The sequence below is a fragment of the Pelobates fuscus genome, chromosome 2 (genome assembly GCF_036172605.1).
Source record: "Pelobates fuscus isolate aPelFus1 chromosome 2, aPelFus1.pri, whole genome shotgun sequence".
NCBI classification, from domain to species: Eukaryota; Metazoa; Chordata; class Amphibia; order Anura; family Pelobatidae; genus Pelobates; species Pelobates fuscus.
Window position 1 is genome coordinate 264718986 of NC_086318.1, and position 72089 is coordinate 264791074.

A 72089-nucleotide genomic window follows, 5' to 3' on the forward strand; every position below is an offset into this window, starting at 1 on the left:
GTGTAAATATCAATGTCCCTATAAATATGTATTGTCCTGAATGAAATCTGAAATACAGTGCCTTGCAAAAGTATTCACCCCCCTTGGCATTTTTTGTGTTTTGTTGCCTCACAGCCTGGAATTAACATGGATTGTTTGATGATTTGCATCATTTAATTTACAGAAAATGCCCACAACATTGAAGATTTTTTAATTTTTTTTATTGTGAAGCAATTGGACAAAACAACAGAAAAAGTCAATGTGCATAACTATTCACCCCCCCCTAAAGTCAATACTTTGTAGAGCCACCTTTTGCGACAATCACAGCTCCAAGTCACTTTGGATAAGTCTCTATGAGCTTGCCACAATTTACCACTGGGATTTTTGCCCATTTCTCATTGCAAAACTGCTCCAGCTCCCTCAAGTTGGATGGTTTGCACTTGTGAAGAGCAATCTTTAAGTCTGACCACAGATTTTCTATTTGATTAAGGTCTGGGGTTTGACTAGGCCATTCCAACACATTTACATGTTTCCCCTTAGACCACTCAAGATGTGCCATGTTCTTTCCATTTGGTTATGATAGATGTGATGGTGCTCCTGGGGATCATCAAAGATTTGGATATTTTTTTATAACCTGACTTGTTCTCAACAACATTGTCCCTTACTTATTTGGAGAGTTCCTTGGTCTTCATGGCAGTGTTTGGTTAGTGGTGCCTCTTGCTTAGGTGTTGCAGCCTCTAAAAAAAAAAAAAAGGTGTGTATATGTAATGACAGATCATGTGACACTTAGATTGCACACAGGTGGACATCATTTCACTAATTATGTGACTTCTGAAGGTAATTGGTTGCACCAGAGCTTTTTATGGGCTTTATAACAAAGAGGGTGAATACATACGCAAATGCCAATTTTCTGTTTTCTATTTCTAAAAAAATAGTTTTATGTATATGTTTTTCTTATTTCACTTCACCAACTTGATCCATTACATACAATTCAGATTAATAAGACATTGAACTTAATGCTGTAATGTAACAAAATAGGTAAAACGTCAATGGGGTGAATACTTTTGCAAGGCACTGTACATTCTTTAACTTAAATATGAGTCATTTAGTTTTATTTTTTTCGCCAAACATATGAAATATGACTATATAGAACATAAAACATTTCTTGAACCATTTAAATATTTGTTAACAATTTTAACTAATTATAAAAAACAAATTGATCAATGTTTTTGTGACGAACCGACTGGGTACCTCTGCGAATCGATGCTTCCTAGCCGACACTGAGGACCATAAGCACCGCACCTTGTTGGGGACAGGGACACAAACTTACAAACCAATGATAACACGTTTACAATGTATGACACTCCCACATACAATACAATAATCCTTCCCCTTTAATTGGGAGATATTAGAGTCAAGCACTATACTAAACTCAATTATCTCCAAACACAAAAAACACACATTTATAATAAGTCCCAAAAGTACCCCAAAACACATAGTATCCCCACAAATGTTGCATCCCCTGGTAGCCCTGATCTGGGTGACCAACATATCTAAAAATCACCCAGATCGGTTCAGGGGTTTAGAAATTTTATGGAAGTCATAGTTTGACTTCCTGCTGGAGGACCGACCGGGAACCGCAAGGTTTTCAGGCTGAAACGAGTTCCATAAAATCGCGGCTAAGTGCCGCTGGGGAACCGACCGGGAACTGCAAAGTTTTCATGATGAAAATAGTTTTAGAGCATTCACGGCTAAGTCCCCCTGAAGTCTATTCCCGGTTTTGGTCTATGCGAACAAGATGGCCACCACCACGTGTTCGAATGCCATTTCGAATGGCTTCTAAAGTTCAAATGGTTCCTGTTACCAGTCCAAGAGGCACACATAGTGTTTTTTAATTAGGGTTTAACACAGGGGCCAAAGTCACAGGGTAAGAGGCTGCCAAGTATGCCCCTCCAAGAACCTGTAAACAAAAACAATAACATTTTGATACAGCTAAGCACAATGCCACACACAATCAAAAAGTCTGAAGGCAGGTGGGTAACCACCATACCTAAGCAGAGTATAATATAACGTGTCTGAAGAACATGATAAACATTGAATTTTTAAGTTTGCTGAGTTGACCATCTTCTTATTTTAAGCATAGCAAAATCTGTAATCAGGTCTTTGAAGTTAAGTACCGGCAAGTTCATGCTCTGTAGAAAGAATAGCAAGCCCCTGTCCCCCCTCTCAGCCCCTATCCCCCCTTTCAGCTCCTGTCCCCTCCTTTTAGCTCCTGCCCCCCTTTAGCCATTTCCCCCCTCTTAGCTCCTGTCCCCCTTTTAGCTATTCCTCCCTTTTTAGCCCCTCCCCTTTTAGCCTTTTCACCCTTTTAGCCCCTTTTCCCCCTTTCAGCTCCTGTCCCACCCTTTTTTAGCTCTTGCCCCCTCCTTTTAACTCCTTTCCCCCTCTTAGCCCCTGTCACCCCCTTCTTCCTCTGCCCCCCCTACAGCCACTGTACCCCTCTATAGCCCCTGCGCCCTCATCTACAGCCCCTGTGTCCCCCTCTATAGCAGCTGTCCCCCTCTTTTAGCCCCTGTCCCCGTCACAGCCCATGTTCCCCCCTCATAGCCCCTGTAACCCCTCACAGCCCCTGTCCCCCCTCACAGCCCCTGCCCCCCCCCTGTTGTGGTTTGTTGTTTTGGATGAATAAGTTTTCAATTCAAAGGTTTCACAATAACTACTGTGTTAAACTTTTAGGAGAACCAAGATGGCTGCCGGCTATGTGCTTCAAAGAGCATCAAGATGGCCATCAGTCATGTGTCCTGGTGTAACCTAGTTACACTAACAATAGACATCACCTAGTTACACTGACAATAGAGGTAATGGAAGCCCACATATATTTGCAAGCATTCAAAACCTACCATTTTATTTTGTACAGTTATAATTTTATATTATTAGCTGCATAAGGTATTTTGGCAAAATTATATCCTAACGTAAAGACCAAATGACAATCACTCACAGTGCAGCAAAAGATAATGTTGAATAAAAAGATGTTAACCAGGGCCGGCACTACCTGTTAGGCAGACTAGGCAGACTCCCTCACTGTAGCGTGGATATGTATTTTTATGTGAATGTGATGTATGGTTTTAGAGTTATGAAAGTTGGGTAGAAAGTATGTTTTAACTGTATGCATAATTGTGTTAAGTGTTAATCTAAGGGGAGGAGATGTGTGGGAGGTAACATCTATGCTATTGGATATTTTACACCTCCCCTGTGGGCAGGCTTAAATGTGTAAGATGGAAATAAAAGCCAGGCTGGATGTGCCAGTCCAGAGTTCCTGCTTAACCCTCAAAGTGAAGTGTCGTCTCATTATTGGGGGAGGATTTATTGTATGCTGTTCCAGTTTGACTGCTAGGAGTGCAAACCTATTCGTATGGTTCCTATTCAACTGTCTACAGCATTCAGAGGCTTGAGAGGATTTATATGCTTCTCAGATTCGGTGATTGTGGTGTCTGCCAGAGTGCTTGGAGTCCTCAGGAAATGCTAGGAACATCCTTTAACGGAGGTACCCAGTCGGGGTGCCAGGCGATCCTTTACAGAGAGTGACAAGGGGGGGAGAAGAGAGTGACAAGGGTGGGGGAGAAGAGAGGGACAAGGGGGAGAAGAGAGTGACAAGGGGGGAGAAGAGAGTGACAAGGGAGGGGGGAGAAGAGAGTGACAAGGGAGGGGGGAGAAGAGAGTGACAAGGGAGGGAGAGGGGGGAGAAGAGAGTGACAAGGGAGGGGGGAGAGATTGACATCCATCACCATTTTAGATTATTAGCTGCATAAGGTATTTTGGCAAAATTATATCCTAACGTAAACACCAAATGACAATCACTCACAGTGCAGCAAAAGATAATGTTGAATAAAAAGATGTTAACCAGGGCCGGCACTACCTGTTAGGCAGACTAGGCAGACTCCCTCACTGTAGCGTGGCCGAACCCTGTATGGTCCGCAGGTACAGGGAGCATCTGTCTCCTGTACTCTGCCCAAAAACAGGAAGTGCACACTGAGTGGGCACTTCCTTTCAGTCCGGCCAGGTACAGGAAACAAAAGCTCCCTGTACCCGCGGACCATGCAGAGCTCAGCCACGCTACAACAGGAGGGGGGAGAAATAAATTGACAGGGGCAGTAGAAATAAATTGGAGGGAGAAAGAAATTGACGGGGGGAGAAAGAAATTGACAGGGAGGCGGGTAGAAATAAATTGACAGGGAGTGGGGGAGAAATAAATTGACAGGGGGGAGATAAAGGAATTGACAGGGAGGGGGAGAGAAAGAAATTGACAGGGAGGGGAATTGACGGGGGAGAGAAAGAAATTGACAGGGGGTGAGAGTGACAGGTGAGGGAGTGGGAATGAGAGTGGGGAGGGGGTGGGGAGAAGAGAGTGACAATGGGGGGGAGAAGAGAGTGACAAGGGAGGGGGAGAAGAGAGGGACAAGGGGGAAGAGAGTGACAAGGGAGGGGGGAGAAGAGAGTGACAAGGGAGGGAGAGGGGGAGAAGAGAGTGACAAGGGAGGGGGGAGAGATTGACATCCATCACACACACACACACACACACACACAAACACACACAATGCACCCCTTACACACAAAGACAATGCACCCCTTGCACACAGAAAAACACACAATACATTACACACACAGACACACACACACAAGCAATGCAACCCTTACACACAATGCATCCCTTACACACACAGAAACACACAATGCATTCCTTACACACACTCAATGCACCCCTTACACACACTCAATGCACCCTTACAGACGCACACACTGCATCCCGTGCATACACAGAAACACATCTTGCAGCCCTTACACATACAAACACAACGGGGGGGAGGGGAGAAGAGAGTGACAAGGGAGGGGGGAGAAGAGAGGGACAAGGGAGGGGGGAGAAGAGAGGGACAAGGGAGGGGGGGAGAAGAGAGGGACAAGGGGGGGAGAAGAGAGTGACAAGGGAGGGGGGAGAAGAGAGGGACAAGGGGGGAGAAGGGAGTGACAAGGGAGGGGGAGAAGAGAGTGACAAGGGAGGAAGGAGAAGAGAGTGACAAGGGAGGGGGGAGAAGAGAGTGACAAGGAAGGGGGAGGGGGGAGAAGAGAGTGACAAGGGAGGGGGAGAGATTGACATCCATCACACACACACAGACACAAACACACACAATGCACCACTTACACACAAAGACAATGCACCCTTTGCACACAGAAAAACACACAATACATTACACACACAGACACACACGCACAAGCAATGCAACCCTTACACACAATGCATCGCTTACACACACAGAAACACACAATGCATTCCTTACACACACTCAATGCACCCCTTACACACACTCAATGCACACTTACAGACGCACACACTGCATCCCGTACATACACAAAAAAACACCTTGCAGTCCTTACACATACAAACACAGATTCACACAATGCATTCCTTACACACATATCAGGACATCCCCTACACACTCTACCCCCTGTGAACAAACTCATTGGTGGAACATGAAGGTGGACCCTGGTACCCAGACCTTGAGCTGTGTAAAGGGCCCCCAAAAAATTGAGCTGCTTCCCGTTCTCCCAGAACATTGATTTTTGTGACCACAGTAACAAACAGCCTCCGGAGAGCCTGTTCTACACCAGACCAGTGGAGCCAGACTGCAGCTAGAGCCCATCATCATCCTCATCTGGTTGTAAGTAGGCAATCTAGTCAGTGGTGTCTCTAGGATTCATTTTTAGGGGGGGCACATGGTGGGCCAGGGACAAAAATAGGGGGGCACATTCAACCCCGCCCTCGCTGCAGTTTGACCCCGCCCCTGCCGCATGTTAAGCCCCGCCCCCGACACAATGTGTTGGTTTTTTTTTTTATAATCCCTGGTGGAGGATTCATTATTTTCCACGAGGGATTATTAAAAAACCAAACACATTTCCTTTGATACAGTGCCATAGTAGCCAACATTTGAAAAAAAATTCCAAGGACATTTTGCAGCACAGCTATCAATTACTGTCTGTGTATAATATCCCTGGACAGTCAGTGCTCTCTGTATAATACAGGGTTGTGTGTATAATAAATTGGGACAGTCAGTGCTCCCTGCTCTCTGTATAATACATGGTTGTGTGTATAGTATCCCAGGACAGTCAGTGCTCCCTGTATAGTGCTGCTCTCTGTATAATACAGGTCTGTTTGTGTATAATATCCCAAGACAGAGAGCAGCACTATACAGGAACACTGACTATCCCGGGATATTATACACACAGAGATCTGTATTATACAGAAAACAGCACTATAGTATTATACAGATAGCTGAGCATATACCCCATGTCCCAATCTCTATACTACTAGTACCTGTCAACAGCAGGTCCCAGACGCGTGTAACAGGGCTAAAGTGTGCGGCAGCTCACACAGGTGATTCAGCGGTAAAGCGCACTCGCTGGCAGAGCCAAACTGAGAATCCAAAGCAGCCCTGGAAAAAAAATTTATGCCATTTCTACAAGTCAATATGTATATATTGTACAGTAAGCACACAAGCTCACTGACATGCGCAAATAGGCTTACTGACAGACAAAACTCTATGACTCGCACACAAGCTTACTACAGACAAACTCACTTGTAAAAACACAAGGCACACTACAAAGAAGTTCAGGGACACACACAAGCTCACTAAAGACAAGCTCACTGACACACACATGCTCACTAAATAGAAGTTTACTGACACACACAAGCAGTACCATCTTAACAGCGTTAAGGGCCCCCGGGCAAAGCAGTGCACTGGGGCCCTTCCTACACAACAACTCACAGGAATAAAATTTGTAATTATCGATAGACTGCTGAGTACATACACACAGTACACTGAATACATACACACACACACACACACACACAGATTTCAGAATGCACACAGACTCCTGAATGCACACAGGCGTTGCTGAATGCACACAGGCTGATTTATACATGTACACACAGACTGCTGAGTCCAAACACACACACACACACAGACATACAGACTGCTGCTGAGTCCATACACACACACAGACACACACACAGACTGCTGAGTCCATACACACACACACACACAGACTGCTCAGTCCATACACACACACAGACACAGACTGCTGAATCCATATACACACACAGACTGCTGAGTCCATACACACACACAGACTGCTGAGTCCATACACACACACACACACAGACTGCTCAGTCCATACACACACACAGACACAGACTGCTGAGTCCATATACACACACAGACTGCTGAGTCCATACACACACACAGACTGCTGAGTCCATATACACACACACACAGACTGCTGAGTCCATACACACACACACAGACACACACACAGACTGCTGAGTCCTTACACACACACAGACTGCTGAGCAGGGCTGCCATCAGAAATTTTAGGGCCCCTGACACAGATCAAGATCTGGGCCCCAGGGAGCATCCCCAAAGTCCGCCCACAAGGATTAAGTGTGTGTGTGTGTGTGTGCAGGGCCGGCCTTAGGGGTGTGCGACCTGTGCGGCCGCACAGGGCGCCATGGCAACAGGGGCGCCGGGCGGCCGACACAGCTCGCACTCAGTCACTCACAGGCCGGTCCGAGTTATGTGCAGAGCAAGTCAAGTGCATTGTGCTGTGCACTTGACTTGCACATTATGAAGAGAGCAGCGGCCGGGTGAGAGAGGAGGTCCTGGAGCACAGAGGAAGAGCATGCTCCGCCTCAACAGTCATTCGCGGAAGGATCCGCACAGTGAGTGTGAGGGAGGAGGTCAGTGCTGGTATCAAGGTCGGCAGACTGGGACACTGTCAGGAGGGTCCAGGGAGCAGCAAGATTTAATGTGAGTCTGTTTAATCTTGTTATAACTAGTGTTTTTCTTTTATTAAATAGATTGTTGGGGAAGGGGTTTTGTAGAAGGGGAGAGGTTTTGGTTTAGGGAGGAGCAAAGGTTTTATACAAGAGGTTAGGGTTTTGGTGTAGGAAAAAGGTTTTGTAGAAGAGGGGGATGGCATTTCTGGTGAAGTGGCAGGGGCTTAGTATAAGGGGGGCAGGGGCTTAGTATAAGGGGGGCAGGGGCTTAGTATAAGGGGGAAGGGGTTTAGTATAAGGGTGGCAGGGGCTTAGTATAAGGGGGCAGGGGCTTAGTATAAGGGGGCAGGAGTTTAGTATAAGGGGGAAGGGGTTTAGTATAAGGGGGAAGGGGTTTAGTATAAGGGTGGCAGGGGCTTAGTATAAGGGGACATGAGTTTAGTATAAGGGGGCAGGGGTTTAGTATAAGGGTGGCAGGGGCTTAGTATAAGGGGGCAGGAGTTTAGTATAAGGGGGCAGGAGTTTAGTATAAGGGGGAAGGGGTTTAGTATAAGGGTGGCAGGGGCTTAGTATAAGGGGACATGAGTTTAGTATAAGGTGGCAGGGGTTTAGTATAAGGGTGGCAGGGGCTTAGTATAAGGGGGCAGGGGCTTAGTATAAGGGGGCAGGGGTTTAGTATAAGGGGGCAGGGGTTTAGTATAAGGGGAGCAGGGGTTTAGTATAAGGGGAGCAGGGGTTTAGTATAAGGGGAGCAGGGGTTTAGTATAAGGGGAGCAGGGGTTTAGTATAAGGGGAGCAGGGGTTTAGTATAAGGGGAGCAGGGGTTTAGTATAAGGGGAGCAGGGGTTTATGTAGAATGGGAGCAGAGGTTTATGTAGAATGGGAGCAGAGGTTTATGTAGAATGGGAGCAGAGGTTTATGTAGAATGGGAGCAGAGGTTTATGTAGAATGGGAGCAGAGGTTTATGTAGAATGGGAGCAGAGGTTTATGTAGAATGGGAGCAGAGGTTTATGTAGAATGGGAGCAGAGGTTTATGTAGAATGGGAGCAGAGGTTTATGTAGAATGGGAGCAGAGGTTTATGTAGAATGAGTACAGGGCTTTTGTAGAGGGTGGCAGTGGTTTTGGTGGAGGGGGAAGGTTTTAGTGATATTATGTGTACATTGCTATATAGTTGATATATATAATGATAGCATGTGTTTTGTTAAAGGGGGAGAAAAAACTTTGTAGAAGGGTGGGCAGGGGTTGTATTAAAGGGAGAGCAGGGGTTTTGTAGACGGGGCAGGTGTTTTGTAAAAAGGAGGGCAGAGTTTTTGTAGAAAGGGAGGCGGGGGTTTTGTGGAAGGGTTTTGTAGTAGGCGGAACAGGGCTATTGTAGAAGGGGCAGGGGTTTTGCTGAAGGGGGGGGGGCGCCATATGTTGGGCTCGCACAGGGCGTCTGATCACCTAAGGCCGGCCCTGTGTGTGTGTATAGTGGATGTAGAATGTGTGTCATGGATGCAGTGTGTACAGGGAGTGCAGAATTATTAGGCAAGTTGTATTTTTGAGGATTAATTTTATTATTGAACAACAACCATGTTCTCAATGAACCCAAAAAACTCATTAATATCAAAGCTGAATATTTTTGGAAGTAGTTTTTAGTTTGTTTTTAGTTTTAGCTATTTTAGGGGGATATCTGTGTATGCAGGTGACTATTACTGTGCATAATTATTAGGCAACTTAACAAAAAACAAATATATACCCATTTCAATTATTTATTTTTACCAGTGACACCAATATAACATCTCAACATTCACAAATATACATTTCTGACATTCAAAAACATAACAAAAACAAATCAGTGACCAATATTGGCACCTTTCTTTGCAAGGACACTCAAAAGCCTGCCATCCATGGATTCTGTCAGTGTTTTGATCTGTTCACCATCAACATTGCGTGCAGCAGCAACCACAGCCTCCCAGACACTGTTCAGAGAGGTGTACTGTTTTCCCTCCTTGTAAATCTCACATTTGATGATGGACCACGGGTTCTCAATGGGGTTCAGATCAGGTGAACAAGGAGGCCATGTCATTAGATTTTCTTCTTTTATACCCTTTCTTGCCAGCCACGCTGTGGAGTACTTGGACGCGTGTGATGGAGCATTGCCCTGCATGAAAATCATGTTATTCTTGAAGGATGCAGACTTCTTCCTGTACCACTGCTTGAAGAAGGTGTCTTCCAGAAACTGGGAGTTGAGCTTGACTCCATCCTCAACCCGAAAAGGCCCCACAAGCTCATCTTTGATGATACCAGCCCAAACCAGTACTCCACCTCCACCTTGCTGGCGTCTGAGTCGGACTGGAGCTCTCTGCCCTTTACCAATCCATCCATCTGGCCCATCAAGACTCACTCTCATTTCATCAGTCCATAAAACCTTAGAAAAATCAGTCTTGAGATATTTCTTGGCCCAGTCTTGACGTTACAGCTTGTGTATCTTGTTCAGTGGTGGTCGTCTTTCAGCCTTTCTTACCTTGGCCATGTCTCTGAGTATTGCACACCTTGTGCTTTCGGGCACTCCAGTGATGTTGCAGCTCTGAAATATGGCCAAACTGGTGGCAAGTGGCATCTTGGCAGCTGCACGCTTGACTTTTCTCAGTTCATGGGCAGTTATTTTGCGCCTTGGTTTCTCCACACGCTTCTTGCGACCCTGTTGACTATTTTGAATGAAACGCTTGATTGTTCGATGATCACGCTTCAGAAGCTTTGCAATTTTAAGAGTGCTGCATCCCTCTGCAAGATATCTCACTATTTTTGACTTTTCTGAGCCTGTCAAGTCCTTCTTTTGACCCATTTTGCCAAAGGAAAGGAAGTTGCCTAATAATTATGCACACCTGATATAGGGTGTTGATGTCATTAGACCACATCCCTTCTCATTACAGAGATGCACATCACCTAATATGCTTAATTGGTAGTAGGCTTTTGAGCCTATACAGCTTGGAGTAAGACAACATGCATAAAGAGGATGATGTGGTCAAAATACTCATTTGCCTAATAATTCTGCACACAGTGTATAGTGGATGTAGAATGTGTGTAGTGGATGCGGCATGTGTGTCATGGATGCAGTGTGTATAGTGGATGCAGTATGTGTGTCATGGATTCGGTGTGTATAGTGGATGCAGATTGTAAGTTTTGTGTAATGTATGTAATATTTGTATGCATGCAGAGTGTGTGTGTAGTGAATGTAGGTGTGTATAGTGAATGCAGAGTGTGTGTTTTTGTAGTGGATGTAGTGTGTATAGTGATTGTAGTGTGTATAGACAATGTAGTGTGTTTGTAGTGAATGTAGTGTGTTTGTAGTAAGTGCAAAGTGTGTTTAGTAAATGTAGTGTGTTTGTAGTGAGTGCAACGTGTGTATAGTGAATGCAGTGTGTGTGTTTGTGTGTAGTGCAAAGTGTGTTTAGTGAATGTAGTGTGTGTGTGTGTGTGTGTGTGTAGTACCGAGCGTGTTTAGTAAATGTAGTGTGTAGTCAGTGAAACGTGTGTATAGTGAATGTAGTGTGTGTGTAGTGCAAAGTGTGTTTAGTGAATGTAGTGTGTGTGTAGTGCAGAGTGTGTTTAGTGAATGTAGTGTTTGTAGTGAGTGCAGATAGTGTATAGTGAATATAGTGTTTGTGTGTAGTGCAAAGTGTGTTTAGTGAATGTAGTGTGTGTGTGTGTGTGTGTGTGTAGTACCGAGCGTGTTTAGTAAATGTAGTGTGTAGTCAGTGAAACGTGTGTATAGTGAATGTAGTGTGTGTGTAGTGCAAAGTGTGTTTAGTGAATGTAGTGTGTGTGTAGTGCAGAGTGTGTTTAGTGAATGTAGTGTTTGTAGTGAGTGCAGATAGTGTATAGTGAATGTAGTGTGAGTATGTGTAGTGCATAATGTGTTTAGTGAATGTAGTGTGTGTAGTGCAAAATGTGTATAGTGAATGTAGTGTGTGTGTAGAGCAAAATGTGTATAGTGAATGTAGTGTGTGTTTAGAGCAAAGTGTGTTTAGTGAATGTAGTGTGTGTGTGTGTGTAGTGCAGAGTGTGTTTAGTAAATGTAGTGTTTGTAGTGAGTGCAGAGTGTGTTTAGTGAATATAGTGTGTGTGTGTAGTGCAGAGTGTGTTTAGTGAATGTAGTGTGTGTGTAGTGCAGAGTGTGTTTAGTGAATGTAGTGTATGTGTGTAGTGCAGAGTGTGCTTGTAAGGATTCAGTGTGTGTGTAAAATAGGGAGGAGGGGAGTATATTTTGTGTGTGTATATTTCAATTTTATTCCCCCCTCCCTGGTTCTTACCGTGCCAGAGAAGGGGGAGATCGCATTCCCTGTTGGTCTAGTGGTATGGTGGAGGGAGCCAGCCGTGGTACATTGTAGAGGGGGCCCAGCAGCACACACTGTCTTCCTTTCCAGCTCCTCTCTGACTAACTCTCGCGAGACAGGGCTGCGTGCTGTGCGGAGTGTTACCATAGTAACCAGTGGCAACGCTCTGGCGGCCGCAGGGCGCAGGAAAGTTAGTGTAACGGAGTGCAATATTGAAATCCACGATCTCCGCTGGTATTACAGGTAAATCCACAGTCAGCGCTGAAAAGTAAGGCAATATCCCAATCCTCCCAATAACCGGACGAAACACAGTCTGGGAGTCAACTGAGGTCTTTATTCACAAGTTCCAGTATTTATGCAAGTCCCCATGCAAGGGGTTTCCTTACTGACAAAGCAGGGGTAATACAGTAAGGGACTACATGGGGGACTTAACATTTGAAGAATTTCTCCCATCAGGCACCGCTGCACGAGAGGGATACTCCCACTAAAATATACTGTTAAGTGGATTATCCCTCCGTGCAGCAGAACCGACATTTCACCTTAAAATCTATCATTCAAACAAAGTTCAGAATATTTGCACGAACAGGCGTTCGGTGGATAGCTGGGGTCGGAGTGCACATGTGGCGAAACCGACCTCGCCACTGGGCATTGGAGAAGCCTGTTTGCCCGCCTCCTACCTGCTGACTACGGCCCCTGGGTTATTTGGCCCTTCAAGTACAATATTTGGGCATATTGGATTTGTATGGTGCTGCTGCTGGCCCTTTAAAAACCATCTGGGGACATACTGTGGAGTTACTGGGTGGCCACCATTTCATGTATCAGAGGCACATGGTGAGAACAATGGATGAAGCACATGGTGAGAACAATGGATGGCGGCCATTTTAACTCACAGACATTGTTGTGACTTTTCTACACGGTGCCATCTCGCCGGTATTTGGTACACAACGACATTGTGCAGTAGTTTTAAACTATACAACAGGGGACACACTATACAGTAATTATTTTTTATATAATCTGTATATGTTCTGCGGAATCTGCATTAAACTGTATCTTTCAAACTACTGAATGGATCTGTTTTGGATATGTGGTTCACTCAGGTCCCCTGGTTCTGAGGATATACTTTATATGGGGTTATTGCATGTTTTGGGGTCCCTGTGATATGTTTCATGAAACTGTATTCTTCTGCCTGTGATAATGAGATTACCCATTGTGTTCAGTAATCCTATTACAGGCAGAGGGGAGGATTTTGTGTGGGAGTGTCTGTGTTTATTGTACAGATTGATTGGTTGTTTTGTCCCTCCCTGTGGGCGGTCCTGTATTCTCAACAACTGTAATAAAAACCAGGCTGGGAGTGCCAGCCTCAGTTCCTGTTTAACCCTCAAAGTGAAGTGTCGTCTCATTATTGGGGGAGGATTTATTGCATGCTGTTCCAGTTTGACTGCTAGGAGTGCAAACCTATTCGTATGGTTCCTATTCAACTGTCTACAGCATTCAGAGGCTTGAGAGGATTCGGTGATTGTGGTGTCTGCCAGAGTGCTTGGAGTCCTCAGGAAGCGCTAGGAGCATCCATTAACGGAGGTACCCAGTCGGGGTGCCAGGCGTTCCGTTACAGCACATTTCGTGTGAATACCGCTCAGATCCAAGCTAAACTAACCGAACGCCGCACGAAATACATTCACTTAGTTAATTCGTTTCAAAGTACCGAACACCGATGGGGAACCACAATAGGAGAGGACCGGAGCTCCCGAATGGCCTGGAAGTACAGCGGTGTTCGTGTCGTCGAGTAGCCGTTTTTAGTTCCACGCGCTCGACGACCAAACACCGCTGGGGGAGACAAAGGATCAAAGATGGCCGACCGCCCCGTGGTCAGTAGTCGAACGACGGCCACTTAAGAACACACTGAATTACCGATTGCAACAATGTTGCAATCGGGTAATTGGTGCCACACGACTCTCAGTGTGTGGGCTTGGGTTCGGTACCTAATTCGTTTCACGAACAGCCAGTAAAGTTGCTGTTCGTGAAACGACCATGTAAATGCCAGCGGCTTTCGGCTGCTAGCATACGAATCCTATAGGAATACAGGCAACCATACATTTCAAGGCAGAATACAAATTACATTCAAACACAATATGTCAGCAGTGTGTAGGACAACCTTTAGAGACCCAGTTCTATAGTCTGAAGTGGCTAGGTTTGCCACAATGCTCCCCCAGAACCAAGCCGGCATACACAGTCTGATCCCAACGGACCGGCTTGGGGATGTCTGGGGGAGTACCCACAGATCACTTTTCAAGTTCAATTTGTCTGGATAACCCGTCGGCGTTACCGTTCTGCTTCCCTGGTCGGTAATGAATGGTGAAGTCGAAAGGCTGCGGCGCCAAACTCCAAACTCACAAATCTGTGAGTAAGGAGAAAGGTTGTCCATACAAATACGGCTGTAACTTTTTGAGGGCCCACACCACGGCCAGGCATTCTTTCTCAATGGCGGCGTAGCTTACTTCGCGTGGCAATAACTTTCGGCTCAGGTAAGCTACGGGATGTTCTCCGCCATCTGCTCCCACTTGGCTCAGCACTGCTCCCAATCCAAACATTGAAGCGTCTGTGTGGACAAGAAGTCTTTTAGTTGGATCAGGAGCAGTGTAACGGATCACCTGGCACCCCGACTGGGTACCTCCGTTAATGGATGCTCCTAGCACTTCCAGAGGACTCCAAGCACTCCACCAGACACCATAAGCACCGCAGGCTGCAGCTATCTCCCTTCAGAACGAAGCAGGAACAAGCTCTTATAAGAGCTCAGTGATTATAGCAAGGGAATATGCCTAGCATAGCAATCCCTTGTAGCAGATTCCCCCAATAAGAGACAGGACTCAAGTTGAGGGTAAAAATAGAACTCCCTGGCTGCTAGCTTGCAGCCCTTTTTATTAGGTGCTCCCATGAAGGGGAGGGACACACACAGTAACGTACATTAACCAATCACACAATAGTTACATCCCACACATAGCCCTCCCCTCTACCTGTAAACTAATTATCTGTACACACAGGAAAATACAATTATCATAGGTAGGGAAAATACCGTTTTTACACAACATTCATAACTCCCAAAATATACATCACATTCGCATAAAAATACATATTCACAATCAATCCATTCAGGGGAATAACATATAAAAAAATGGCATGAATCAGACCAGGGGTTCAAAAGTTAGTAAAAGTATCTTTTGTTCCCCCTGGCTGATTGTATTTTAATCTGGCTCAAACAGTAAAAGTCAAACATCCCCACAATGCATCCTGGCTTCCTCCCTTCTGACCTGGAGATAATTGGAGAAGGAATCTAATTATCTCCAAAGACAGAGCCAAACTCCATTACCCACATGGCAGACAAAAAGACAGTAAAAGACATAAAATTACATACTGATACATTTAGTACATAAAACACACATTTCTACATATCCCCAGATAGCTTTGATCTGACTGCACATTATTAGATGAATGGCACTCAGATCACACGAATAAGCCTTTCTGCAGGGAAAATAAACAGTTTAACCTGCAGGGCCATAGTCCAAAGGCAAGAGGCGGGCAAGCAGCCCCCTCCAAGGACACGTGGCGAGGTCGGTTTCGCCACACTTCTCCCCTTTGCCCCCGAGACTAACAGGGTATCTGACCTCCTGCCGGTCAGTGCCCTGGTTAGTCCAGCAACCCACCCACGAAGCCCAAACAGCAGTACAGCCCACCCACAATAAATGTTTACTCCACCTGGATAAAGTAGCAACTTGTCCATGTCCAGGTGCCTCACCACGGCTGTGTGGGGAGCTGGTAGACTGCCTTGGTGGGTTGCTGAGTGGGCAGAGACCAGCGGTACTCTGCCCTGGTGCCAGCGCTACCACCGAAGTAGCCTGATTGGAGCCTGGTTGTGGGAGGGGGAGACCGACCGTCTCCCCTCTGGGTACACAGCTCTGGGGCTGGGGGACAGGACCGACCGTCCCTACCCCTTGGGCTGTAAGCGCAGAGGCTACGGTCCCGTCTGCACAGTTGCGGGGCTCAACATCTCCCCTTGGTGGGTTAGGCTGCCGCTGGAGAGAGGGTGTAACAAGCTCCTCTCTCTGGACTGTCCACTGCCGCTGGGGAGGAAGGACGACACCTTCAGCTCCCTGGGGTACACACTGTCGCTGGGGAGGAAGGATTGCACCCTCAGCTCCCTGGGATACACACTGCCGCTGGGGAGAAAGGACGACACCTTCGGCTCCCTGGGTTACACACTGCTGCTGGGGAGGAAGGACGGCACCTTCCGCTGGGGCAGCCTGTAGAAAGTCAGGCTCAGGGGAAGGAAACAAGGGAGGACAGAGGCCAGCGGCGCTCTGCCCAGTTGCCAGCTCTTCTGCTGGGGGGTCAGGGAACAAAGGAGTTGGCTGGGGAGGAGAAATATCACTTACCTCCCCCTGGTACTCCGGCTGCTGCTGGGGGGGAGGTCGATGCTCTCCACTTTCATTAACTCCAGCTCTAGTTGGGGATCTGGGCCGGTTGCCCAGCATCCCTGTAGGGCCGGTGGAGAGATCTCGGTCCCATCTCCACCTGCCTGCAGGGGGTCCTCCCAGGACCAGTCTATGAGGTCCTCTACCTCGGGTACCTCTGGTTGCTGTTGGGGAGGGAGACCGGTTGTCTCTTCCTCCAATAACACATTCTGCCACTGGGGAGTGAGACCGACTGTCTCCCCTCCCTGTAAAACATACTGCCGCTGGGGATCTGGCCCGGGTGCCCAGCATCCCTGTAGGGCCGGTAGAGAGACCTCGGTCCCATCTCCACCGGCCACCTCAGTTTCTTCCTCGTCCCACTCTACCTGTGGCTGGAGTTTCTCCCAACGTGCCCACTGGCCTTCCCTCAACGCCCTGTGTTGTAGGTTCCGGGTCACCATGTCCCACACGAACCGCACGTATTTCTCCTCTGGATTGGGTCCGTAAAACTTCAGGTGTAACCCTACCATCGTGCCAAACTCTAGTACGGAGTAGCTATACGCCATACTTGCTGTAGCCACTGCTGGTTCCATTATGTTGCTGAAGATAAGGACGCTGCACAACTCCACACGTTACCGGTATCTCCGAGCTGCTTCTCCTCGCACTAGGACGCCATCCCACCGCTTGCCACCAATGTAACGGATCACCTGGCACCCCGACTGGGTACCTCCGTTAATGGATGCTCCTAGCGCTTCCAGAGGACTCCAAGCACTCCACCAGACACCATAAGCACCGCAGGCTGCAGCTATCTCCCTTCAGAACGAAGCAGGAACAAGCTCTTATAAGAGCTCAGTGATTATAGCAAGGGAATATGCCTAGCATAGCAATCCCTTGTAGCAGATTCCCCCAATAAGAGACAGGACTCAAGTTGAGGGTAAAAATAGAACTCCCTGGCTGCTAGCTTGCAGCCCTTTTTATTAGGTGCTCCCATGAAGGGGAGGGACACACACAGTAACGTACATTAACCAATCACACAATAGTTACATCCCACACATAGCCCTCCCCTCTACCTGTAAACTAATTATCTGTACACACAGGAAAATACAATTATCATAGGTGGGGAAAATACAGTTTTTACACAACATTCATAACTCCCAAAATATACATCACATTCGCATAAAAATACATATTCACAATCAATCCATTCAGGGGAATAACATATAAAAAAATGAATCAGACCAGGGGTTCAAAAGTTAGTAAAAGTATCTTTTGTTCCCCCTGGCTGATTGTATTTTAATCTGGCTCAAACAGTAAAAGTCAAACATCCCCACAATGCATCCTGGCTTCCTCCCTTCTGACCTGGAGATAATTGGAGAAGGAATCTAATTATCTCCAAAGACAGAGCCAAACTCCATTACCCACATGGCAGACAAAAAGACAGTAAAAGACATAAAATTACATACTGATACATTTAGTACATAAAACACACATTTCTACATATCCCCAGATAGCTTTGATCTGACTGCACATTATTAGATGAATGGCACTCAGATCACACGAATAAGCCTTTCTGCAGGGAAAATAAACAGTTTAACCTGCAGGGCCATAGTCCAAAGGCAAGAGGCGGGCAAGCAGCCCCCTCCAAGGACACGTGGCGAGGTCGGTTTCGCCACACTTCTCCCCTTTGCCCCCGAGACTAACAGGGTATCTGACCTCCTGCCGGTCAGTGCCCTGGTTAGTCCAGCAACCCACCCACGAAGCCCAAACAGCAGTACAGCCCACCCACAATAAATGTTTACTCCACCTGGATAAAGTAGCAACTTGTCCATGTCCAGGTGCCTCACCACGGCTGTGTGGGGAGCTGGTAGACTGCCTTGGTGGGTTGCTGAGTGGGCAGAGACCAGCGGTACTCTGCCCTGGTGCCAGCGCTACCACCGAAGTAGCCTGATTGGAGCCTGGTTGTGGGAGGGGGAGACCGACCGTCTCCCCTCTGGGTACACAGCTCTGGGGCTGGGGGACAGGACCGACCGTCCCTACCCCTTGGGCTGTAAGCGCAGAGGCTACGGTCCCGTCTGCACAGTTGCGGGGCTCAACATCTCCCCTTGGTGGGTTAGGCTGCCGCTGGAGAGAGGGTGTAACAAGCTCCTCTCTCTGGACTGTCCACTGCCGCTGGGGAGGAAGGACGACACCTTCAGCTCCCTGGGGTACACACTGTCGCTGGGGAGGAAGGATTGCACCCTCAGCTCCCTGGGATACACACTGCCGCTGGGGAGAAAGGACGACACCTTCGGCTCCCTGGGTTACACACTGCTGCTGGGGAGGAAGGACGGCACCTTCCGCTGGGGCAGCCTGTAGAAAGTCAGGCTCAGGGGAAGGAAACAAGGGAGGACAGAGGCCAGCGGCGCTCTGCCCAGTTGCCAGCTCTTCTGCTGGGGGGTCAGGGAACAAAGGAGTTGGCTGGGGAGGAGAAATATCACTTACCTCCCCCTGGTACTCCGGCTGCTGCTGGGGGGGAGGTCGATGCTCTCCACTTTCATTAACTCCAGCTCTAGTTGGGGATCTGGGCCGGTTGCCCAGCATCCCTGTAGGGCCGGTGGAGAGATCTCGGTCCCATCTCCACCTGCCTGCAGGGGGTCCTCCCAGGACCAGTCTATGAGGTCCTCTACCTCGGGTACCTCTGGTTGCTGTTGGGGAGGGAGACCGGTTGTCTCTTCCTCCAATAACACATTCTGCCACTGGGGAGTGAGACCGACTGTCTCCCCTCCCTGTAAAACATACTGCCGCTGGGGATCTGGCCCGGGTGCCCAGCATCCCTGTAGGGCCGGTAGAGAGACCTCGGTCCCATCTCCACCGGCCACCTCAGTTTCTTCCTCGTCCCACTCTACCTGTGGCTGGAGTTTCTCCCAACGTGCCCACTGGCCTTCCCTCAACGCCCTGTGTTGTAGGTTCCGGGTCACCATGTCCCACACGAACCGCACGTATTTCTCCTCTGGATTGGGTCCGTAAAACTTCAGGTGTAACCCTACCATCGTGCCAAACTCTAGTACGGAGTAGCTATACGCCATACTTGCTGTAGCCACTGCTGGTTCCATTATGTTGCTGAAGATAAGGACGCTGCACAACTCCACACGTTACCGGTATCTCCGAGCTGCTTCTCCTCGCACTAGGACGCCATCCCACCGCTTGCCACCAATGTAACGGATCACCTGGCACCCCGACTGGGTACCTCCGTTAATGGATGCTCCTAGCGCTTCCAGAGGACTCCAAGCACTCCACCAGACACCATAAGCACCGCAGGCTGCAGCTATCTCCCTTCAGAACGAAGCAGGAACAAGCTCTTATAAGAGCTCAGTGATTATAGCAAGGGAATATGCCTAGCATAGCAATCCCTTGTAGCAGATTCCCCCAATAAGAGACAGGACTCAAGTTGAGGGTAAAAATAGAACTCCCTGGCTGCTAGCTTGCAGCCCTTTTTATTAGGTGCTCCCATGAAGGGGAGGGACACACACAGTAACGTACATTAACCAATCACACAATAGTTACATCCCACACATAGCCCTCCCCTCTACCTGTAAACTAATTATCTGTACACACAGGAAAATACAATTATCATAGGTGGGGAAAATACAGTTTTTACACAACATTCATAACTCCCAAAATATACATCACATTCGCATAAAAATACATATTCACAATCAATCCATTCAGGGGAATAACATATAAAAAAATGAATCAGACCAGGGGTTCAAAAGTTAGTAAAAGTATCTTTTGTTCCCCCTGGCTGATTGTATTTTAATCTGGCTCAAACAGTAAAAGTCAAACATCCCCACAATGCATCCTGGCTTCCTCCCTTCTGACCTGGAGATAATTGGAGAAGGAATCTAATTATCTCCAAAGACAGAGCCAAACTCCATTACCCACATGGCAGACAAAAAGACAGTAAAAGACATAAAATTACATACTGATACATTTAGTACATAAAACACACATTTCTACATATCCCCAGATAGCTTTGATCTGACTGCACATTATTAGATGAATGGCACTCAGATCACACGAATAAGCCTTTCTGCAGGGAAAATAAACAGTTTAACCTGCAGGGCCATAGTCCAAAGGCAAGAGGCGGGCAAGCAGCCCCCTCCAAGGACACGTGGCGAGGTCGGTTTCGCCACAAGCAGCAAGTACAGGGGCATTGGTTAGAGCAGTCTTTAGTTGTTGGAATGCCTGATCACACTCTGGGGCCCAGACAACCTGGCGAGGAAGGTTCTTGCAGGTCAAGTCAGTCAAGGGTTTGGCCAGGGCACTATAATTGGGCACAAATTTTCTATAGTACCCTGCGGTACCTAGAAACGCTAGCACTTGGGTCTTTGTCCTAGGGGTGGGCCATTTGGCTACGGCTTCAACTTTGGCTGGTTCGGGTTTCTGTTGCCCGCTCCCCACCCGGTGGCCCAAGTACTGTACCTCTGCCATCCCTATATGACACTTGCTAGGTTTCAGTGTTAACCCTGCCTCTCCGATACGATCCAGAATGGCTCCTATGTGTTGTAGGTGCTCTGCCCAGGTCTGGCTAAATATGGCGATGTCGTCCAAGTATGCACATGCATATTCCTTGAACCCGTCCAATAGCCGATCTACCATCCGCTGAAAGGTTGCCAGGGCGTTCTTCAGCCCGAATGGCAGGCCTCGAAATTGGTACAGGCCGAACGGGGTGACAAACGCCGACTTGGGGATGGCATCTTCGGCTAGTGGAATTTGCCAGTATCCCTTACACAAATCTATGGTAGTGAGATACAGGCCACGTGCCATCTTATCCAGCAGCTTGTCTATCCGGGGCATCGGATGGGCATCAGACACCATTTTGTCATTTAGCCTCCGGTAGTCGACACAGAAACGTGTCGTGCCGTCCTTCTTAGGTACCAGCACTACCGGCGATGCCCAGGGGCTATCGGAAGGTTCGATAACCCCTAGCTGCAACATCTCTTCAATCTCATTCTTCATATGTGCCCTGACTGTGCTCCAACAGCATTAACTGTCGCAACTCTTCCATAGTAGTGGCTTGGCTGGCTTGTATCCACCCCTGTGAGGCTTGATCCAGCTTGTGTGCCCATTCCGCATGCAAATCTTTCTCTGGTTTGCGCAAGCCTCTAAACTTGTGCCGGTATGCCTCTGGAGTAATGGCATATCTCTCCAATATTGCTCGTTTCACTTTATCATAATCCTTGCTGTCCTCACTGGGAACAGCACGATATGCTTCTGCTGCCCGACCTGCCAGTTTGCCTGCCAGTAATGGGACCCATACTGTCCGTTCAAAATCATGCAAGTCACACAGTCTCTCAAAATCCTGTAAATACCCATCAATCTCATCCTTCTCCTCGCAAAACATTTTAAAGGCATGATATGGAATTTTGGGTTTTACCTGGTTGTAGAGTGAACAGTAATGGATTCTGCTTGAGAAGGTGCATGCTGCGGACTGTGTGCCATCACGTTCTCCTGCACATTCGCCATCACCATGTGCAGCATGGCATCTGATATAGGCTGTGGTAAAAATTCCAGCCTGGTCCTCATTTCTCTCTGGTAGAGGGTCTTTTCCATGGCTGCTGGGGGTGTAGCGCTGCGAGCTCTGTCTCCTTCCATCAGCTCGGCAATTAGTACAGCTTTGGGTTTGTTGCTGGCTATCTTACCCCTGGCTTCTAGCAGTTCCTTTAAGGTCTGCCGCTTTAGTGTAGAATAATCCGTCTCAATTCACTTCGGTAGTCGTTTCTTTTGCTGTATTCTACTTGCCTTTCCTTTTTCCTATTCGGCAGTTTTAAATTGCACGAATTAAGCTTTTCGGCTGTAAGGTTGGATCCCGTCGCTTGCCACCAATTGTAACGGAGTGCAATATTGAAATCCACGATCTCCGCTGGTATTACAGGTAAATCCACAGTCAGCGCTGAAAAGTAAGGCAATATCCTAATCCTCCCAATAACCGGACGAAACACAGTCTGGGAGTCAACTGAGGTCTTTATTCACAACTTCCAGTATTTATGCAAGTCCCCATGCAAGGGTTTCCTTACTGACAAAGCAGGGGTAATACAGTAAGGGACTACATGGGTGACTTAACATTTGAAGCATTTCTCCCATCAGGCACCGCTGCATGAGAGGGATACTCCCACTAAAATATACTGTTAAGTGGATTATCCCTCCGTGCAGCAGAACCGACATTTCACCTTAAAATCTATAATTCAAACAATATTCAGAATATTTGCACGAACAGGCGTTCGGTGGATAGCTGGGGTCGGAGTGCACATTTTGTGTGAATACCGCTCAGATCCAAGCTAAACTAACCGCACGAAATACATTCACTTAGTTAATTTGTTTCAAAGTACCGAACACCGATGGGGAACCACAATAGGAGAGGACCGGAGATCCTGAACGGCCTGGAAGTACAGCGACCAAACACCGCTAGGGGAGACAAAGGATCCAAGATGGACAACCGCCGCGTGGTCGGTAGTCGAACGACGGCCACCTAAGAACACACTGAATTACCGATTGCAACAATGTTGCAATCAGGTAATTGGTGCCACACGACTCTCAGTGTGTGGCTTGGGTTCGGTACCTAATTCGTTTCACGAGCAGGCGGTAAAGTTGCTGTTTGTGAAACGACCATGTAAATGCCAGCGGCTTTCGGCTGCTAGCATACGAATCCTATAGGAATACAGGCAACCATACATTTCAAGGCAGAATACAAATTACATTCAAACACAATATGTCAACAGTGTGTAGGACAACCTTTAGAGACCCAGTTCTATAGTCTGAAGTGGCTAAGTTTGCCACAGTTAGACAGAGAGCAGCTGGAAAGGAGGACAGAGTGTGCTGCTGGGCCCCCCTCTGCAATGTACATGTAACAGGGTGCCCTCTGTGCACATATATAGTGAAAATCGCTATATATATATATATATATGTGCACATAATGAAGGTGAGGCTCGGGCCCCCCAGGACCGCCGGGCCTATGACAACTGTTATGGTTGTCATGCCCTGATGGCGGCCCTGCTGCTGAGTCCATACACACACACATAGACTGCTGAGTCCATACACACACAAACACACAGACTGCTGAGTCCATACACACACACAAACACAGACTGCTGAGTCCACACACACACACACACACACACAGACTGCTGAGTCCATACACAAACACAGACTGCTGAGTCCACACACACACACACACACACACAGACTGCTGAGTCCATACACACACACACACTGCTGAGTCCATACACACACACACAGACTGCTGAGTCCATACACACACACACAGACTGCTGAGTGCATACACACACACACACACACACACAGACTGCTGAGTCCATACACACACACACACACACAGACTACTGAGTCCATACACACACACACACACAGACTGCTGAGTCCATACACACACATACACACACACACAGACTGCTGAGACCATACACAGACTGCTGAGTCCATACACACACACACACACACACAGACTGCTGAGTCCATACGCACACACACACACAGAGACTGCTGAGTCCATACACACACACACACACACACAGACTGCTGAGTCCACACACACAAGCTGCCTCACTAGCAGACACACACACACGCCTACTCACTAGCAGACACACACACACACCTGAGCACATCAAGCCTACCTGTTGCTGGGGGTCAGCCATCTTCTGGCCTTTGCAGCAGCAGCAAGGGCTGCTGCTCAACGGTGGGGGCGAGGCTTATGTGTGGGAGGCGCAGCTTCGTTTGGGGGCAGGGCCTGTGCCGTGGAGCCTGTCAGTGCTCCCTCCGGCCACAGACAGCCCCCAGCACCACTCCAGCTGCTCTGCCCTGCATTCCCTCGGGCTGTCACAGACTGTTACAGTCCAAGGGAAAAGAATTTAAACACATGGCCAGCAGGTTGCTGGCATTTGGGGGGGCCCAAGGGCGGGCACAGCATGATGTAGGGGGGAGGCATGGCCCCCTCTGGCCCCCCTAGTGACGCCACTGAATCTAGTATATTATTCTACACTAATCTCTAATTTACCTCACATTAGTGGCACTAATCTCTAATTTACCTCACATTAAAGGGACAACTCCCACTACTCCTAACCCTGCAACTGTAATTATTTCAGTTTTTTATAAACTGCAATAATTACCTTGCAGTGTTAACTCCACCTCTAGTGGCTGTCTACTAGATAGTCACTAGAGGTCACTTCCTGGATTATAGTACTTCCTTGCTAGACATCCTCACGCTGTGTGAGGACCTCCAGTGTCACTCATTTCCCCATAGGAAAGCATTGAAATTTGTTTTCAATGCTTTCCTATGGGGAGCGCTAATGCGCATGCGCGGCATTGCCACTAATGCGCATGCGCGGCATTGCCACTAATGCGCATGCGCGGCATTGCCGCGCATGCGCATTAGGTCTCCTCGGCCGGTGGGCGGGATCAGTCTCGCCCGCTGGCCGATGGAATCAGAGGGAGAAGCGGCGCGGAGGAGGAGACAGCGACGAGGGACATCGTCGCTGCCTCAGGTAAGTGACTGAAGGGGTTCTCACCCCTTCAGTAACTGGAGATTGGTGGGTGGGTGGGAGGGAGAGGGACCCTTCAGTGCCAGGGAAACGGATTGTTTTCCTGGCACTAGAGTTTCCCTTTAAAGAAACACTATAGTCCCCAGAACCACTGCAGCTTAATGTACTGGTTCTGGTGTCTATAGCCTGTCCCTGCAGGCCTTTTAATGTAAACACGGCAGTACTGCAGCACTGGCATTAGTTAACATGGCAGATCATATAGGTGGGGCATTGTGATGTCACATGGGGGTGCGGCAAACTTTACTTTTGCCTAGGGCGGCAAAAATCCTTGCACCGGCCCTGATGTTAACGAAAATATAACAAATATTAATAAACATGTTCTAGCTAAACACTTGTAATACTAACTACACAATTATCCTTTGCATTACTAATTGTATATGTCCCACGATTGCAGTTAAAACCTATCAAAGGCTATTCAAGAAATTTAATCTTAACCCAAGTATAAAAGCTATAACAAAATTATACAGTTTTATACTTAATCTCCCAGGATTTTAAATGAAATGGAAATCAAGGTTTCTGCTGCTTTGGATAGATCAAACTTCATGTCCCAGGATAAAAATATGGGCCCAGAGGGCATACTTGCAGCCTTAGAAAAAATGAGTAAGGCTGCCTGTGCCCTTGGACTGCTACATCACTGCTATCCCCAACGAACTCCAAAAATCAACTCTCAAACATCCTTTAAAAAGCTTCACAATAATCATAGTAACACGTGCCTCCTTCCAGTCTATTACCTACCCATCAACCTGGCTCCTGACTTTGAACTGGTTAAACTGGTTTGTTAATTAACCTTTTCAGTGCTTAAGACTGGTATTTATGCAGGGAATATCTGTTAAATGGTGAGCTAATAACTTTAAGACTTTCTAAAAATGTAGTCATATTTCATGTCCATAACACCTCCTCACAGCCCCATGTCCCCACTCACAGCCCCATGTCCCCCCTCTCAGCTCCTGCCTCCCCTCTCAGCCCCTGCCCCCCCTTCTTCCCCTGTCCCATCCTCTACAGCCACTGTCCCCCTCTATAGCCCCTGTGCCCTTGTCTACAGCCCATGTGGCCCCCTCTATAGCAGCTCTGCCCCTTTTTTTTAGCTCCTGTCCCCCCTCACAGCCCCTGTTCACCCCTTTCAGCCCCTGTCCACCCCTCTCAGCCCCGGTCCCCCTCTCTACAGCCAATGTGCCCCTCTATATAGCAGCTGTCTCCTTTCTGCTCCTTCCTCTTCTTTCTGCTCCTTCTCTTAATTTACCTTCCTGGTCCTTGCTGTCTCCCCCATCCATTACTTACCTGATCTATGGGCTATCTCTGCCCCCATATGCCTCACTTCCCTGATCTGTAGGCTATCTCTGCCCCCCATATGCCTCACTTCCCTGATCTGTAGGCTATCTCTGCCCCCCATATGCCTCACTTCCCTGATCCGTAGGCTATCTCTGCCCCCCATATGCCTCACTTCCCTGATCTGTAGGCTATCTCTGCCCCCCATATGCCTCACTTACCTGATCTATAGGTTCTCTCTGCCCCCCCATGCCTCACTTCCCTGATCTGTAGGCTCTCTCCCCCCCCCATCCCTCACTTCCCTGATCTGTAGGCTATCTCTGCCCCCCCTTGTCTCACTTACCTGATCTGTAGGCTATCTCTGCTGGCTGTATGTGTTGCTCCCCTGCGGATTCAGTCAGAGAGAAGCAGGGATAAGGTGCAGCTTCCTACCCCTGTCGCTCTCCATACACCTACTGGCCAGCTGAAAAACCCTGGGGAGGAGCAAGTGCCCCCTCTTGCTCCACCCTCCTGTGGATGCCCATGGGTGGCAGTTAGTGGGGGAGGTGAGAGTTGCAGTAAGTGGGGAGGTTTTGGTTGCAGTGAGTGGGGGGTAAGGGTGGCAGTGAGTGTGGGAAGGTTAGGCTGGCAGTGAGTGGGAGGGTGGTGAGGATAGCAATGAATAGGGGGAGGTGTGGGTGGCAGTGAGTGGAGGAGGTAAGGATGGCAGTGAGTGGGGGTGGTGTGGGTGAGAGGGGGTGAAAGTGAGGGTGGCGGTGAGTGGGGTAGGTGATGGTGGCATTGAGTGGGGGGGTAGGTGAGGGTGGCAGTCAGTGAGGGAGGTGTGAGTGTCAGTCAGTAGGAGGAGATAAAGTGGCCAGAAATTAAATTACCTGTTGTGTGCAGTCCCTGGTAGTCCAGTGGTCTCCTCTTATTCCCTGCACCCTGGTGGTCCAGTGGACCTTGTGCTACTGTCTGCAGCTCTGCACGGGTGTGGAATGTGGAAATTGTCTTGCGAGCTCTGGCACTTGAAATCTCAGAGCTCTGATTGGCCGAGCTCACTAACAATCAATCATGGTCTGCAGCTCTGCACCCGTGGAGGTGGAACTGCATAAAGGAGTCACAGGACTTTGTGCACATCTTTCTCCCGGCGGCCTGACCTGAGCACACTTACAGGTAGGCCCAGCACCCTGCGGCACAGAGGTTAAGCCGCTGGGTTCTCCTTGCTGTTGGGCCCTTGGTCACCGATAGAGGGCCTGACAGACTACCTAGCGTTATCTCCCAAGTCACTGCCCACTCTAGAAGTCCAGCCGCAAGCAGAGCCACCCAGCACCTCTGGGCCCGTGACAATTGTCACGGTTGTCATGCCCTAATGGCGATCCTGACTATCAACTGCCAGTTCTAGGTCCACAAGTACTACCTGTGTTAAGAGAACAGGTACTCTTGCTTCTGCTTCAACTGTTCTGAAGCAGAGACAAATTAAATAACAAGCGCTCCTGTCCCATTAAATTCCTATCCTACTGGTTAAGTCATCGCCCTGAGTGAGCAGCAGCACATCTAGCTGTAGTAGCTCTAAGCTCCACTAGACTACTAAAGGTACTAGTAGCCAGCTTAGACTTTTGTCTAGACTGTGAGGAACTAGCTTACGAAAGGATCCTGACTGTTAACTACCACTAGTGCTGCCATTCAAACTAGTTCAGGCACTAGGCTTCCTCCTGTTAAGTCAGAGATCAAATGAAAGAAGACAGGCTTGAAAAGTAGTAAGGAAGCAGTTGAAGCAAGGATTGTAGAAGAAACCGTAGGATCTTCACCAACCGTTTTGTTCCCACATCTTCACACACACTACAAGAAAGTGACAAGAAAGTGGTGTGACTCTTCCACCTAGCACTACTATGGCAAGTAGTAGTGCCACCACTAGTAGGCAACATGGGAATCATGGCACTTCTGCCGCAGCTGTTAGCTGAGATAGTGCCATCAGTCATTTCAGACAGGCCATACATCCCACCTCATTTGGTTGGTTTCATTCTAGGGAGATATTATGGCAGCAGTCTCGGTACATCAGTTAGCTGATAAGCCGTTAGAGGTGCTCTTTTTAGTATGGTAGGAAAGGTAACCATTCAAGCACTTAACTGATGCTGTTGCACCCCAATATATGCTTCCCTTATGCACTTATTAGGCATAAACAGGAACACTCTACCATTCCTTTGTTAGAGTGTTAAGAGAGGAGCTGATGAAAGTGAGTGGCCAGTCTGTGAACTTAACAGCCAATTTATGTAGTGCTCCTGGTGGTCAGCATGCCTTCCTATCTTTGATGAGACATTGGTAGCAGCACAAGTTGTTGGCAGATGGGAGCTCAGGCATGGTTGTCAGTGCTTTGGTGGGCAATCTATGGTGATATTCCTTCATCCTCTATGCTGAGGTCTTTATTTTGATTATACCCTGGGACCCCCACCCACCCACTCCCTGGCATGCAATCACCCACTCCATCCCAACACAGTAGCGGAACTAATGTAGAAAGGGCCATGGTGCAATAATTGTTTGGGCCCCCTTATTACAAGGGTGGCCATAAAGTATATCCCTATCTGTTGTGCAACTCCAACAATGCTTTGACAGCTGGAGCTCTACCATTTTCACATGCTTGCAGAGTTGTATGTTGCACTGAACAGTTATTGTGTGTTTGAATGTAAGCATGTTTTTGTATGGAATATGTTTGTGTGAATGTAGAGGTGTTTTGTATGGGGTGTTGGCATTTGAATGTGGTATTAGCATTTGAATGCAAGCATGCATGTATGTGTAGTGTTGGTTTTTGAATGCAGAGGTGTGTTTATATATAATTTTGGTGCTTAACAAAGAGGTGTGTTTGCATGTAATGGTGACGTTTTAATGCAAGAGTGTGTTGGTACGAAGTTTAAATGCAAAGGTGTATTTGTGTGTAGTGTTGGTGTTTTAATGCTGAGATGTATGCACATATACACAGACACTGCCAGACACACTGTGATACACACACGCACACTGTGAAACACACACACATGCACACTGAAACACATGCAGATATACATACTGACACATATACACTTTAATGTAGATAATCGCATTAGTATCACTTTAAATAACACAAGAAGTACTTTAATGTACATAATTAGCACAGGTTCACTTTAGTGTACATAATTTACACAAAGCACTTTAAGTTTTTAAAAATTTAATAATGATACTATAAGAAATTAATAAATACTTTATTGCACTGTAAAAATAAAAATATAAATAAGTGCACAAGTATCACTTTAAAATAGACTTGAATTCACTTTTATGTATATATAAATCACATGACACTTTAAAGGTTAACATACAATTCACATTGTAACACTTTAGTGTATAATACCGGTAGCAGCACTTTGATATATATTAAATAGAGAAGTTATCTAAAAAACTTTAAAAACTCTGAGATATGTTTGAAATACTTTAAATGTGCTTGATCATTTTAGTATTAGATCTATGCGACAATGTTTTGGAGCATGGAGTAGGTTTTCTAGTATATGTTAAACAGATGTGTTACTCCTATATGCTTTGCACATCTCAATTAGGATGTATATATATATTTGCTTATTTGGTAAGTTCTTGGTCTGAAAACTTTGCTTTGAAAGAGATAGAAATATACCAAATTACAGTAAAGAGTATTGGTATAAATATGATATGTTATGCTCTAATGAATGAATAAGTGTGGAATTAGTTTTTAAACCTTATATGATTGATTTTAATTTGTTTCTGATTGTAAGTATGCTCGGGCACAACACTCTGCTTTGTTTTGGTTCATCTAGTTGCCAGGGAGCCTAAAATTATATCGGGTAGCCCTGGTAAAGGCGGGTGACGTCAGCATGCCACTTCCGGGTTGCGGCGTGTTCGCACATGCGCAGGAGTGATGGAGAGACGCTGTGGAAGTAGCGATACAGGTGGTGAGTGATTTTATGATTGAATAATTAGTTTGTTATATAAGTGCATTAGTTAGAATGTGTATTTTTGCTGAACTGATCCTGATGAAAGCCACAAACGATGGCTGAAACGTTGATTATGACTATGATTTAACAAGAAATGGAAATGGGAAATTTTTACAAAGGAAAAAGACCGTGAGTGCAAGCCTTTTTTCACTATTTTTTACTATACATACACATATACACACTGACACACATGCAGATACAGACACACTGACACACATACAGACAAGCAGATATATAAGCTGACACACATGCAGATACACAGACACACGGATATAAACACTGACACACATGCAGATTCACAGATACCCTGACTACACAGATTCACACACTGACAACACACAGATACACACAATGACAACATACCTATACATAAACACATATACTGTCAGACATACTGACACGTACACACAGATACATACACTGACAGACACAAACTGACAGATATACCGACACACACACAGACATATACAATGACAGACATCTGACAGACATACTGACAGGCACAAATGCTGAAAGACATACTAACATACACACAGACAGACCGACACACAGACACATACACTGACAAACATACTGACACACACAGACACACAGACACATACACTGACAGACACACTGACAGACACACATACACACTGACAGACATACTGACACACACACATACACTGACATACAGAGACATACAATGACAGACATACTAACACACACACAGACACTGACAGAGACACACACAGACAAACTGACATGGACACTGACAGACATACCGACACATACACAGACATATACACTGACAGACAAACTGACACACATAGACTTATACACTGACAGACATACTGACACACACCATGACAGACATACTGACAAACACACAGACAGCCACACATGCAACATTTACAGTTTTTATGCCCACCCTCTAGTTTCTTACCTTTTACTGGATCGTGGCTTCCCTCGTCCAGTGTGGTGCCTGAGTTTGTTAGGAGTAAGGGTCTGAACTCCAGCCCCCTCCTCCCTGCTATTCCCTCCATCCTGTGAGGCTCTTTTTTTCTGGGAGAAAATGACTTGCGGCCGTCATCTCCCCAGCGCTGCTGAAAAGCAAGGGGGCCTGGTCGTGCTGTTAAAGGGCCACAGTGCACGACCATGCCTCTGCTGATATTATTATTATTATTATTATTGTCATTTATATAGCGCCAACAGATTCCGTAGCGCTTTACAATATTTTGAGAGGGGGGGATATAACAATAAATAGAACAATTACAAGAAAACTTACAGGAACAATAAGTTGAAGAGGACCCTGCTCAAACGAGCTTACAGACTATAGGAGGTGGGGTATTAGAAACATTAGGACAGGAAATATCAAGTATGAGTGAAGCAGAGCTGGAGGAGAGAGCAAAGCACTGTCCCAAAGGAGAGAGCAAGAGACAGGTATGTAAGGTAGATATTACTCTGGGAGGCCATAAGCTTTCCTGAAGAGATGGGTTTTAAGGCCCTTCTTAAATGATTGAAGACTAGGGGAGAGTCTGATGGCAGTAGGCAAGATATTCCATAGGAGAGGAGCTGCCCGCGAGAGGTCCTGCAAGCACGAGTTGGCCGTACGGGTGCGAGCAGCGGTCAGGAGGTGGTCACGGGCAGAGCGGAGGATACGAGGAGGGGCATACCTATGGATCAGTGAAGAGATATAAGAGGGGCTGGAATTGTTCAGTGCTTTAAATGTATGGGTTAGACCTTTGAATTGACTCCTGTAGAATACAGGAAGCCAATGTAAGGACTGGCAGAGGGGCGAGGTGTGAGAGGACCGACTAGAGAGGAAAATCAGTCTAGCTGCAGCATTCATTACAGACTGTAGCGGGGCAATACGGCTTTTAGGGAGACCAATCAGGAGAGGGTTACAGTAATCCATGCGGGAAATTACTAGAGCATGGACAAGCTCCTTGGTAGCATCTTGCGTAAGAAAGGGGCGGATGAGGGCTATGTTTTTGAGTTGGAACCTACAGGACTTGGCAACAAACTGGATGTGAGACTCAAAGGTGAGACCAGAGTCAAGTATGACGCCAAGACTGACTTGAAGGGAGAGCGAGAGAGGAGGATCAGTATTAGGAGGAGGAAAGACAAGGAGTTCAGTTTTAGAGAGGTTAAGTTTGAGAAAGTGTGACAACATCCAGTCAGAGATGGAAGAAAGGCAAGCAGTGACACGTTGCAGGACGGCAGGGGAGAGGTCCGGGGAGGAGAGGTATATCTGAGTGTCATCAGCGTACAGGTGGTAGTGGAATCCAAAAGAGGCAATAAGTTTTCCAAGAGAGGCAGTATAAAGAGAAAATAGAAGGGGACCAAGGACAGAGCCTTGGGGAACTCCAACCGAGACAGGACGAGGGGTGGAGGTATCCTTGGAAAAGGAGACACTGAATGAGCGTTGGGAGAGATAGGAGGAAAACCAAGAGAGGACAGAGTCACAGAGACCGAGCGATTGAAGAGTTTGAAGGAGGAGAGCATGATCAAAGGTGTCAAAGGCAACAGAGAGGTCAAGGAGAATTAATATGGAGTAGTGACCTTTGGATTTAGCGGAGATTAGGTCATCAAGCCCATCGGGTGGCCCTAAGTGTATGGAGAATTGTTTAGGAAAGCACTGGAAGGTTATTAAGATTGCTGGCCATTTACACCATAGTGTTAAAGGGACAAGTCACTGTCTAAAAAAAATAAAAATGAACACTGTTTCATATATATATATATGCCTGCCTCTTACATTTAACTAAACTAAACAACCAGGGAGTAACAGAATTGGTTGTCTGCTTAACAGCCAGGGGTGTGTAATAAGGCTAATATATAAAAGTGTCAATTTCTATTGAAATCTTCACTTATTGTAAAGTAAAAAAAGGAGAATTTGCCCCTTCATACATAAAGTACTTTAGCAAGCTGAAATGCTTCAGGGGTCAGGAGTGTCCCTTTAAGGATAAGAAAAAGTACCAGAACAAGACATACATACAGCAGCACCATCTCAAGCAAAATGTAAGGACTAGGTGGAATCTCCCTTCTGGAGCAGTAGTAGGCAATCCATGCCATGGCTTATTATAATTTCACTGGTATTGTTAGCACAGTTAGGCAGGGATGATTGAGCAGGTAGTGGCAGTCCTTAGGCCTTTCAGGGATACAACTGATATTTAGAGCCAAGATACTTGCTACCCTTGTTCACCCACATCTTCAACACAATAGATCATTTTATTTAAAAAACTGTACCTGGTGAAAATCTACTTGATGATGTTGCCTCAAGTTTTCACTAAACTTCCCTCAAGAAAAGTCTTTGACTTTGGCATGTTTCTGTTTTTCCCAATTCACCCATTAGAGTTGTTGTAACGGATCACCTGGCATCCCGACTGGGTACCTCCGTTGAAGGATGCTCCTAGCGCTTCCTGAGGACTCCAAGCACTGCAGCAGACACCACAACCACCGAACCGGAGACGCATACGAATGCTCTCAAGCATATGAATGCTGTAAACAGCTGAACAGGAAAAGCATGCAATCAGCTTACACTCCTGGCAATCAGCATACAATCCAATTCCCCCAATAACGAGACGACACTTCGTTTTGAGGTCAAGCAGAACTGACTGTACTGGCACATATAGCCTCTTTTATTCACAATCCACAAACATAGTACTGCCCACAGGGTTTTTGAAAACAACCAATAATCACGTACAATACACTCAGACACTGCCACACAAAATCCTCCCCTCTGCCTGTGATAAAATTACCTTACACAATGGGTAATGTAATTAGCACAGGGAGAGAAATACAGTTTTTCCACATTATTCATAACATTAAAAGTATGGATCACATTCACATAAAACTTACATTTTCTGAATCAGCATACTCCAAATACAAACATATGTCATCCAAATTGGTCCATTGGTTCAAAAGATAGATCGAAGTCCTTTGTGACCAAATGAAGCATGGCTTTTCTGCCCAAAACCAGTTCCACAGAGTCTTCTATTCTGGAGATAATTGAGAAGTAATCCAATTATCTCCAAGGACAGAGGCAAAACTCCATTAAGCACACGGCAGTAAAAAGACAGTAAAATACAATAAAATACACAAGGTTACATTTATTACATAAAATACAGACATACAACATATCCCCAGATAGCTTAGGTCTGAGCGCACATTATTACTGAATGGCGATCAGACCACACACATACAGTTCAATTGCCATGGAGCTAAAGTCTTTTATTACACGAATAGGCTCCATGGCATAGCTATCTGGGTTAAATTAGTTCATTCAGTAAATCCGAGACTCTACCGAACGCCAGGGCAGAAATACAGGACTAGACCTTTCTGCATAGGAAAATAAAGTATTTAAATGCCGGTCCATAGTCAAAAGGCAGCAGGCAGGCAACCAGGCTCCTCCAGTGCACAGTGGCGAGGCTGGTTCCGCCACAGGTGTCTTTCTTTTCTTTTAACTATAACTACAATAGTGTTAGAGTAGGAGGTACTAGGGCAGAGTATATAAGTGGCTGAGAATCCTGTGATGGTAGAAGTAGGCAGAAAAGGAGGCAGTATATGCCATGTATAAAAGAGAAAAAGGAACTAGCTTTGATGGGTTTGTAGGGCGACTCATTAGTAAGAAAGAGGGGAAAGTTGGAGAAGACAGACAGGAGGTCATTGCCACTAGTAGGCAACCTTCAGCAATCTAGACATTGTTTATTACACCTTCCCTGGTGCGTTGCCAACATTATGGTTATAAGAGCATTATGGGAAATATCATTCATTACATCTTGAGTGCTGAAGGTTGCCTACCCGTGTTTTATTTGTTAGAAACTGTAGTATTTTTATACATAGCTGGCAGTATTATCTTGGCAATTTCTCTAGTCTTAATGCCATGATTGATACTGGAGTGAAAGAGTTTGCTCACTTGTAAGTTGCCCCACAAATGTGCTAGTAAATAGAAAAAAAAATCTAATTTTGTAGCATTCACTGTTAAATGAAAATCAAAATAAATAAATAGGAGAGTGCACTATAAATCCAATATAAATAAGCACTCCCCAACCTTCCTCCATAACACGGCCGGATAGCGGGCAGGGCGGCTCTCGGATGTTACACGGCCCTCCGCTTGGTCCAATCAAACAGGCCCCAGGTTCTCCCTGCTCCGTGCCCGCGGATGCCGCTCCTTGCTGTCAGTATGGGCAGGGTGTGAGCGGGGGCCCGAGCTCAGCACCGAGCACAGCACGGGAACATAGCGGCCGTGGAGCTGGAGTGGATCCAGGAGACTCTGTACAACACGGCCATCACTGCGGTGGTGGACAACTACAGCCGAGCCCGGCGGGACATCCACAGCCTGCCCGAGAACATCCAGTTTAACGTGTATTACAAGCTTTATCAGCAAGGTTGTTTATGCTAATTAGGAAGTGAATTCTGGGAATTGGAGGTTTTTGCTAAGGTACTACGTGCATTAGACAAAAGGCATCTGCTTTATCATTGCTTCCAAGCTTTAATGGACCATGGAGTAAAGGTTGCTTCGGTGCTGGCCTTTTCGTTCAGCAGGCTGTGTTCTTACATTGCAGAATCTGATGCCCAGGTTAAAGAAAAGGCAATACAGATCGGTTATGTTCTTGGTTACATTCTCTCAGATGCAGACTGGTACAGTGACGCTGAGAAGGTGTTTCTCTCTTGTTTACATATTTGCACCCTTCACAATGAAATGCTGCATTGGTTCAGAAAAGTAGAATGTTGTGTCAGGCTACTGCATGTGCGAAATGGCAACTGCAAATACCATTTGGGAGAAGAAACCTTTAAACTTGCTCAGAACTACATGGATAAGCTGGCCAAACACAGTCAGCTGCAAACAAGGCAGCTCTATATGCAGAACTCTGTGGCTTGCTCTCTGCTAAAAGCCACTATGACGAGGCATATAAATGGAGCATAGAAGCCATGAAGGAAATCACAAGTGGATTACCTGTAAAAGTTGTGGTGGATGTTCTAAGGCAGGCATCTAAGGCTTGTGTGGTAAAAAGAGAGTTCAAGAAGGCAGAACAGCTGATAAAACATGCTGTTTATCTGGCAAGGGAGAATGTTGGTCCTAAGCATCCCAAGTATTCAGACAAACTACTAGACTATGGATTTTATCTTCTCAATGTAGACAACATATGCCAGTCTGTTGCAATATATCAGACTGCTCTTGATATCAAACAGCCAGTATTTGGGGGTAAAAATATCCACGTGGCAACCACTCATGAAGACTTGGCCTACTCTTCTTATGTTCATCAATACAGTTCAGGAAAGTTTGACAATGCATTATTTCATGCTGAGCGAGCCATTGAGATCATCACTCATATACTCCCAGAAGACCATATTTTTTTTTATTTTTTATTTTTTTTTATAATTCTTTATTTTTGAATGCAGACAAATTAGTACATAGTGCCGTTAGTGCCACAATAGCAAATACCAGCCGGTTAAACATGACATAACAGGTATACTAAAAGTCTGCACAAGTTTTGTATGAACAAGCTTAACTTTGCGTATAAGATTGGTTTGAGATTTATATAAGCAGATATGTACGTTATCGGGATATGAAAGTTCGTTGAAGTGACGGTCTCTGAGGTTAAAGGCAGTCGTTGGCCTGTGACTCGTGTGTGTGCCGTGGGACCCATTGGTATTGCTTGTCATATGGCAATCTTTACTACGTAAAGGGGATACAATGGTATTGCCGTTAGACGCTTATGTCATAGATGTGGTGGGTGCCGGTCCGTTGGCCTGGTTAAGGCTCCCCCCGGTTCTGTCCCCCTTTCAGACACCTAGTCGTATTATGTGCGTAACTGCCCTCTGTCCCATGTAAGGTCAGTAGTGTGTGTTGTCCTCCGTCAATGGCCAAATCTTGGTCTATCAGTTGGCCTGCTGTCATGTGGTTGTATGATCGTGTGTGGGCCCAACAGGGGGGTATAGTAACGTTTATGGACTGTTAAGCAAACAAAACTAAACAAAACAAACAAAACATTTTTAATAATTGTGGGTGCCATTATTATGCAGTATGAAGGCTGGTAGGAGTCTATGTATCGTTTCGCCTTTACCCGTCCCCTGAGGGGGGTAGGTAGCAGATACTGTCTCTCTCCTTCATTGCGGTGAGGGATGCTGCTGGCGTGGTTTTCCTCACTTCTTTTCTGCTCTGGCGCTGCCTTCCTGATCTTCTTCCCCGCTGGTTGCGTCCTTGGACCTTTTGCTTCCCTGTACCAGAGGTGTTGCCTGCAGTTGCTGTAAGTCCTTAAGGAATTTTGTGGGATCTTCCTCCACTGATAGTGACAGAACAGTGTCCTTATAAGGTACCACCAGTGTGCCCGCTGTCCCCCAATGGTAACGGATGCCGCGATCTCTTAGCTGGCTGGTGATTGGCATAAGTTTCCGTCTTTCCATCAGGGTTGTGAAGGGGAGATCATCGAAAACTCTGATACTGAAATTATCCACACCAGTGGTGGGTGATTTTCGGGAGTGGGCCATGTGTGCCGCCTTTACTGAGATGTCCCTGGTAATGGCAATAATGTCTCTAGGGGCGTCTGCTGGGGCTGTTGGGGCCTTTCGGATCCTGAAAGCTGCTGTTATCGGCCTTGCCTCCCCCTCTCGTTTAGCTCCCATGGTCTCCTCAACTTTGTTTGCGTACTCCAGCAAGGCTTCAGGGCCTACCTCCTCTGGGGCACCTCTGATGCGCACGTGTATCTTCCGATGGCGCGTTTCAATCGAAGTGACAGTGCGGGTGAGGGTTTGGAGTTGTTGTGACAAGGCCTCCACTCTTGTTGTAGTCTCCGTAAGTAGTGAGTCTCTGTTATTTTCCCGTGTTTCTACTGCACCTAGGCGCGTGGTGATGTTTGTCAGCTCAGCTTGTACTCCGGCTAGGTCAGATTTCCATACCTCCCGCAGGTCTAATAACAGCCGTTTGATGTCTCTTTTCGTGGAGGGCGAGTCATCTGAGTCGGAGTCCCCTCGTCTGTACACTGTGGTGTCTAAGTGCCTGGGCTGGGGGTCTCCGTCCTCACTAGACGCATCCGACTCGCTGGCGCTGTTGGCCCTGTCCAGCGCCATTTTTGGCTGCGGAGAGTGCTGCGGCCTGTCAAAGGATCGCCTGATGTCGGGTTGGAAGCCCTCCATACGGGTGAGTTTCTTGTTTTTTCGCCCCATCTCTCTGTGGGGGGTTCAGCACTAGTTGTTCCTCGAATCAGAGGTCTTTGTGCCGCGATTTTGTGGCGTTTTAGTAAGATTTCGTGTGTTATGAGCAGGAGCTCCACACAGACACGTTCGTTGCGCTGCTTGGCCACGCCCCCTAATGTCCAGAAGACCATATTTTATTGGAAACCTCCAAAAGGGTTAAAGCACTTATATTAGAGGGGATTGCTATAGATAGTCACAACAAGGAAACAGAGCAAAAGCTTCTTCTTGAAGCTCATGATCTTTATTTATCATCACTGCAAGCCTTTGGCGAGTTCAATGTACAAACCGCAAAACACTACGGAAACCTGGGCAGGTTTTACCAATCCATGCAGAAGTTTAAGTAAGCTGAAGAAATGCACATCAAGGCTATCCAGATCAAGGAACAACTCCCTGGACAAGAAGACTATGAAGTGGCATTGTCTGTGGGTCATTTAGCATCACTTTATAACTATGATATGAATCAATATGAAAATGCAGAGAAGCTTTATCTCCGATCAATAGCTATAGGGAAAAAAACTATTTGGTGAAGGATACAGTGGGCTAGAGTATGAGGAGGCCTCATTAAGCTGTATAATTCTGTTGGCAACTATGAAAAAGTATTTGAATATCATATTATACTGGCCAATTGGAATAGACTACGGGATCGCCAGTTTTCTGAAACGGATGCCCTGGAGGATGTAAACACCAGCCCAGCAGAGAAGGACAAACCTGTTCAAAAGAAAACTGGTCATCTTTGTGCATTGCGTTGCCCAGTGTTCATTGGGAAATTTATACTGTGAAATTGTAAAATCAAAGAAGGATAATGGATTAAGGACACGGACCTCTCCTTTTGGGAATTACGCTAGAGAAGACACAGTTTTCTGCATGTTGGAAGATCTTTTACAGATTGATCAGATTATATTCCACCTTTTCTACTTCAAGCAAATGGATAGAGAACCATTGTGTCAATTGTTTGCAGCTCCTACAGGAAGATGTAAATAAAACAATTAAAGAGTTTATAAGAGTTTCGCTACCTGATTTTCTTTTATTTATCCCAGTTTCCTTTTCACAAGATGTTTTCACATTAGTATACTGATTGTGCACTCCTTTTATTCGATGTTATTGGCAATGAGTATCACAAAAGACTTAGCAATCTCAGTGTATTCTGTAGTTGTTCCCTGCTCACGTATGCTTTTGAAGAATACCTGTAAAGTTCAGAGATTGCCTATGCACAGGTAGAACTTCACTTTGTCTCCCGGCTATGTGAATCACTTTTATTGCATCTGCAGCATGCTATGTAAATTAGCAGCTTGTACCTATGTTATTTTGTAACCTTTTAGGTTTGTTGAATGGGGAGGACTTAATTGCGCAATTTAGTGTATTGCCGACCAGTGTCCAAAATGACACACTCTGCCAATGCCTCCTCCCCTTAACAAGCTAATGACCCTACCATTCTGTATCCAGCAATAAATCCAATTTCACCTTACTGTCAATATTCAGCCAACTGAAGAACTAACTACAAATATATTCTAAAATGTTCCCCAAGTAACAAACAAGTTCATTTTATGGAGATTCTGCAATTTACCTTTTAGGTGTTCTAGTGAAAGTACAAATCCTTTTTTAATGACTAAATCATTTTTTCAACCCCATCTAACTTAAGGATGTGTATCATTTAAACTTTCAAAATGGTAAAACAATATATTATTGAAAACCTGCTAACAGTTTATGAAATGATATGCTATCCTGAAGATGTGTGTTTTAAAAGATTTTTTTTAAGGAGTGTAGTCTAGGTGAAAGTCTAACGGAGAAGGGAAGGGAGTTCCACAGAAAAGGTGCAGCCCTGGAGAAGTCTTGGAGGCCAGCATCAGATGTGGGAGTACGGACAGAGGATAGGCGTAGGTATTCGGTAGAGCGCAAGGGCCTCGACGGGACATATATTGTGTATTAGGGAGGATAGGTAGGGACTTGCAAGCAAGCACCAGAATCTTAAATTGAGCCATATATCTAACTGGAAGCCAATGTAGGGACTGACAGAGGGGGAGGCGTGGGAGGTGCGGGCAGACAGGAAAATGAGCCTTGCCACCACATTCATTATAGATTGCAGCAGTGCAATCTGGGAAAAGGTAAGACCACTGAGAAGGTGATAACAGTAGTCAAGGCGAGAAAGAACAATGGCATGGACCAGCACCTTAGCTGCGTCTGGTGTTAAATAAGCGCAGATGTGAGCTATGTTTTTGAGATGGAAGCGGCAGGATTTGGCGATCGACTAGACATGAGGGGTGAAGGAGAGCTTGGAGTCACAGAGAACACCTAGGCAGCGAGGTAGAAGTGATGGTGGCACCATTGACTTGGGGGGAGACAGACACAGGAGTAGCAACACTTGAGGGAGGAAAGACCAGAAGTTCTGTTTTGGACAGGTTGAGTTTAAGGAAGTGACCAGCAATTCAGTTGGAATAGCGGAGAGGCAGTCAGAGACACGTGTCAAGATGGGTGAGAGAGAGTTAAGGAGAGGGCAGGCATATTTGTGTGTGATCTGCATATAAATGAAAATGGAAGCCAAAGAAGCTGATGAGTTTACCAAGGGAGGCAGTATAGATTGAGAACAGTAGGGGGCCTATATGGTTGTTTAAACCATATTGAAATAAATGTTTCAGTTAATTTTTTTTCTCAAGATATAAGTGTTGCCCGAGGTGGGTCAAACAGTAATTTTTTTTTTTTTTTGCAAAATGTCAAATTCCATTCTGTGCTCATGCTTAACATCTTGAATCATTTACTGAATTTTTTATCTTCCACAGAGATTAGATTTAATCATTGTGAGTTAACAAACATAACTGTTTTTTTTTTTTGTCCTTTGGAAAACTAAGATTTTACTTTTTTTTTTCTATAAAAAGAAACATGTATGATTTCCTGAGTCTTTATCAGATGTCTGAAAATAATATTGAATTTTGACTGATCACTTTCATTTTTTACGTACCCATTAATAAACTTAAGCTCTCTGTTCATCTAAAAGCTTTCAATATTACTGTTTATCAGGATTATTTCCCCCCTCCATAAATCTACTATTTAGGTCCTTGGCCTCATTTTGCAAATCTTCTTCTGTAGTACAGTCCCTCTAATCCTTTGATATTGATGAAAAAGAACATTATTTAACCACATAGGGTGGGAAACATATTCATAAAATGGAAAGAAACTATAATCTGAGCATATGAAGGTCTAGCAATTTTCCTAGAGCTAAACTCCTTTATTTTAAGCCTATTTAGTCAACTTTTAACATGTGGATACAGTAAGCTGCTGGGTTGACAACATACCAGGACATATTATTATTGATTTTCACTGTGGTAGTATAAGTATTCATGTATTGTATTCTCGTAATAGGTTGCAAAAAGTTGCGTAATGCTTTACTGTAAATAGTGACTGCTTTATTTGAATAATGATGTAGGTTATGCTTTATGACAGTTTTCATAAAGATTATTAACGTAACACTTCAAACACCATAACCACTACATCACAACTTAGTTGTTATGGTGCCAGGAGCCCCCTCCCCCCCCCCAATGTTACCATTTGTCAATGATTTGATATCTTACATAGCATCTGCCAGGTGCTTGTCACTTCCTTCACCTTAAGATCTTGCAGCTTAACTCTTTGGTTTACCTCAGTGGATGACTGTGATTAGCTGGCACTCTCAGCCAATGAGCACGCCATGCATGCTCTCAGTTGCCTGACTGTGATGTTTTTGCCTTAATGTTTTGTTCCACTTTTTTCACTGTGTGAATGGTATAGAGTCCACTCTAGAAGCCATTGATCTTTGGACAGGGGGAAACATGTTTTACCAAAGACTTTTAGTCACCGAAGGATAGTGGACAGCATTCAACCAAATAATTGCTCTTGAGTAGTATGCTGCACTACCGGTACTTGATATGCCGCTAATCTCTTACCTAAATGTGAGAGAACATTTTTTAATTTCTAAAGTATATTAAATAAATATATGTTAATAAATGTCTTAAACTTTTTAACAATACTGTGCTCCCCCACTTTTGTGTGTTTTTATATGTTAGCACATCTCTATAGTAATAATTGAGACACCATCATTTCTTAAATTCTGGATAAGAACCATTTGTTTATACTGTGTTTTTTGACTGTGTTTATAATTAGTACCAGTCTTTTAAATTGGGTGATCCCACTAATTTTGTACATGTTTCTATGCATTTAATAGGTTTGAGGTTGATGCCTACAGAGGACTGCTGCCCCTATATGCAGTGTAGACAAACTACATTTCATCTACATTCTACAATTTTACTCAAAGGTTCGCTGCCCTTAGAGGTAGTCTGGTCTTACTACCAATTAATTAGAAGAGAGCTCCGTACTGTCCCTATAGGGTGACATATACATTACATTGTATATATTCACACACATATATATATATATATATATATATATATATATATATACACAGTATCTCACAAAAGTGAGTACTGCCCTCATATTATTTGCAATAAATGTAAATAAATAAATGTAATGCTACAATGTAAAGTTGTAAGTGTACAGCCTGTATAATAGTGTAAATTTGCTGTTCCCTCAAAATAACTCAACACACAGCCATTAATGACTAAACTGTTGACAGCAAAAGTGAACACACCCCTAAGTGGAAATGTCCACATTGGGCCCAATTAGCCATTTCCCCTCCCAGGTGTCATGTGACTCATTAGTGTTACATGGTCTCAGGTGTGAATGGGGAGCAGGTGTGTTAAAATTGTGTTATCACTCTCACACTCTCTCATGCTGGTCACTGGAAGCTCAACATGGCACCTCATGGCAAAGAAGTGGAAAAATAATTGTTGCTCTACATAAAGATGGCCTAGGCTATAAGAAGATTGCCAAGACCCTGAAACTGAGCTGCTGTACGGTAGGAAAGACCATACAGCGGTTTCACAGGACAGGTTCCACTCAGAACAGGCCTCGCCATGGTCGACCAAAGAAGTTGAGTGCACATACTCAGCGTCATATCCAGAGGTTGTCTTTGGAAAATAGATGTAAGAGTGCTGCCAGCATTGCTGCAGAGGTTGAAGGGGTGGGGGGGGGGGGGGGGGGTAAGCCTGTCAGTGCTCAGACCATACGCTGCACACTACATCAATTTGGTCTGCATGGCTGTCATCCCAGAAGAAAGCCTCTTCTATAGATGATGCACAAGAAAGCCCGCAAACAGTTTGCTGAAGACAAGCAGGACATGGATTACTGGAACCATGTCCTGTGGTCTGATGAGACCAGATTGAGGGTGAAGTAAGTCTGTTTTAATGGTAGCCACACTGGCCTTTTTTTCAAGTCCCCAAGCAAGGGATACGCCCACATGGACCTTGTTGGAGACAGGGACACAAAGCTTACAAACCAATAAGAACAGTAATTAATTGTACAACACTCCCATAACAAACATACGATTTCTCCCCTTGGCCTGTGTAATAATTGAGTAAAGTACTGTATGTAACTCAATTATCTCCAGGCAGAAAAAACTATTTTTTTTATAAAGTCCCATAAGTACCCCAAAACACAACATGTTACATCCCCTTGTAGCCCTGAGCTGGGTGAACAACATTTCCAAAAATCACCCAGATCAGATCAGGGGTTCTGTTATGGAAGTCATAGTTTAATGGTATAATGAGAAAAATGACTGGGACATAGCAATACCAGGGTACTCTTTATATAGAAAAGACAGGGAAGGCAAGAAAGGGGGAGGGGTGGCCCTGTATGTAAAGGATAGCATAAAATCTAGCCTAATAAAGGTTAGTGAGGCGAACATAGAGTCCGTTTGGGTTACGTTAGAATTTGGTAATCACACAGTAACTCGTGTAGGTGTGATTTATAGGCCCCCAGGACAAATTGAAGAGTTAGATAATCTACTAGTTGAAGAAATAGCTAAAATGACAATGAAGGGGGAAGTTATCATCATGGGTGACTTTAATCTTCCTGATGTGAATTGGAAAACAAAAATAGCTACTTGTGCCAGGAGCACACATATTCTAAACTCCCTACTGGGATTGTCTCTAAAACAAGTCGTTGAGGAGCCAACTCGTAAAGAGGCCATACTAGATTTAGTGTTAACAAATGGAGATTTGGTATCAGATATTACTGTAGGTGAAAGTTTAGGATCCAGTGATCATCAGTCAGTGTGGTTTAATATAAGAACAGTGACTGAGTCACACCACACAAAAACAAAAGTTTTAGACTTTAGAAAAACAGACTTTTCTAAAATTAGAATATGTGTAAAGGAGTCATTATCAGACTGGAGCAATTTATATGGAGTCCAAAATAAATGGGATTATTTAAAAGTTGCACTACTGAAGGCAACAGAAAATTGCATTAGGCTTGTCAGTAAAAGCAAAAAATTCAAGAAACCACTGTGGTACTCCGCAGATGTGGCCAAAATAGTAAAAAACAAAAAGTTAGCATTTAGTAATTATAAAAAAAACCAGAGTGAGGAAGACAGAATGACCTATAAGATTAGGCAGAAAGAGGCTAAGCAAGTTATAAGAGCTTCCAAATCCCACACAGAAGAGAAAATAGCACAGTCAGTAAAAAAGGGGGACAAAATTTTTTTTAGATACATAAATGAGAAAAGAAAAGTAAAACAAGGATTAGTTAGACTAAAAACAAAAGAAGGAAGGTATGTAGATGAGGATAAAGGTCTAGCTGACTGCCTCAATGAATATTTTTGTTCGGTATTTACAGATGAAAATGAAGGAAAGGGACCTCTGTTAACAAAAAGGATAAAAGAGTCATTTATTACACGTGAGTTTACAGAGGAAGAGGTTCTATTTCAACTGTCAAAAGTAAAGACAAATAAGTCAATGGGACCTGATGGAATACACCCAAAGCTATTAAAAGAGCTTAGTGGTGTACTAGCAAAACCATTAACAGATTTATTTAACCAATCATTGAAAACAGGAGTAGTCCCAGAAGATTGGAAGTTAGCGAATGTTGTGCCCATTCACAAGAAAGGTAATAGGGAGGAGTCGGGCAACTATAGGCCAGTAAGCCTTACTTCAGTAGTGGGGAAAGTGATGGAAACCATGTTAAAGGATAGGATTGTTGAACATCTAAAAACACATGGATTTCAAGACCAGAGACAACATGGGTTTACTTCAGGGAGATCATGCCAAACTAATCTTATTGATTTTTTTGATTGGGTAACTAAAATTATAGATCAGGGTGGTGCAGTAGACATTGCTTACTTAGATTTCAGTAAGGCTTTTGACACTGTTGCACATAGAAGGCTTATCAATAAACTACAATCTTTGAGTTTGGATTCGAATATTGTTGAATGGGTAAGGCAGTGGCTGAGTGACAGGCAACAGAGGGTTGTAGTCAATGGAGTATATTCGAAGCTTGGGCTTGTCACCAGTGGGGTACCTCAGGGATCTGTACTTGGACCCATTCTCTTTAATATTTTTATTAGTGATATTGCAGAAGGTCTTGATGGTAAGGTGTGTCTTTTTGCGGATGATACTAAGATATGTAACAGGGTTGATGTTCCAGGAGGGATAAGCCAAATGGAAAATGATTTAGGTAAACTAGAAAAATGGTCAGAGTTGTGGCAACTGACATTTAATGTGGATAAGTGCAAGATAATGCATCTTGGACGTAAAAACCCAAGGGTAGAGTACAAAATATTTGATAGAGTCCTAACCTCAACATCTGAGGAAAGGGATTTAGGGGTGATTATTTCTGATGACTTAAAGGTAGGCAGACAATGTAATAGAGCAGCAGGAAATGCTAGCAGAATGCTTGGTTGTATAGGGAGAGGTATTAGCAGTAGAAAGAGGGAAGTGCTCATGCCATTGTACAGAACACTGGTGAGACCTCACTTGGAGTACTGTACACAGTACTGGAGACCCTATCTTCAGAAGGATATTGATACCTTAGAGAGAGTTCAAAGAAGGGCTACTAAACTGGTTCATGGATTGCAGGATAAAACTTACCAGGAAAGGTTGAAGGATCTTAACATGTATAGCTTGGAGGAAAGACGAGACAGGGGGGATATGATAGAAACATTTAAATACATAAAGGGAATCAACACAGTAAAGGAGGAGACTATATTTAAAAGAAGAAAAACTACCACAACAAGAGGACATAGTCTTAAATTAGAGGGACAAAGGTTTAAAAATAATACCAGGAAGTATTACTTTACTGAGAGGGTAGTGGATGCATGGAATAGCCTTCCAGCTGAAGTGGTAGAGGTTAACACAGTAAAGGAGTTTAAGCATGCGTGGGATAGGCATAAGGCTATCCTAACTATAAGATAAGGCCAGGGACTAATGAAAGTATTTAGAAAACTGGGCAGACTAGATGGGCCGAATGGTTCTTATCTGCCGTCACATTCTATGTTTCTATGTTTCTATAGTTTTGCCCAGGAGCAGGCATGGTCCCATGCCCAAAACAGTTCCAAAGAATTGCGGCTCAGTGCCGCTGGAGGATCGACCGGGAACCGCAAGGTTTTAGGCCAAAAATAGTTCCAGGGCATTCGTGGCTAAGTCCCCCTGAAGTCTATCCGCGGTTTTGGTCCATGCGAACAAGAAGGCCACAACCACGTGTTCGAACACTATGACTGTTCGGGAGTTTGATGGGCCATTTCGAAAGTTCGAACTGTGGCCATAAAAATCCAAAAAGGCACAAACAGTGATTTAATACGGAAAATGTTATCATACTTACCGTAATTTTCTTTTCCTGGCTATTATTCATGGCAGCATCACTTATGGGTAGCTCCGCCCCAATCAGGAACAGGACAGGACAAAATCAATTAATCAGACCAGGCTGGGTATAAAAGGTCCCTCCTCCTTCTATCCCACAGTCTAGTCCCAAAGCTAATAACAAAAACAAGGGGGGGGTTCGCTGATGCTGCCATGAATAATAGCCAGGAAAAGAAAATTACGGTAAGTATGATAAAATTTTCCGTATTCCTGGCTAATCATGGCAGCATCACTTATGGGTAATACCCAAGCTTCACCATAGGGTGGGAAAAAAACAAAACAAACACATCCAACCAGATGATGCTGAAATAAGTTTAATTTAGATAGATTCAACAGAGGACAGAACACCTCTACCAAAGGACGTAGAGGAAGAAGCCAAATCCAGTTTATAGTGTTTGATGAAAGTGAGAGGAGAAGACCACGTAGCTGCCTTACAGATGTCGTCAGATGGAACCTCTGCCCAGTTAGCCCATGACGTTGCTAATGCCCTCGTAGAGTGTGATTTGATCCTACTAGGAGGAACCAGGTCTTTCAACTGATAAGCCTTCACTATGGTATTGGAAATCCAACGTCTCAAGGTGGAAGTAGAGGCTGCTTCCCCTCTCCTGGGGCCAATTGGAAGAACAAACAACTGTTGAGACTTCCGAAAGTTAGCAGAAACCTCTATGTACTTAAGAAGGCACTGCCTGACATCCAATTCATGAAGTTTCACTTCTTCTGGAGTAGAAGGGGATGGATAAAAGGACGGAATAACAATTTCCTGTAGGATGTGGAAATTCGAGACAACTTTAGGCAGAAACTCTAGTTTGGGTCTCAAGATCACCCTGTCGTGGAACACTTGAAAGTGATTTTCACCGCAGGATAAAGCATGAATTTCAGACATGCGCTTTGCAGTAGTAACAGCCACCAAAAATAATGTCTTATAGGTAAGCAAGACAATGCCCAGCTCATCCAAAGGAGCGAAGGGGTTTTCAGACAACGCCTCCAGTACCATAGGTAAATTCCACGGAGGGGAGTAGTTCCTATTAGGTGGCCTTATACGGATTGTAGCTTTGAAGAATCTAGAAATCAGAGGATCCGATGCCCAAGATTTGTTGCAGAGAGCAGATAAAGCCGAAGCTTGGACTTTTAGAGTACTCAGACTCAGCCCCTTCTCCAGACCTGTATGAAGGAAATGTAGCACGTTGATGTTAGATGGCTGAAGAAAATTCACATTATTAACATGAGACCAGGAACGAAAAACTTCCCATATCTTATGGTAGCAGGAAGAAGTAGACACCTTTCTGGATTTAAGGAGAGTAGACACCACAGCTTCAGAGATCCCTTGAGCTAGAAGTCTCTCCTTTTCAAGAGCCATGCCCCCAATTTCAGCTGGCTTGGGTTGGGATGAACAGCTGGTCCCTGAGTCAAGATGTCCGGTCTGAGAGGAAGAGGCCAAGGAGGTTCCAGTCTCATCTTGTTTAGCAAGGGAAACCAAGGCCTGCGTGGCCAGATTGGAATGATGGCAATGACTTTGAGGCCTTCCTTCCATATTTTCCTCAGCAGTCGGTAGATCATTGGTAGGGGAGGGAACGCATACCCCAGATCGAAATCCCACGGAAGAGACAGGGCATCCTGTCCTTCTGCTCGATGATCCGCATGAAGGGAGTAAAACCTCTTCACTTGAGAATTGTGGTATGAAGCCATCAGGTCGATCTGGGGTACACCCCACCTTAGGGAGATCAAGTGAAACAATTCTGTTAGATTTTTCTCTATATTTCTTGGGAGAATTGTCTTGCGATTTTTCTGGGCTGTAATAGAGGCCAATATACAATATATTATAGGCCTGAAATGGCACTCTTTTCCCCCTCCAATTAAAAGGAACAAATGCAGGTCACCTATGTCTTCTAGAGCGAGATCTTGAGGCAGAGGGAGAAGCCATCTAGAAAATAATATGCTTATTGTAGAACAAAATTCACTTTAAGAAAAAAGGGAACAACAAATATTAATATAGAAAAGATTTACCTTAAAACCAGATTCTATGCGAAAAAGGCAACTTTCCTTGACACCAGATGCTCAGGGAAGATACCAGGATCAATTCTGAGCGATTTTAGAAATTTAGATTTTTTGGCGCTATATCCCTTTAAGCGCGCAATTTCCCCGCGCATGCGCAGAACGGATGCCGGACGCCGCCGGTAACGCGCATGCGCCGGTATTCCGAACAGAGAAGAGGGGGAATCGGATGAAAACACAACCCCTGCCAGCCGAGGATGCTGCAGAGGCAGAAGATTCAAGCAGGATGAAGCCAGAAAGAAAGATTTTGCTGGAGAAAATATTTTAAAGCAGCTAACCAGCAAGGAAAGCAGAAAATTTTACCAGTAAGTAAGACTTACCCTAGCTTCTCCAAAACTCTGTCCTCAGATCAGGGGGGTTATTTGATGCCATAAGGGGAATTTTTAAGGCAACAGCCGACCCCACATCATAAATTAGTAGAATAATTTCTCCCAATATAGTACAGATACTAATCTGTACTAAAACTCAGTTAGTCCTGCCCGTGCAGGCTGTTTACCGAGTTTTTCAGATGAAGAGAGGCTGAACTTCATCTGGAGGCCCATGGTACACATGGGAAGGTGGCCCAAAATAAAATATCCTGTGTGTCCTGAAAGGACAGGAAAAAAGACTGTGGGATAGAAGGAGGAGGGACCTTTTATACCCAGCCTGGTCTGATTAATTGATTTTGTCCTGTCCTGTTCCTGATTGGGGCGGAGCTACCCATAAGTGATGCTGCCATGATTATCCAGGAAACCAAGTTTTATCACGGGGGCCATAGTCACAGGGTAGGAGGCTGGCAAACAGGCCCCTCCAAAAACCAGTGGCGAGGTCACTTTTGCCACATACAGGCTGTACACTTACTACTTTACATTGAAGCAGAGTGTCATTTCTTCAGTGTTGTCAGATGAAAAGATATAATAAAATAGTTACAAAAATCTGAGGGGTGTACTCACTTTTGTGAGATACTGTATATATAGTATAGTTATAGTGTTGGTCATATTATTGAATTACTGCTACATGAATGATATCCAACTCATACAGATTACCTACATTTATAAAATTAACTACAGTTGCAAGAAAAAGTATGTGAACCCTTTGGAATGATATGGATTTCTGTGGTGGGGGCATCATGGTTTGGGGCTGCTTTGCTGCATCAGGGCCTGGACGGATTGCTATTAGAGATGTTGCGAACATAAAATTTTCCATTCGCAAGCGGCGAACGCGAACTTCCGCAAATGTTCGCGAACGGGCAAACCGGGCGAACCGCCATAGACTTCAATAGGCAGGCGAATTTTAAAACCCACAGGGACTCTTTCTGGCCACAATAGTGATGGAAAAGTTGTTTCAACGGGACTAACACCTGGACTGTGGCATGCCGGAGGGGGATCCATGGCAAAACTCCCATGGAAAATTACATAGTTGATGCCCAGTCTGCTTTTAATCCATAAAGGGCATAAATCACCTAACATTCCTAAATTGTTTAGAATAACGTGCTTTAAAACATCAGGTATGATGTTGTATCGATCAGGTAGTGTAAGGGTTACGCCCGCTTCACAGTGACAGACCAAACTCCCCGTTTAACGCACCGCAAATAACCGCAAACAGTCCATTTGCACAACCGCAAACTCCCCATTTGCACAAGGTTGGATACTAAGCTAGCCATGTCCCGTTCCTTGTCCTCACTGATGTCATTGAAGGTCTCTTCCTCCACCCAGCCACGTACAACACCAAGGGTCCCCGAAACGTGACAACTAGTGATGTACCGAACTGTTCGCTGGCGAATAGTTCCTGGCGAACATAGCGTGTTCGCGTTCGCCACGGCGGGCGAACACATGCGCGGTTCAATCTGTCCCCTATTCGTCATCATTGAGTAAACTTTGACCCTGTGCCTCACAGTCAGCAGACACATTCCAGCCAATCATCAGCAGACCCTCCCTTCCAGACCCTATCACCTCCTGTACAGCATCCATTTTAGATTAATTCTTAAGCTGCATTCTTAGATAGAGGAGGGAGAGTGTAGCTGCTGCTCATTTGATATGGACATGTATAGCTAGGCTAGTGTATTCAGTGTCCACTACAGTCCTGAAGGACTCATCTGATCTCTGCTGTAAGGACAGCACCCCAAAAAGCCCATTTTAGGGCAAGAACCTCAGTCTGCTTTTTTTTCCTGTGAAATCTAATTGCAGTTGCCTGCCTGCCAGCTTCTGTGTCAGGCTCACAGTGGATACTGTGCCCACTTGCCCAGTGCCACCACTCATATCTGGTGTCACAATAGCTTGCATTTAAAAAACAAAAAAATATTTTTTCACTGTAATAGATTGAATAGCAGTTAGTTGTCTGCAAGCGTCTGTGTGTCAGGCCTACAGCGCGAACTCTGCCAACCTCTGCAAGTGCACAGTGCCACTCATATCTGGTGTCACAATAGCGTGCATTTAAAAACAAAATTTTTTTTCACTGTTATAGATTGAATAGCAGTTAGTTGTCTGCAAGCGTCTGTGTGTCAGGCCAACAGCGTGTACTCTGCAAACCGCTGCCAGTGCACAGTGCCACTCATTTCTGGTGTTACAATAGCGTGCATTTAAACACCCAAATACTTTTTTTTCACTGTAATAGATTGAATAGCAGTTAGTTGTCTGCAAGCATCTGTGTGTCAGACGAACAGCGTGTACTCTACCAACCTCTGCCAGTGCACATTGCCACTCAAATCTGGTGTCACAATAGCGTGCATTTAAAACCAAAAAACTTTTTCACTGTTATAGATTGAATAGCAGTTACTTGTCTTCAAGCGGGTGTGTCAGTACTACAGCATCTACTCTGCCAACCTCTGCCAGTGCATATTGCCACTCATTTCTGGTGTCACAATAGCGTGCATTTAAAACCAAAAACCCTTTTTCACTGTTATAGATTGAATAGCAGTTACTTGTCTTCAAGCGGGTGTGTCAGGCCTACAGCGAGTACTCTGCCAACCTCTGCCAGTGCACATTGCCACTCTTATCTGGTGTCGCAATAGATTGCATTTAAAAACCGAAAAACTTTTTTCACGGTTATAGATTGAATAGCAGTTAGTTGTCTGCAAGCGGGTGTCAGGCCTACAGCGTGTACTCTGCCAACCTCTGCCAGTGCACATTGTTATAGATTGAATAGCAGTTACTTGTCTTCAAGCGGTTGTGTCAGGCCTACAGCGTGTACTCTGCCAACCTCTGCCAGTGCACATTGTTATAGATTGAATAGCAGTTACTTGTCTTCAAGCGGGTGTGTCAGGCCTACAGCGTGTACTCTGCAAACCTCTGCCAGTGCACATTGCCACTCTTATCTGGTGTCGCAATAGATTGCATTTAAAACCCCCAAAACTTTTTTCACTGTTAAAGATTGAATAGCAGTTAGTTGTCTTCAAGCGGGTGTGTCAGGCCTACAGCGTGTACTCTGCCAACTTCTGCCAGTGCACATTGCCACTCAAATCTGGTGTCACAATAGCGTGCATTTAAAACCCAAAAAACTTTTTTCACTGTTATAGATTGAATAGCAGTTAGTTGTCTTCAAGCGGGTGTGTCAGGCCTACAGCGTGTACTCTGCCAACCTCTGCCAGTGCACATTGCCACTCTTATCTGGTGTCGCAATAGATTGCATTTAAAACCCAAAAAACGTTTTTCACTGTTATAGATTGAATAGCAGTTAGTTGTCTTCAAGCGGGTGTGTCAGGCCTACAGCGTGTACTCTGTGAACCTCTGCCAGTGCACATTGCCACTCTTATCTGGTGTCACAATAGCGTGCATTTAAAAACAAAAAATGTTTTTCACTGTTATAGATTGAATAGCAGTTAGTTGTCTGCAAGCAACTGTGTGTCAGGCGAACAGCATGTACTCTACCAACCTCTGCCAGTGCACAGTGCCACTCATATCTGGTGTTACAATAGCGTGCATTTAAAAGCCCAAATACTTTTTTTTCACTGTAATAGATTGAATAGCAGTTAGTTGTCTGCAAGCATCTGTGTGTCAGGCGAACAGCATGTACTCTACCAATCTCTGCCAGTGCACATTGCCACTCAAATCTGGTGTCACAATAGCGTGCATTTAAAAGCCCAAATACTTTTTTTTCACTGTAATAGATTGGATAGCAGTTAGTTGTCTGCAAGCATCTGTGTGTCAGGCGAACAGCGTGTACTCTACCAATCTCTGCCAGTGCACATTGCCACTCAAATCTGGTGTCACAATAGCGTGCATTTAAAACCAAAAAATGTTTTTCACTGTTATAGATTGAATAGCAGTTACTTGTCTTAAAGCGGGTGTGTCAGGCCTACAGCGTGTACTCTGCCAACCTCTGCCAGTGCACATTGCCACTCTTATCTGGTGTTGCAATAGATTGCATTTAAAAACCAAAAACTTTTTTTACTGTTATAGATTGAATAGCAGTTACTTGTATTCAAGCGGGTGTGTCAGGCCTACAGCGTGTACTCTGCCAACCTCTGCCAGTGCACATTGCCACTCTTATCTGGTGTCGCAATAGATTCAATTTAAAACCCAAAAAACTTTTTTCACTGTTATAGATTGAATAGCAGTTACTTGTCTTCAAGCGGTTGTGTCAGGCCTACAGCATGTACTCTGCCAACCTCTGCCAGTGCACATTGCCACTCTTATCTGGTGTCGCAATAGATTGCATTTAAAACCCCAAAAACCTTTTTCACTGTTATAGATTGAATAACAGTTACTTGTCTTCAAGCGGGTGTCAGGCCTACAGCGTGTACTCTGCCAACCTCTGCCAGTGCACATTGCCACTCATATCTGGTGTCACAATAGCGTGCATTTAAAACCAAAAAACTTTTTTTTCCACTGTAATAGATTGAATAGCAGTTAGTTGTCTGCAAGCATCTGTGTGTCAGGCTCACAGTGGATACTGTGCCCACTTGCCCAGTGCCACCACTCATATCTGGTGTCACAATAGCATGCATTTAAAAACAAAAAACTTTTTTTCACTGTTATAGATTGAATAGCAGTTAGTTGTCTGCAAGCGTCTGAGTGTCAGGCCAACAGCGTGTATTCTGCAAACTGCTGCCAGTGCACATTGCCATTCATATCTGGTGTTACAATAGCGTGCATTTCAAAGCCCAAATACTTTTTTTTCACTGTAATAGATTGAATAGTAGTTAGTTGTCTGCAAGCATCTGTGTGTCAGGCGAACAGCGTGTACTCTACCAACCTCTGCCAGTGCACATTGCCACTCAAATCTGGTGTCACAATAGCGTGCATTTAAAACCAAAAATGTTTTTCACTGTTATAATTTGAATAGCAGTTATCTGCAAGCGGGTGTGTCAGGCCTACAGCGTGTACTCTGCCAACCTCTGCCAGTGCACATTGCACACTCTTACCTGGTGTCGCAATAGATTGCATTTTAAACCCAAAAAACCTTTTTCACTGTTATAGATTGAATAGCAGTTAGTTGTATTCAAGCGGGTGTCAGGCCTACAGCGTGTACTCTGCCAACCTCTGCCAGTGCACATTGCCACTCATATCTGGTGTCACAATAGCGTGCATTTAAAAACAAAAAAATTTTTTCACTGTTATAGATTGAATAGCAGTTAGTTGTCTTCAAGCGGGTGTGTCAGGCCTACAGCGCGAACTCTGCCAACCTCTGCAAGTGCACAGTGCCACTCATATCTGGTGTCACAATAGCGTGCATTTAAAAACAAAAACGTTTTTTCACTGTTATAGATTGAATAGCAGTTAGTTGTCTGCAAGCGTCTGTGTGTCAGGCCAACAGCGTGTACTCTGCAAACCGCTGCCAGTGCACAGTGCCACTCATTTCTGGTGTTACAATAGCGTGCATTTAAAAACCCAAATACTTTTTTTTCACTGTAATAGATTGAATAGCAGTTAGTTGTCTGCAAGCATCTGTGTGTCAGACGAACAGCGTGTACTCTACCAACCTCTGCCAGTGCACATTGCCACTCAAATCTGGTGTCACAATAGCGTGCATTTAAAACCAAAAAACTTTTTCACTGTTATAGATTGAATAGCAGTTACTTGTCTTCAAGCGGGTGTGTCAGTACTACAGCATCTACTCTGCCAACCTCTGCCAGTGCATATTGCCACTCATTTCTGGTGTCACAATAGCGTGCATTTAAAACCAAAAACCCTTTTTCACTGTTATAGATTGAATAGCAGTTACTTGTCTTCAAGCGGGTGTGTCAGGCCTACAGCGAGTACTCTGCCAACCTCTGCCAGTGCACATTGCCACTCTTATCTGGTGTCGCAATAGATTGCATTTAAAAACCGAAAAACTTTTTTCACGGTTATAGATTGAATAGCAGTTAGTTGTCTGCAAGCGGGTGTCAGGCCTACAGCGTGTACTCTGCCAACCTCTGCCAGTGCACATTGTTATAGATTGAATAGCAGTTACTTGTCTTCAAGCGGTTGTGTCAGGCCTACAGCGTGTACTCTGCCAACCTCTGCCAGTGCACATTGTTATAGATTGAATAGCAGTTACTTGTCTTCAAGCGGGTGTGTCAGGCCTACAGCGTGTACTCTGCAAACCTCTGCCAGTGCACATTGCCACTCTTATCTGGTGTCGCAATAGATTGCATTTAAAACCCCCAAAACTTTTTTCACTGTTATAGATTGAATAGCAGTTAGTTGTCTTCAAGCGGGTGTGTCAGGCCTACAGCGTGTACTCTGCCAACTTCTGCCAGTGCACATTGCCACTCAAATCTGGTGTCACAATAGCGTGCATTTAAAACCATAAAAACTTTTTTCACTGTTATAGATTGAATAGCAGTTAGTTGTCTTCAAGCGGGTGTGTCAGGCCTACAGCGTGTACTCTGCCAACCTCTGCCAGTGCACATTGCCACTCTTATCTGGTGTCGCAATAGATTGCATTTAAAACCCAAAAAACGTTTTTCACTGTTATAGATTGAATAGCAGTTAGTTGTCTTCAAGCGGGTGTGTCAGGCCTACAGCGTGTACTCTGTGAACCTCTGCCAGTGCACATTGCCACTCTTATCTGGTGTCACAATAGCGTGCATTTAAAACCAAAAAATGTTTTTCACTGTTATAGATTGAATAGCAGTTAGTTGTCTGCAAGCAACTGTGTGTCAGGCGAACAGCGTGTACTCTACCAACCTCTGCCAGTGCACAGTGCCACTCATATCTGGTGTTACAATAGCGTGCATTTAAAAGCCCAAATACTTTTTTTTCACTGTAATAGATTGAATAGCAGTTAGTTGTCTGCAATCATCTGTGTGTCAGGCGAACAGCATGTACTCTACCAATCTCTGCCAGTGCACATTGCCACTCAAATCTGGTGTCACAATAGCGTGCATTTAAAAGCCCAAATACTTTTTTTTCACTGTAATAGATTGGATAGCAGTTAGTTGTCTGCAAGCATCTGTGTGTCAGGCGAACAGCGTGTACTCTACCAATCTCTGCCAGTGCACATTGCCACTCAAATCTGGTGTCACAATAGCGTGCATTTAAAACCAAAAAATGTTTTTCACTGTTATAGATTGAATAGCAGTTACTTGTCTTAAAGCGGGTGTGTCAGGCCTACAGCGTGTACTCTGCCAACCTCTGCCAGTGCACATTGCCACTCTTATCTGGTGTTGCAATAGATTGCATTTAAAAACCAAAAACGTTTTTTACTGTTATAGATTGAATAGCAGTTACTTGTATTCAAGCGGGTGTGTCAGGCCTACAGCGTGTACTCTGCCAACCTCTGCCAGTGCACATTGCCACTCTTATCTGGTGTCGCAATAGATTCAATTTAAAACCCAAAAAACTTTTTTCACTGTTATAGATTGAATAGCAGTTACTTGTATTCAAGCGGTTGTGTCAGGCCTACAGCATGTACTCTGCCATCCTCTGCCAGTGCACATTGCCACTCTTATCTGGTGTCGCAATAGATTGCATTTAAAAACCAAAAAACTTTTTTCACTGTTATAGATTGAATAACAGTTACTTGTCTACAAGCGGATGTCAGGCCTACAACGTGTACTCTGCCAACCTCTGCCAGTGCACATTGCCACTCTTATCTTGTGTCACAATAGCGTGCATTTAAAAAAAAAAATTTCACTGTTATAGATTGAATAGCAGTTACTTGTATTCAAGCGGGTGTGTCAGGCCTACAGCGTGTACTCTGCCAACCTCTGCCAGTGCACATTGCCACTCTTATCTGGTGTCGCAATAGATTGCATTTAAAAAACAAAAAGCTTTTTTCACTGTTATAGATTGAATATCAGTTAGTTGTCTGCAAGCGGGTGTGTCAGTCCTACAGCGTCTACTCTGCCAACCTCTGCCAGTGCATATTGCCACTCATATCTGGTGTCACAATAGTGTGCATTTAAAACCCAAAAACTTTTTTCACTGTTATAGATTGAATAGCAGTTACTTGTATTCAAGCGGGTGTGTCAGGCCTACAGCGTGTACTCTGCCAACCTCTGCCAGTGCACATTGCCACTCTTATCTGGTGTCGCAATAGATTGCATTTAAAAAACAAAAAACTTTTTTTTCACTGTTATAGATTGAATAACAGTTACTTGTCTTCAAGCAGTTGTCAGGCCTACAGCGTGTACTCTGCCAACCTCTGCCAGTGCACATTGCCACTCTTATCTGGTGTCGCAATAGATTGCATTTAAAACCCCAAAAACCTTTTTCACTGTTATAGATTGAATAACAGTTACTTGTCTTCAAGCGGGTGTCAGGCCTACAGCGTGTACTCTGCCAACCTCTGCCAGTGCACATTGCCACTCATATCTGGTGTCACAATAGCGTGCATTTAAAACCAAAAAACTTTTTTTTCCACTGTAATAGATTGAATAGCAGTTAGTTGTCTGCAAGCATCTGTGTGTCAGGCTCACAGTGGATACTGTGCCCACTTGCCCAGTGCCACCACTCATATCTGGTGTCACAATAGCATGCATTTAAAAACAAAAAACTTTTTTTCACTGTTATAGATTGAATAGCAGTTAGTTGTCTGCAAGCGTCTGAGTGTCAGGCCAACAGCGTGTATTCTGCAAACCGCTGCCAGTGCACATTGCCATTCATATCTGGTGTTACAATAGCGTGCATTTAAAAGCCCAAATACTTTTTTTTCACTGTAATAGATTGAATAGCAGTTAGTTGTCTGCAAGCATCTGTGTGTCAGGCGAACAGCGTGTACTCTACCAACCTCTGCCAGTGCACATTGCCACTCAAATCTGGGGTCACAATAGCGTGCATTTAAAACCAAAAATTTTTTTCACTGTTATAAATTGAATAGCAGTTATCTGCAAGCGGGTGTGTCAGGCCTACAGCGTGTACTCTGCCAACCTCTGCCAGTGCACATTGCACACTCTTATCTGGTGTCGCAATAGATTGCATTTAAAACCCAAAAAACCTTTTTCACTGTTATAGATTGAATAGCAGTTAGTTGTCTGCAAGCGGGTGTGTCAGTCCTACAGCGTCTACTCTGCCAACCTCTGCCAGTGCATATTGCCACTCATATCTGGTGTCACAATAGTGTGCATTTAAAACCCAAAAACTTTTTTCACTGTTATAGATTGAATAGCAGTTACTTGTATTCAAGCGGGTGTGTCAGGCCTACAGCGTGTACTCTGCCAACCTCTGCCAGTGCACATTGCCACTCTTATCTGGTGTCGCAATAGATTGCATTTAAAAAACAAAAAACTTTTTTTTCACTGTTATAGATTGAATAACAGTTACTTGTCTTCAAGCAGGTGTCAGGCCTACAGCGTGTACTCTGCCAACCTCTGCCAGTGCACATTGCCACTCTTATCTGGTGTCGCAATAGATTGCATTTAAAACCCCAAAAACCTTTTTCACTGTTATAGATTGAATAACAGTTACTTGTCTTCAAGCGGGTGTCAGGCCTACAGCGTGTACTCTGCCAACCTCTGCCAGTGCACATTGCCACTCATATCTGGTGTCACAATAGCGTGCATTTAAAACCAAAAAACTTTTTTTTCCACTGTAATAGATTGAATAGCAGTTAGTTGTCTGCAAGCATCTGTGTGTCAGGCTCACAGTGGATACTGTGCCCACTTGCCCAGTGCCACCACTCATATCTGGTGTCACAATAGCATGCATTTAAAAACAAAAAACTTTTTTTCACTGTTATAGATTGAATAGCAGTTAGTTGTCTGCAAGCGTCTGAGTGTCAGGCCAACAGCGTCTATTCTGCAAACTGCTGCCAGTGCACATTGCCATTCATATCTGGTGTTACAATAGCGTGCATTTCAAAGCCCAAATACTTTTTTTTCACTGTAATAGATTGAATAGTAGTTAGTTGTCTGCAAGCATCTGTGTGTCAGGCGAACAGCGTGTACTCTACCAACCTCTGCCAGTGCACATTGCCACTCAAATCTGGTGTCACAATAGCGTGCATTTAAAACCAAAAATGTTTTTCACTGTTATAAATTGAATAGCAGTTATCTGCAAGCGGGTGTGTCAGGCCTACAGCGTGTACTCTGCCAACCTCTGCCAGTGCACATTGCACACTCTTACCTGGTGTCGCAATAGATTGCATTTAAAACCCAAAAAACCTTTTTCACTGTTATAGATTGAATAGCAGTTAGTTGTATTCAAGCGGGTGTCAGGCCTACAGCGTGTACTCTGCCAACCTCTGCCAGTGCACATTGCCACTCATATCTGTTGTCACAATAGCGTGCTTTTAAAACCAAAAAACTTTTTTCACTGTTATAGATTGAATAACAGTTACTTGTCTTCAAGCGGGTGTCAGGCCTACAGCGTGTACTCTGCCAACCTCTGCCAGTGCACATTGACACTCATATCTGGTGTTACAATAGCGTGCATTTAAAAGCCCAAATACTTTTTTTTTCACTGTAATAGATTCAATAGCGTGCATTTAAAACCAAAAAATGTTTTTCACTGTTATAGATTGAATAGTAGTAATGTACCGAACTGTCCGCTGGCGAACAGTTCCTGGCGAACTTAGCGTGTTCGCGTTCGCCGCGCAGTTCGATCCATTCCCTATTCGTCATCATTGGGCAAACTTTGACCCTGTGCCTCTCGGTCAGCAGACACATTCCAGCCAATCAGCAGCACTCCCTCCTTTCCACACCATCCAACCTCCCTCCCAGCAGCCATTTTCGATTCATTCGGAAGATGCATGCTTAGTGAGAGGAGGGAAAGTTTAGCTGCTGCTGATTAGATAGGGAAATTGATAGCTAGGCTAGGGTATTCAGTGTCCACTACAATCCTGAAGGACTCATCTGATCTCTGCTGTAAGGACAGCACCCCAAAAAGCCCTTTTTAGGGCTAGAACATCAGGCTGCTTTTTTTTTCCCTGTGTAATGTAATTGCAGGTGCCTGCCTGCCAGCTTCTGTGTGAGGATCACATTGGATACTGTGCCCACTTGACCAGTGCCACCACTCATATCTGTTTTTACAATAGGTTAAGCTTTAGATTTAAAATAAATATTTTTTTTTTCACTGTAATAGAAGAGCAGTTGCCTGCCTGCCAGCTTCTGTGTCAGGTTGGAGGCCTTGCCCATTTGCACAGTCAGTGCCACCACTTATATCTGTTTTTACAATAGGTTAAGCTTTAGATTTAAAATAAATATTTTTTTTCACTGTAATAGAAGAGCAGTTGCCTGCCTGCCAGCTTCTGTGTCAGGGTGGATGCCTTGCCCATTTGCACAGTCAGTGCCACCACTCATATCTGTTTTTACAATAGGTTAAGCTTTAGATTTAAAATAAATAAAAAAATTTCACTGTAATAGAAGAGCCTTCCTTCAGCGTGTGCCCTGCACAACCCTGCCAGCGTACTTTGACAGTTGCCAATCATATCTGGTGTCTCTATAGCGTGCTTTTAAAACCAAAATTTAGTTTCCACTGTAATAGAAGAGCAGTTGCCTGCCTGCCAGCTTCTGTTTGAGGTTCACAGTGGATACTGTGCCCTCTTGCCCAGTGCCACCACTCATATCTGTTTTTACAATAGCTTAAGCTTTAGATTTAAAATAAATAATTTTTTTTCACTCTAATAGAAGAGCAGTTAGTTGTCTGCAAGCGTCTAGGTGTCAGGTCTACTTAAGCGTGTGCTCTGCAGACCTGTGCCAGCGTGCTTTGACAGTTGCCAATCATATCTGGTGTCTCTTTAGCGTGCTTTTACAAAGAAAAAAGGTTTCCAGTGTAAGCTAATAGCAGCCAGTCAGTGTCCTTCAAGCGGCTCTGTCAGGCCTTCCTTCAGCGTGTGCCCTGCACAACCCTGCCAGCGTACTTTGACAGTTGCCAATCATATCTGGTGTCTCTATAGCGTGCTTTTAAAACCAAAATTTTGTTTCCACTGTAATAGAAGAGCAGTTGCCTGCCTGCCAGCTTCTGTTTGAGGTTCACAGTGGATACTGTGCCCTCTTGCCCAGTGCCACCACTCATATCTGTTTTTACAATAGCTTAAGCTTTAGATTTAAAATAAATTTTATTTTTTCACTCTAATAGAAGAGCAGTTAGTTGTCTGCAAGCGTCTAGGTGTCAGGTCTACTTAAGCGTGTGCTCTGCAGACCTGTGCCAGCGTGCTTTGACAGTTGCCAATCATATCTGGTGTCTCTTTAGCGTGCTTTTACAAAGAAAAAAGGTTTCCAGTGTAAGCTAATAGCAGCCAGTCAGTGTCCTTCAAGCGGCTCTGTCAGGCCTTCCTTCAGCGTGTGCCCTGCACAACCCTGCCAGCGTACTTTGACAGTTGCCAATCATATCTGGTGTCTCTATAGCGTGCTTTTAAAACCAAAATTTTGTTTCCACTGTAATAGAAGAGCAGTTGCCTGCCTGCCAGCTTCTGTTTGAGGTTCACAGTGGATACTGTGCCCTCTTGCCCAGTGCCACCACTCATATCTGTTTTTACAATAGCTTAAGCTTTAGATTTAAAATAAATAAAAATTTTTCACTGTAATAGAAGAGCAGTTAGTTGTCTGCAAGCGTCTGGGTGTCAGGCCTACTTCAGCGTGCGCTCTGCAGACCTGTGCCAGCGTTCTTTGACAGTTGCCAATCATATCTGGTGTCTCTTTAGCGTGCTTTTACAAAGAAAAAAGGTTTCCAGTGTAAGCTAATAGCAGCCAGTCAGTGTCCTTCAAGCGGCTCTGTCAGGCCTTCCTTCAGCGTGTGCCCTGCACAACCCTGCCAGCGTGCTTTGACAGTTGCCAATCATATCTGGTGTCTCTATAGCGTGCTTTTAAAACCAAAATTTTGTTTCCACTGTAATAGAAGAGCAGTTGCCTGCCTGCCAGCTTCTGTTTGAGGTTCACAGTGGATACTGTGCCCTCTTGCCCAGTGCCACCACTCATATCTGTTTATACAATAGCTTAAGCTTTAGATTTAAAATAAAAAAAAAAATTTCACTGTAATAGAAGAGCAGTTAGTTGTCTGCAAGCGTCTGGGTGTCAGGCCTACTTCAGCGTGTGCTCTGCAGACCTGTGCCAGCGTGCTTTGACAGTTGCCAATCATATCTGGTGTCTCTTTAGCGTGCTTTTGCAAAGAAAAAAGGTTTCCAGTGTAAGCTAATAGCAGCCAGTCAGTGTCCTTCAAGCGGCTCTGTCAGGCCTTCCTTCAGCGTGTGCCCTGCACAACCCTGCCAGCGTACTTTGACAGTTGCCAATCATATCTGGTGTCTCTATAGCGTGCTTTTAAAACCAAAATTTTGTTTCCACTGTAATAGAAGAGCAGTTGCCTGCCTGCCAGCTTCTGTTTGAGGTTCACAGTGGATACTGTGCCCTCTTGCCCAGTGCCACCACTCATATCTGTTTTTACAATAGCTTAAGCTTTAGATTTAAAATAAATATTTTTTTTCACTGTAATAGAAGAGCAGTTAGTTATCTGCAAGCGTCTGGGTGTCAGGCCTACTTCAGCGTGTGCTCTGCAGACCTGTGCCAGCGTGCTTTGACAGTTGCCAATCATATCTGGTGTCTCTTTAGCGTGCTTTTACAAAGAAAAAAGGTTTCCAGTGTAAGCTAATAGCAGCCAGTCAGTGTCCTTCAAGCGGCTCTGTCAGGCCTTCCTTCAGCGTGTGCCCTGCACAACCCTGCCAGCGTACTTTGACAGTTGCCAATCATATCTGGTGTCTCCATAGCGTGCTTTTAAAACCAAAATTTTGTTTCCACTGTAATAGAAGAGCAGTTGCCTGCCTGCCAGCTTCTGTTTGAGGTTCACAGTGGATACTGTGCCCTCTTGCCCAGTGCCACCACTCATATCTGTTTTTACAATAGCTTAAGCTTTAGATTTAAAATAAATAATTTTTTTTCACTGTAATAAAAGAGCAGTTAGTTGTCTGCAAGCGTCTGAGTGTCAGGCCTACTTCAGCGTGGGCTCTGCAGACCTGTGCCAGCGTGCTTTGACAGTTGCCAATCATATCTGGTGTCTCTTTAGCGTGCTTTTACAAAGAAAAAAGGTTTCCAGTGTAAGCTAATAGCAGCCAGTCAGTGTCCTTCAAGCGGCTCTGTCAGGCCTTCCTTCAGCGTGTGCCCTGCACAACCCTGCCAGCGTGCTTTGACAGTTGCCAATCATATCTGGTGTCTCTATAGCGTGCTTTTAAAACCAAAATTTTGTTTCCACTGTAATAGAAGAGCAGTTGCCTGCCTGCCAGCTTCTGTTTGAGGTTCACAGTGGATACTGTGCCCTCTTGCCCAGTGCCACCACTCATATCTGTTTTTACAATAGCTTAAGCTTTAGATTTAAAATAAAAAATAAAAATTTCACTGTAATAGAAGAGCAGTTAGTTGTCTGCAAGCGTCTGGGTGTCAGGCCTACTTCAGCGTGTGCTCTGCAGACCTGTGCCAGAGTGCTTTGACAGTTGCCAATCATATCTGGTGTCTCTTTAGCGTGCTTTTGCAAAGAAAAAAGGTTTCCAGTGTAAGCTAATAGCAGCCAGTCAGTGTCCTTCAAGCGGCTCTGTCAGGCCTTCCTTCAGCGTGTGCCCTGCACAACCCTGCCAGCGTACTTTGACAGTTGCCAATCATATCTGGTGTCTCTATAGCGTGCTTTTAAAACCAAAATTTTGTTTCCACTGTAATAGAAGAGCAGTTGCCTGCCTGCCAGCTTCTGTTTGAGGTTCACAGTGGATACTGTGCCCTCTTGCCCAGTGCCACCACTCATATCTGTTTTTACAATAGCTTAAGCTTTAGATTTAAAATAAATATTTTTTTTTCACTGTAATAGAAGAGCAGTTAGTTATCTGCAAGCGTCTGGGTGTCAGGCCTACTTCAGCGTGTGCTCTGCAGACCTGTGCCAGCGTGCTTTGACAGTTGCCAATCATATCTGGTGTCTCTTTAGCGTGCTTTTACAAAGAAAAAAGGTTTCCAGTGTAAGCTAATAGCAGCCGGTCAGTGTCCTTCAAGCGGCTCTGTCAGGCCTTCCTTCAGCGTGTGCCCTGCACAACCCTGCCAGCGTACTTTGACAGTTGCCAATCATATCTGGTGTCTCCATAGCGTGCTTTTAAAACCAAAATTTTGTTTCCACTGTAATAGAAGAGCAGTTGCCTGCCTGCCAGCTTCTGTTTGAGGTTCACAGTGGATACTGTGCCCTCTTGCCCAGTGCCACCACTCATATCTGTTTTTACAATAGCTTAAGCTTTAGATTTAAAATAAATAATTTTTTTTCACTGTAATAGAAGAGCAGTTAGTTGTCTGCAAGCGTCTGGGTGTAAGGCCTACTTAAGTGTGTGCTCTGCAGACCTGTGCCAGCGTGCTTTGACAGTTGCCAATCATATCTGGTGTCTCTTTAGCGTGCTTTTACAAAGAAAAAAGGTTTCCAGTGTAAGCTAATAGCAGCCAGTCAGTGTCCTTCAAGCGGCTCTGTCAGGCCTTCCTTCAGCGTGTGCCCTGCACAACCCTGCCAGCGTACTTTGACAGTTGCCAATCATATCTGGTGTCTCTATAGCGTGCTTTTAAAACCAAAATTTTGTTTCCACTGTAAAAGAAGAGCAGTTGCCTGCCTGTCAGCTTCTGTTTGAGGTTCACAGTGGATACTGTGCCCTCTTGCCCAGTGCCACCACTCATATCTGTTTTTACAATAGCTTAAGCTTTAGATTTAAAATAAATATTTTTTTTTCACTGTAATAGAAGAGCAGTTAGTTGTCTGCAAGCGTCTGGGTGTCAGGCCTACTTCAGCGTGTGCTCTGCAGACCTGTGCCAGCGTGCTTTGACAGTTGCCAATCATATCTGGTGTCTCTATAGCGTGCTTTTACAAAGAAAAAAGGTTTCCAGTGTAAGCTAATAGCAGCCAGTCAGTGTCCTTCAAGCGGCTCTGTCAGGCCTTCCTTCAGCGTGTGCCCTGCACAACCCTGCCAGCGTACTTTGACAGTTGCCAATCATATCTGGTGTCTCTATAGCGTGCTTTTAAAACCAAAATTTTGTTTCCACTGTAATAGAAGAGCAGTTGCCTGCCTTCCAGCTTCTGTTTGAGGTTCACAGTGGATACTGTGCCCTCTTGCCCAGTGCCACCACTCATATCTGTTTTTACAATAGCTTAAGCTTTAGATTTAAAATAAATAATTTTTTTTCACTGTAATAGAAGAGCAGTTAGTTGTCTGCAAGCGTCTGGGTGTCAGGCCTACTTAAGTGTGTGCTCTGCAGACCTGTGCCAGCGTGCTTTGACAGTTGCCAATCATATCTGGTGTCTCTTTAGCGTGCTTTTACAAAGAAAAAAGGTTTCCAGTGTAAGCTAATAGCAGCCAGTCAGTGTCCTTCAAGCGGCTCTGTCAGGCCTTCCTTCAGCGTGTGCCCTGCACAACCCTGCCAGCGTACTTTGACAGTTGCCAATCATATCTGGTGTCTCTATAGCGTGCTTTTAAAACCAAAATTTTGTTTCCACTGTAAAAGAAGAGCAGTTGCCTGCCTGTCAGCTTCTGTTTGAGGTTCACAGTGGATACTGTGCCCTCTTGCCCAGTGCCACCACTCATATCTGTTTTTACAATAGCTTAAGCTTTAGATTTAAAATAAATAATTTTTTTTCACTGTAATAGAAGAGCAGTTAGTTGTCTGCAAGCGTCTGTGTGTCAGGCCTACTTCAGCGTGTGCTCTGCAGACCTGTGCCAGCGTGCTTTGACAGTTGCCAATCATATCTGGTGTCTCTATAGCGTGCTTTTGCAAAGAAAAAAGGTTTCCAGTGTAAGCTAATAGCAGCCAGTCAGTGTCCTTCAAGCGGCTCTGTCAGGCCTTCCTTCAGCGTGTGCCCTGCACAACCCTGCCAGCGTACTTTGACAGTTGCCAATCATATCTGGTGTCTCTATAGCGTGCTTTTAAAACCAAAATTTTGTTTCCACTGTAATAGAAGAGCAGTTGCCTGCCTTCCAGCTTCTGTTTGAGGTTCACAGTGGATACTGTGCCCTCTTGCCCAGTGCCACCACTCATATCTGTTTTTACAATAGCTTAAGCTTTAGATTTAAAATAAATATTTTTTTTTCACTGTAATAGAAGAGCAGTTAGTTGTCTGCAAGCGTCTGGGTGTCAGACCTACTTCAGTGTGTGCTCTGCAGACCTGTGCCAGCGTGCTTTGACAGTTGCCAATCATATCTGGTGTCTCTTTAGCGTGCTTTTACAAAGAAAAAAGGTTTCCAGTGTAAGCTAATAGCAGCCAGTCAGTGTCCTTCAAGCGGCTCTGTCAGGCCTTCCTTCAGCGTGTGCCCTGCACAACCCTGCCAGCGTACTTTGACAGTTGCCAATCATATCTGGTGTCTCTATAACGTGCTTTTAAAACCAAAATTTTGTTTCCACTGTAATAGAAGAGCAGTTGCCTGCCTGCCAGCTTCTGTTTGAGGTTCACAGTGGATACTGTGCCCTCTTGCCCAGTGCCACCACTCATATCTGTTTTTACAATAGCTTAAGCTTTAGATTTAAAATAAATATTTTTTTTTCACTGTAATAGAAGAGCAGTTAGTTATCTTCAAGCGTCTGGGTGTCAGGCCTACTTCAGCGTGTGCTCTGCAGACCTGTGCCAGCGTGCTTTGACAGTTGCCAATCATATCTGGTGTCTCTTTAGCGTGATTTTACAAAGAAAAAAGGTTTCCAGTGTAAGCTAATAGCAGCCAGTCAGTGTCCTTCAAGCGGCTCTGTCAGGCCTTCCTTCAGCGTGTGCCCTGCACAACCCTGCCAGCGTACTTTGACAGTTGCCATTCATATCTGGTGTCTCCATAGCGTGCTTTTAAAACCAAAATTTTGTTTCCACTGTAATAGAAGAGCAGTTGCCTGCCTGCCAGCTTCTGTTTGAGGTTCACAGTGGATACTGTGCCCTCTTGCCCAGTGCCACAACTCATATCTGTTTTTACAATAGCTTAAGCTTTAGATTTAAAATAAATAATTATTTTTCACTGTAATAGAAGAGCAGTTAGTTGTCTGCAAGCGTCTGGGTGTCAGGTCTACTTCAGTGTGTGCTCTGCAGACCTGTGCCAGCGTGCTTTGACAGTTGCCAATCATATCTGGTGTCTCTTTAGCGTGCTTTTACAAAGAAAAAAGGTTTCCAGTGTAAGCTAATAGCAGCCAGTCAGTGTCCTTCAAGCGGCTCTGTCAGGCCTTCCTTCAGCGTGTGCCCTGCACAACCCTGCCAGCGTACTTTGACAGTTGCCAATCATATCTGGTGTCTCTATAGCGTGCTTTTAAAACCAAAATTTTGTTTCCACTGTAATAGAAGAGCAGTTGCCTGCCTGTCAGCTTCTGTTTGAGGCTCACAGTGGATACTGTGCCCTCTTGCCCAGTGCCACCACTCATATCTGTTTTTACAATAGCTTAAACTTTAGATTTAAAATAAATAATTTTTTTTCACTGTAATAGAAGAGCAGTTAGTTGTCTGCAAGCGTCTGGGTGTCAGGCCTACTTCAGCGTGTGCTCTGCAGACCTGTGCCAGCGTGCTTTGACAGTTGCCAATCATATCTGGTGTCTCTATAGCGTGCTTTTACAAAGAAAAAAGGTTTCCAGTGTAAGCTAATAGCAGCCAGTCAGTGTCCTTCAAGCGGCTCTGTCAGGCCTTCCTTCAGCGTGTGCCCTGCACAACCCTGCCAGCGTACTTTGACAGTTGCCAATCATATCTGGTGTCTCTATAGTGTGCTTTTAAAACCAAAATTTTGTTTCCACTGTAATAGAAGAGCAGTTGCCTGCCTGCCAGCTTCTGTTTGAGGTTCACAGTGGATACTGTGCCCTCTTGCCCAGTGCCACCACTCATATCTGTTTTTACAATAGCTTAAGCTTTAGATTTAAAATAAATAATTTTTTTTCACTGTAATAGAAGAGCAGTTAGTTGTCTGCAAGCGTCTGGGTGTCAGGCCTACTTCAGTGTGTGCTCTGCAGACCTGTGCCAGCGTGCTTTGACAGTTGCCAATCATATCTGGTGTCTCTTTAGCGTGCTTTTACAAAGAAAAAAGGTTTCCAGTGTAAGCTAATAGCAGCCAGTCAGTGTCCTTCAAGCGACTCTGTCAGGCCTTCCTTCAGCGTGTGCCCTGCACAACCCTGCCAGCGTACTTTGACAGTTGCCAATCATATCTGGTGTCTCTATAGCGTGCTTTTAAAACCAAAATTTAGTTTCCACTGTAATAGAAGAGCAGTTGCCTGCCTGCCAGCTTCTGTTTGAGGTTCACAGTGGATACTGTGCCCTCTTGCCCAGTGCCACCACTCATATCTGTTTTTACAATAGCTTAAGCTTTAGATTTAAAATAAATAATTTTTTTTCACTGTAATAGAAGAGCAGTTAGTTGTCTGCAAGCGTCTGGGTGTCAGGCCTACTTCAGCGTGTGCTCTGCAGACCTGTGCCAGCGTGCTTTGACAGTTGCCAATCATATCTGGTGTCTCTTTAGCGTGCTTTTGCAAAGAAAAAAGGTTTCCAGTGTAAGCTAATAGCAGCCAGTCAGTGTCCTTCAAGCGGCTCTGTCAGGCCTTCCTTCAGCGTGTGCCCTGCACAACCCTGCCAGCGTACTTTGACAGTTGCCAATCATATCTGGTGTCTCTATAGCGTGCTTTTAAAACCAAAATTTTGTTTCCACTGTAATAGAAGAGCAGTTGCCTGCCTGCCAGCTTCTGTTTGAGTTTCACAGTGGATACTGTGCCCTCTTGCCCAGTGCCACCACTCATATCTGTTTTTACAATAGCTTAAGCTTTAGATTTAAAATAAATAAAAAAAATTCACTGTAATAGAAGAGCAGTTAGTTGTCTGCAAGCGTCTGGGTGTCAGGCCTACTTCAGCGTGTGCTCTGCAGACCTGTGCCAGTGTGCTTTGACAGTTGCCAATCATATCTGGTGTCTCTTTAGCGTGCTTTTACAAAGAAAAAAGGTTTCCAGTGTAAGCTAATAGCAGCCAGTCAGTGTCCTTCAAGCGGCTCTGTCAGGCCTTCCTTCAGCGTGTGCCCTGCACAACCCTGCCAGTGTACTTTGACAGTTGCCAATCATATCTGGTGTCTCTATAACGTGCTTTTAAAACCAAAATTTTGTTTCCACTGTAATAGAAGAGCAGTTGCCTGCCTGCCAGCTTCTGTTTGAGGTTCACAGTGGATACTGTGCCCTCTTGCCCAGTGCCACCACTCATATCTGTTTTTACAATAGCTTAAGCTTTAGATTTAAAATAAATAATTTTTTTTCACTGTAATAGAAGAGCAGTTAGTTGTCTGCAAGCGTCTGGGTGTCAGGCCTACTTCAGCGTGTGCTCTGCAGAGCTGTGCCAGCGTGCTTTGACAGTTGTCAATCATATCTGGTGTCTCTATAGCGTGCCTTTACAAAGAAAAAAGGTTTCCAGTGTAAGCTAATAGCAGCCAGTCAGTGTCCTTCAAGCGGCTCTGTCAGGCCTTCCTTCAGCGTGTGCCCTGCACAACACTGCCAGCGTGCTTTGACAGCTGCCAATCATATCTGGTGTCTCTTTAGCGTGCTTTTACAAAGAAAAAAGGTTTCCAGTGTAAGCTAATAGCAGCCAGTCAGTGTCCTTCAAGCGGCTCAGTCAGGCCTTCCTTCAGCGTGTGCCCTGCACAACCCTGCCAGCGTACTTTGACAGTTGCCACTCATATCTGGTGTCTCTATAGCGTGCTTTTACAAAGAAAAAAGGTTTCTAGTGTAAGCTAATAGCAGCCAGTCAGTGTCCTTCAAGCGGCTCTGTCAGGCCTTCCTTCAGCGTGTGCTCTCCAGAACTGTTCCAGTGCACATTGCCAATCATATCTGGTGTCTCTATAGCGTGCTTTTAAAAACAAAATTTGTTTTTTACTGTTATAGATTGAATAGCAGTTACTTGTCTTCAAGCGGGTGTGTCAGGCCTACAGTGTGTGCTCTGCAGAACTGTTCAAGTGCACATTGCCAATCATATCTGGTGTCTCTATAGCGTGCTTTTAAAAACAAAATTTGTTTTTCACTGTTATAGATTGAATAGCAGTTACATGTCTTCAAGCGGGTGTGTCAGGCCTACAGTGTGAGCTCTGCAAAACTGTTACAGTTCACATTGCCAATCATATCTGGTCTCACAGTAGCTTGCACGCATAGTACCACTAATCCCCCAAAAAATGACAGGCAGAGGCAGGCCACCCCGCAGGGGCCGTCGTGGTCGTGGTGCTGTGATTCCCTTTTGCCCTAGAATAATGCCCAGTTTTCAGAAGCCACGTACCCTGAACTTGAAAAGATCTGAGGACATAGTTGACTGGCTAACACAGGACACCCAATCTTGTACAGCCTCTGCTCGGAACCTTGACGCACCATCCTCCTCCAGCTTAGCTTAAGGCACCTCTCAAGATACCACTCACCCGCCTGCCGCCACCACCAAAACTAGCACCACAGCCGCTTTACTTGGTATGTCAGAGGAGTTATTCACATACCCGTTTGAAGAAATGAGTGATGCGCAACCATTATTGCTAGAGGATGTAGATAACAGGGATATGTCTCAGGCAGGCAGCATTAAACACATGGAGGTACGGTGTGATGATGATGATGTTGTACCCGCTGCTGCTTCCTTTTCTGAGTTGTCAGATACAAGCGAAGCGGTTGATGATGACGATGCGTCCATGGATGCCCGCTCGGCAAGAAGAAGAACAGGGCGAAAGTTCAGATGGGGAGACAGAGAGGAGGAGGAGACGAGTTGGAAGCAGGGGGGGGGTCGTCGCAAGGAGCTAGTGGCACAGCCAGACAGCATGCATCGGCACCCGGGGTCAGCCCGACAGCACGCCAATCAATGCATGCTGTGTCCACCACCAGAATGCCGTCATTGCAGAGCTCAGCAGTGTGGCATTTTTTTTGTGTGTCTGCCTCTGACAACAGCGATGCCATTTGCAACTTGTGCCAAAGGAAACTGAGTCGTGGGAGGTCCAACACCCACCTAGGTACAACTGCTTTGCGTAGGCACATGATCTCACATCACAAATGCCTATGGGATCAACACATGAGTACAAGCAGCACGCCTACTCTAAGCCGCCATCCTCCTCCTGGTCCAGCATCTTCAGCCACGTCAACCACTGCTGTCCTCCTTGCCCCCTCTCAAACATCCGCCACTCTGTCTCCCGCCTTGAGCAGTTCCCGCTCATCTGCCCACAGTCATGTGTCTGTCAAGGACATGTTTGAGCGTAAGAAGCCAATGTCACCAAGTCACCCCCTTGCCCAGCGTCTGACAGCTGGCTTGTCCGAACTATTAGCCCGCCAGCTTTTACCATACAATCTGGTTGAGGCGTTCAAAAAATGTGTAGCTATTGGGACACCGCAGTGGAAGGTACCCGGCCGGAATTTCTTTTCACAAAAGGCAATCCCCAACTTGTACTCGATTGTGCAAAAGGAAGTCATGGCATGTCTGGCACACAGTGTTGGGGCAAGGGTCCATCTG

At 45.0% G+C, this 72089-nt stretch overlaps 1 pseudogene; it reads left to right on the top strand.

Annotated features, from left to right (window-relative positions):
• The first annotated feature begins 25666 nt into the window (after nucleotides 1-25666).
• On the top strand, nucleotides 25667-39360 carry LOC134586289 (amyloid protein-binding protein 2-like; annotated as a pseudogene).
• Nucleotides 39361-72089: the final 32729 nt, after the last annotated feature.